At 46.8% G+C, this 71,499-nt stretch overlaps 3 protein-coding genes and 3 pseudogenes across 5 annotated transcripts; 3 read left to right on the forward strand and 3 right to left on the reverse strand.

Moving 5' to 3' along the window:
• Window positions 1-24,051: 24,051 nt before the first annotated feature.
• LOC147983602 (uncharacterized) lies at window positions 24,052-24,514 on the forward strand (annotated as a pseudogene).
• Window positions 24,515-30,194: 5,680 nt separating this feature from the next.
• Window positions 30,195-31,693, reverse strand: LOC125540898 (peroxidase 21). Its single transcript, XM_048704428.2, has 2 exons — window positions 31,539-31,693; window positions 30,195-31,418 (listed from the first exon to the last, which is right to left on the reverse strand). Exons 1-2 carry the CDS (start codon window positions 31,603-31,605, stop codon window positions 30,460-30,462), a joined length of 1,026 nt encoding a protein of 341 aa, XP_048560385.1. The 5' UTR covers window positions 31,606-31,693; the 3' UTR covers window positions 30,195-30,459.
• Window positions 31,694-36,081: 4,388 nt separating this feature from the next.
• Window positions 36,082-37,161, forward strand: LOC147983603 (uncharacterized). The gene is made up of 2 exons (XM_087539561.1): window positions 36,082-36,857; window positions 36,932-37,161. Exons 1-2 carry the CDS (start codon window positions 36,164-36,166, stop codon window positions 37,159-37,161), a joined length of 924 nt encoding a protein of 307 aa, XP_087395687.1. The 5' UTR covers window positions 36,082-36,163.
• Window positions 37,162-42,249: 5,088 nt separating this feature from the next.
• LOC147983604 (uncharacterized) lies at window positions 42,250-43,679 on the reverse strand (annotated as a pseudogene).
• A 6,143-nt stretch (window positions 43,680-49,822) lies between these two features.
• On the forward strand, window positions 49,823-49,983 carry LOC125541988 (U4 spliceosomal RNA; annotated as a pseudogene).
• Window positions 49,984-50,014: 31 nt separating this feature from the next.
• Window positions 50,015-53,686, reverse strand: LOC125535476 (phosphoinositide phospholipase C 2). 3 transcript variants are annotated; one of them, XM_048698530.2, is made up of 8 exons: window positions 52,998-53,685; window positions 52,449-52,584; window positions 52,107-52,358; window positions 51,774-52,015; window positions 51,540-51,657; window positions 51,032-51,178; window positions 50,863-50,949; window positions 50,015-50,595 (listed from the first exon to the last, which is right to left on the reverse strand). In XM_048698530.2, the coding sequence occupies exons 1-8, from the start codon at window positions 53,546-53,548 to the stop codon at window positions 50,302-50,304; spliced, it is 1,827 nt and encodes a 608-aa protein (XP_048554487.1). In that variant the 5' UTR covers window positions 53,549-53,685; the 3' UTR covers window positions 50,015-50,301. The 3 variants fall into 3 exon arrangements, with proteins under 3 accessions (XP_048554487.1, XP_048554488.1, XP_087399163.1); XM_048698531.2 differs by having other exon boundaries at window positions 51,774-52,018; XM_087543037.1 differs by lacking the exon at window positions 50,015-50,595 and having other exon boundaries at window positions 50,857-50,949; window positions 51,774-52,018; window positions 52,998-53,686.
• Between the last annotated feature and the right edge of the window lie 17,813 nt (window positions 53,687-71,499).

Raw genomic sequence — 71,499 nt, forward strand, 5'->3', positions numbered from 1 at the left:
CTGAATTATGTGAGTGTGTTCATATGTAGATCTATTTTGTGAATGTACAGGGATTACTTAAGGAAATAAATGAAGTGTTCCCTGATTCACCTCAAAGATTCTGTCTTAGGCACATATATGCCAACTTCCAATCAGCTGGTTATAGAAGCAAAGAACTAAAGAAGTGTGTTGACAAGGCTAGCTACTCTTATACTAGACATGGGCATGAATTAGGGATGGCAGAGCTAAAAGCACAGTGTGAGGATGCTTGGAAATGGCTTAAAAATATAGAAGTCTCTGCTTGGGCTAGGTATGCTATGGACCATACTTGCAAAACAGATCTAGTTGTGAACAACCTTAGTGAAGTCTTCAACAAGATGATACTTGATGTTAGATCCAAACCAATAAGGACAATGTTTGAAGGGATCAGGACAAAGCAGATGATCAAGAGGCAACAGACTAGGGAGAAGTTACAGGCTTGCAGGTGGACAATCACACCAAATTACTCAGAGATTCTAGAGGAGAATAAAAAATATGCCAAGTACTGCCAGGCTGACAGAGCTGGTGAAACAATTTGGCAAGTAACAAGCAAAGAAAAGCAATATTGTGTGGACATGGCAACCTGCACATGTGAATGCAAGAGATGGAACATGACAGGTGTACCTTGCAGTCATGGCATATCTGCAATTGCCAAGCAAAAGCTGCATCCTGAGGACTATGTCTCTGAATTCTTCAAGAAGCTGTAAGGGTCCCGATCTAGATCCGAGAAGAGGTTAGGTGGGGAAGGAGGACGAAGGAGGCCGGAGGAGAAGATCAGCTTCTCTTAATCAACTTGACATAATAATTCTCGATGCCAACTCTCTCTCAGCCGCACCTAGAAATACCCACGGCACGCAGGCCACACACACGCAACGCGTCCTGACTACGCGGGTCCACCGATCGCTCCTTTTCCACTTGTCTGGACTCCTTGGCTCCGTCCGGTCGTGGCTCGGTCGCCCCACTGGCCAGTGGGGCCGTCGCGGCTGGTGGGGTAGCCGTGACAGCCGTGACATTCCCCCCCCCCCCCCGCTTGTGTGCCGACTTGTCCCCAAGGCGGCGTAGCGGGGAACCGCTGCTGCAGCACCACTGGATCTTCCCACGTTGACAGCGACGAGGGAAGGTTGCTCCATTGCACCCGGATGCGAGGGCGTGTGTCGCCGGCCACGCGCACCATCTTGCGGTCGAGCACCAGCTCTGGAACATGTTCTGCCTGCAAAATCAAGTTATCTGGAGGAAGATCAGGACTTACTGGTACCATAGCTCCAAAGGCCTTCTTCAGTTGTGAGACATGCACCACCGGGTGGATACGGCTGGAAGCAGGCAATTGGAGTTTGTATGCTACTGCCCCGACTCGAGACAACACTCTGTATGGGCCATAGTAGCGGAAGGCGAGCTTCTGGTGCGGCCGCTGTGCCACTGACGTTTGGATGAAAGGCTGCAACTTGAGCAACACTGCATCCCCCACCGCAAATTCTCTGTCTGTACGGTGTCGGTCAGCCTGAACTTTCATGTGATCCTGCGCGCGCTTGAGCTGTTGCTGCAAGTGCTCAAGCATCACTTCTCTTTCCTGGAGCCATGCTGCAAGATCAGGGACTGCACATTCGTCGATCTGTGCGACGCCAAACTCCCGGGGAAGGTGGCCGTAGATGACTTCGAATGGAGTCTTGCCCAGAGCCGAATGAAAAGATGTATTATACCAGTATTCTGCGAGAGACAGCCATTTGGACCAGTTGCCAGGGTAGGAGTGGACTACGCACCTGAGGTATCCCTCTAGACACTGGTTGACACATTCAGTTTGCCCGTCTGTCTGGGGGTGGTATGATGAGCTGAGACGTAGGTCTGTCCGGCAGAGCTTGAACAGTTCTTGCCACACCTGCCCTGTAAAAATCCGGTCCCGATCTGATATGATGGCTAGTGGTAAGCCGTGGAGCCAGAAAATTTCCTTCATAAATACTTTGGCAATTCGGAGAGCTGTGAACGGGTGAGTCAAAGGCACAAAATGCGCGTATTTGGAGAACTTATCAACTACCACCAAGACAGTGTTGTACCCTCCTGAGCGAGGCAACCCCTCAATGAAGTCGAGTGAGATGACTGACCATGGTTTTTGAGGTATTGGCAGTGGTTGAAGGAGCCCCGCTGGCGATATACGCTCTGTTTTTGCTTGCTGGCACACCATACAGTTGCGTACCAGGGTCTTGACCTGCAGTTTCATGCCCTTCCACGCGAACATCCGTTTGACTCTGTTGTAGGTGGCATGGAAACCTGAATGTCCCCCCGCAGCACTGTCATGTAGGGCTCGGATCAAGTGTTGTTGGATTTCAGTATCTTCCCCAATCCACACTCTCCCATGAAAGCGCAGGATGCCATCCTGCAAAGTGTATTCGGGCTCGCTGTCCGGCGCTAGGGCTAGCTTTGTCATACGCTGCTGCGCCGCTGGATCTGCTTGATAGCTGCGTTTGATAGCTTCCAACCACGTAGGTTTACATACAGATATCGCTGCCATCTCTGATTCTGATTTGTGCTCGCGTCACGACAGCGCGTCTGCCTCTCGATTTGTGACTCCTGTCTTGTACTGGATGGTGTATTGCAGGCCGATCAGTTTTGTAAACGCCCATTATTGAATCGGTGTATTGAGTCGTTGATCTATCAAGTTCAACAGGCTTTTTTGATCTGTACGAACCATGAACTCTGAATGTTGCAAGTAGGGCCGCCAGTGGTCGATGGCCAGAAGCAAGGCCAGGCACTCTTTTTCGTACGTCGAGAGGCCTAGATTGCGCGGAGCCAAAGCTTTGCTGAGATACGCAACTGGATGTCCTCCTTGCATCAGGACGGCGCCAATTCTCGTGGCACTCGCGTCCGTTTCAACGACGAACTGCTTGCGAAAATCGGGTAGTGCGAGCACTGGAGCTTGCACCAGGGCTTGTTTCAGCGCGGAGAACGCGGCTTCGACCGTTGGCGTCTAGACGAAAATTGCTCCTTTCTTCAGCATTTCAGTGAGGGGTTTGCTGAGTACTCCAAAGAAGCGAACAAATTTGCGATAATAACCCGCCAATCCCAAGAATCCACGTAACTCTTTGACATTCTGCGGATGCGGCCATTCTTGAACAGCTTGGATCTTGCTCTTGTCTGTGGCCACCCCTTTGTCGCTGATGACATGTCCCAGGTAACTGATTTCCTGTTGGGCAAACATGCATTTGGACATCTTGGCCTTGAGATCCTTCTCGGCCAGCAACTGCAAGACGCGTTTCAGCAGCTGTCGATGCTCTTCCAGCTCTTCAGAGTGGATTAAGATGTCATCCATCAATGCCAAAACCCCGTGGCGAAGTACTGGCTTGAGCACTGTGTTGACCACTCCCTGGAATGTTGCGGGAGCGTACGCGAGGCCGTACGGCATCACCTTGAACTGAAAGTGCCCCAGGTGCGTTCGGAATGCTGTCTTGTGTTCATCCTCCGGGACCAAGCGGATTTGGTGGTATCCAGCTCGCAAGTCCAACTTCGAGAACCATTTAGAGCCAGCTAACTCATCGAGCAGCTCGTCGATCACCGGCATTGGGTACGTCTTTTTGAGAGTTATGGCATTGAGATGATGGTAATCGACGTAGAAACGCCATGTTTGGTCCTTCTTCTTGACCAGCAGCACGGGCGACGAAAAGGCACTTGTGGTGGGTGTGATGAGCCCTTTTTCTAACATCTCCTTAACCTGAGCTTCTATTTCATCTTTCTGTTCAGGAGTGTAGCGGTACGGTCTGATATTGATTGGTTTAACCCCTTCGAGCAGAGGGATAGTATGATCCCAGGGTTGACGATCAGGCAACTTGGACGGCTCTGCAAACACCGCGTGGAAGCTGTCGACTACGTGTTGAATGGCTGGGGGCACTTCCATGGCTTTATCAGAGCGATCTATTGCACACAGCGATATCACATGAGCAATAGAATCACTCTGCTCCATCCTGAGTAACTGATCCATTGTCACTTGCTCGACTTGCTGAAGCTTGGGCTGCAAACCCACCAGAGTGATAGAAGCCCCCTGGTGCTGGAACTGCAGCGTTTTCGCTGTCCAATCGACCAGCATTGGTCCTCATGCTTCCAGCCAGTCCATCCCTACCACCATGTCATACGAACCAAGTGGAGAACTCGGACATCTGTCTCAAACCGCTGCTCTTGTGTTGTCCATTTGCAAGCAGGTATGTACCCAGAACAAGTCAAAGTACCCCCGTCCGCAATCTTTACTGACACTGGCTGCATTGGTTGTACTTGCGCTTTCAGTTTCTGGGCTATTTCCTCACTGATGAAACTGTGCGAGCTACCTGAGTCCACCAGAATCAGCACCTCATGGCTGTCAATCAAACCCAGCAGTCGAACGGTTCGCGGAGTCGTTGCCCCTGTGGTCACAACCTTGGAGATGGACATGAGTTGCTCCTCATCAGAATCTGATTCCGCCCCTTGCCTGTCTTGTGCTTTGGCCTGCAACAGTTCCAACAATTCCTCGACCACATGGAGTTGGACGGTGGCCGCGCACTGGTGGCCTTGGCCCCATCTTTCTCCGCACTTGAAGCAGAGACCGCGCGCTCGATGATAATTGTGCAGTGCGGCAACGCGGTCCTCGCCCCGTGCTGGTTCGGTGCGTCGATCGGCTGCTCGAGCCGCGTCCAAGGCCCGGCGATCTTCTGCTGCTGCCGGAGGCGCGGGCGGCACCGAGCGGGGATGTAATCCACCCGCCGCTGGCAGAGGCCGAGCAGGGTGTCTCGCCTGGCCTGGGTCCTTCCGTGTCATCAGCCCCATCAGCTCCTCCTGTAACAGAGAAAGAGAAAAGGCGGAGTCCAAGTCTTGCGGGCGATGTAAGGCAACACCAATTTTAATATCGCGTTTGAGACCATCAAGGAATTGCGTAGTGAAGAACAACGGATCAAAGGCAAGGTTATGAGCTAACAACTGATGCATGAGTTCCTCAAATTGTTCCATGTATTCTGTAACTGATCATGTTTGACGGAGAGTATTAAACTGTCGAAGCTGCACTTGGTACTGCTCGCGGCCAAATTTGGCACACACAGCAGAACAGAGCGTCTCCCATGTGAAGGAGGTGCCGTGCGCTTCCTGCACCTGCAGCCAACGCGCGGCATTGCCCTCGAAATGAAGGGTTGATACCCGCACCCACATTTCTCTCTGAACCCCATAGACACTAAAGTATTTCTCACATTTGTTTTTCCAGAATTGGGGATTTTCGCCATCGAAGGGCGGAAAATCGAGCCGCGGAAGGGCCCAATTGTTGTGCCCCCCGAACGAACCGTGAGGCGACGGAGGTGGAAGATCAACAGGATATGCCAGATCCCCACCCGATTCGCCTGATTTCGAAGGAAAAGAGGGTCGGAGAGGCTCACCCATGACCGGAGGCGGCGCCAGGGTAGTGACTACCCCGTGTGCCAAGCCCCCGGAGTCGATGTTCCCGCCGTGGCCACTTGGCCCGTGGTGCCCAGGTTCGCCGATCTGAGAAGACGACGTCGGCTGCACCACCGCGTCCTCGGGAGATATCGAAGACGCCATCAGCACGGGGTGGAGGGCGATCCGGCCGACCTGGGTACGCAGCTCGTCGAGTTGCTGCTGCAGGTTGGTCACCGCCGGCCGCCAGAGCTCAAGCGATTGCTGGATCGCGTCGAGGCGGGCGTCGTTGGCGGCACGCCCGTCGTGGACCGCCTTCGCGAGGGCTGCGATCTCCTCTTCCATGGCTGCCGCCTGCTGCGCTGCTTTGGTGTGGTGGCGAGGCTTCTAGTAGAGCGGATCCAGGATGATTGACCTCTGATACCAAGTTGTAAGGGTCCCGATCTAGATCCGAGAAGAGGTTAGGTGGGGAAGGAGGACGAAGGAGGCCGGAGGAGAAGATCAGCTTCTCTTAATCAACTTGACATAATAATTCTCGATGCCAACTCTCTCTCAGCCGCACCTAGAAATACCCACGGCACGCAGGCCACACACACGCAACGCGTCCTGACTACGCGGGTCCACCGATCGCTCCTTTTCCACTTGTCTGGACTCCGTCAGCTCTGTCCGGTCATGGCTCGGTCGCCCCACTGGCCAGTGGGGCCGTCGCGGCTGGTGGGGTAGCCGTGACACCATTGTACATGGAGACATACAAAGCAATTATTTACCCTATCCCTGGTCTAGATTGCTGGCCTGATACAAACACTCAAGACATTCATCCTCCTGTGTTTAAAGAAAAGGCAGGCAAAAAGCAGACAACAAGGAGGAAGGGAGAGTTTGAGGTTCCAGCTCCAAGAGACACAAGTAGGATGGGCACTGTCACATGTGGAAACTGTGGTTTGGAAGGACATAGGTATACAACATGCAACAAGACTCTGAAGCCTAGTCTTCAGATGAGGAAAAACAAACACCAGGTAATTATCAAGCCTGAAAAAAATCTCAGACATTTCTAAATGAGTACACTTTTAGAAATAAAAGTTATGTTTGACATGCAGGAAAATAGGGCAGTTTACTCTGATATACCTGCTGCAAGAACCACATCAGTCCCTATTGCAAGAGGTAGAAGAGGAGCACAAGCTTCATGTAGGCATGCTACATCTCAACCAGGTCCTTCTACTTCTGCACCAGGCCCTACAACAAGAGCTAAAAGAGGTAGGACTGCAGGTGGAGGGAGGACTCATGGATTCACTGCACCAAGAGCTGCAACCACTTCAAATATTCAAGTTGGGACCAAGAGGAAGAGGACCCCAAGCTCAAAATTGGCAGGCTACTTCTACTCCAGTGGTAACTACTGAAACCTGTCAGCTCAAAATTGGGAGGTTTTATGTGCACTTTCTGAATTTGTTTAGCACTTTCTGAATTTTTTGTGCACTTTCTGAAACTGTTGTGCACTTGTGCATTTGTTTGAAAGCGTTTTGTTCACATAACTGTGGAAATGGGCCTCAGACTGGGCTCTCATATTGGACCACAGTCCACAAACCTGCGTAAGTGTCTATAAAAAGACCCTAACTTGTCCTTTCCCGTACCACTAAAACCCTAGCCACCAGCATCACTACAACCCTACCCTAGCCACAAAGATGGATCCAAGCACAGGAGAGGTTGTCGACGACTAGGAAGAGAGTTCTAGAGCAGCAAGAAGGGCCGCAAGAGCAGAAAGGAGGGGTCGTAGGGCTCAGGCACACGAGCAACACCAGAGGCTGGCTGCAATGATTATGGCAGCCCGAAACTCCCTCGACGTGATGCAGTTCAAGGAGGTGTTCTCAGATGGAACAATCATCACCGATGAATTGATCATTTGGTGGGCTAGAGATAGGGCAACCTTCCATCGCTACCAAGTCACAAGGGCTAGGTGGAGCAGAATCCTTGATTCTGCGTCTTGAAACAGTTCAAGGTTAAGTTCTTCAATGTTATCAGAATTCTCCAAGTCTCTAGTTCTACTATGTATGTGATGATGTGTCTGAAATTTCTCTAAATGTATGCGCACTTGTATGTGTGGATTTCTCTGAAATTTCTATGAATTTTCCAAATTTGTGCTCTGAATGTATGCGCTCCTGTAGATTTTTTGAATTTTCTAAATTGTGCTCTGAATGTATGTCAATTTCTCTGATTTTTCTTGAGAATCAGTGCCTCAGTCACCACGAAATAACTACTGCACAACTTTCACCTAACATCACTTAACCAACACAAGTTTCAGCACACAATAACTACTGCACAACTACCACCCTGTCAAATAATGTTGCACAAGTTTTACTTCTCCGCTGCCTCACTCCACCTCTCTTTAACTACCCCCCTCTTTCTTCAGCTACTCTACTCACATCACCACAACTTCACCTCGCTCAACACCACTGCACTCACCACTTCTTGCTCCAACCATGGCTGCTTCTTCCTCTTCTTCGGACCCATGGCTCAACCCATTCCCAACTGGCAAGCGATGTGTTGCCATGCTTTATGGTTCAGCACGCGGCGAAGATGACCTCTTCGTGGACTACATGAAGGTCGCCACAAGGTACACCAGCGTTCAAGAGCTAGTGGATGGAGCAGACGAAGTGAGAAAGAAGGCGATGAGTGAGCAGAAGCAACGCATGGACCAGCAATATGGAAACCGAGGTAAGGGGATCCTGCCCATAGATATACTGCTATGGGCAATGAAAGAGGCGGGCTCCGCCGATGCTGGGCAGAGGCAGCGGTGGGCAGACCACCACTACGTCGCTTCTGTTGGGGAACGTAGCAAAATTTTAAAATTTTCTACGCATCACTAAGATCAATCTATGGAGTCATCTAGCAACGAGGGAGAGAGGAGTGCATCTACATACCCTTGTAGATCGTGCGCGGAAGCGTTCAAGAGAACGGGGTTGATGGAGTCGTACTCGACGTGATCCAAATCACCGATGGCCAAGTGCCGAACGGACAGCACCTCCGCGTTCAACACACGTACGGTTGGGAAGACGTCTCCTCCAACTTGATCCAGCAAGGGGGGAGGAGAGGTTAATGAAGATCCAGCAGCACGACGGCGTGGTGGTGGAAGCAACGGTGATCTCAGCAGGGCTTCGCCAAGCGCAGGGAGACGGAGGAGTGTCACGGGAGGGAGAGGGAGAGGCCAGAGGCTTGGGTGCGGCTGCCCTCCCTCCCCCCACTATATATAGGGGTCCTAGGGGGGCTCCGGCCCTAGGAGATCTAATCTCCTAGGGGGGGGCGGCCAAGGGGTGCCTTGCCCCCCAAGGCAAGGGTGGCGCCCCCCACCCCTAGGGTTTCCAACCCTAGGCGCAGGGGGAGGCCCAAGGGGGGGGCGGACCAGCCCACTAGGGGCTGGTTCCCCTCCCACTTCAGCCCATGGGGCCCTCCGGGATAGGTGGCCCCACCCAGTGGACCCCCCAGGACCCTTCCGGTGGTCCCGGTACAATACCGATTACCCCCGAAACTTTCCCGGTTGCCGAAACTTGACTTCCTATATATAAATCCTCACCTCCGAACCATTCCAGAACTCCTCGTGACGTCCGGGATCTCATCCGGGACTCCAAACAACTTTCGGGTTACCGTATGCTAATATCACTACAACCCTAGCATCACCGAACCTTAAGTGTGTAGACCCTACGGGTTCGGGAGACATGCAGACATGACCGAGACGCCTCTCCGGTCAATAACCAACAGCGGGATCTGGATACCCATGTTGGCTCCCACATGCTCCACGATGATCTCATCGGATGAACCACCATGTCGAGGATTCAATCAATCCGTATACAATTCCCTTTGTCAATCGGTACGTTACTTGCCCGAGACTCGATCGTCGGTATCCCAATACCTAGTTCAATCTCATTACCGGCAAGTCACTTTACTCGTGCCGTAATGCATGATCCCGTGATCAACCACTTGGTCACATTGAGCTCATTATGATGATGCATTACCGAGTGGGCCCAGAGATACCTCTCCGTCATACGGAGTGACAAATCCCAGTCTCGATTCGTGCCAACCCAACAGACACTTTCGGAGATACCTGTAATGTACCTTTATAGTCACCCAGTTACGTTGTGACGTTTGGCACACCCAAGGCACTCCTACGGTATCCGGGAGTTGCACAATCTCATGGTCTAAGGAAATGATACTTGACATTCGGAAAAGCTACAGCAAACGAACTACACGATCTTTGAGCTATGCTTAGGATTGGGTCTTGTCCATCACATCATTCTCCTAATGATGTGATCCCGTTATCAATGACATCCAATGTCCATAGTCAGGAAACCATGACTATCTTTTGATCAATGAGCTAGTCAACTAGAGGCTCACTAGGGACGTGTTGTGGTCTATGTATCCACACATGTATTACAATTTCCGGATAACATAATTATAGCATGAACAATAGACTATTATCATGAACAAAGAAATATAATAATAACCATTTTATTATTGCCTCTAGGGCATATTTCCAACAGTCTCCCACTTGTACTAGAGTCAATATTCTAGTTACATTGTGATGAATCAAACACCCATGCAGTTCTGGTGTTGATCATGTTTTACTCTAGGGAGAGGTTTAGTCAATGGATCTGCCACATTCAGGTCCGTATGTACTTTACAAATCTCTATGTCTCCATTTTGAACACTTTCACGAATGGAGTTGAAGCGACGCTTGATATGCCTGGTCTTCCTGTGAAACCTGGGCTCCTTGGCAAGGGCAATAGCTCCAGTGTTGTCACAGAAGAGAGTCATCGGGCCCGACGCATTGGGTATGACTCCTAGGTCGGTAATGAACTCCTTCACCCAGACTGCTTCTTGTGCTGCCTCCGAGGCTGCCATGTACTCCGCTTCACATGTAGATCCCGCTACAACGCTTTGCTTGCAACTGCACCAGCTTACTGCCCCACCATTCAAAATATACACGTATCCGGTTTGTGACTTAGAGTCATCCAGATCTGTGTCGAAGCTAGCATGGACGTAACCCTTTACGACGAGCTCTTCGTCACCTCCATACACGAGAAACATGTCCTTAGTACTTTTCAGGTACTTCAGGATATTCTTGACCGCTGTCCAGTGTTCCATGTCGGTATTACTTTGGTACCTTCCTACCAAACTTACGGCAAGGTTTACATCAGGTCTGGTAATACACAGCATAGCATACATAATAGACCCTATGGCCGAGGCATAGGGGACGACACTCATCTTTTCTCTATCTTCTGCCGTGGTCGGGCATTGAGCCGTGCTCAATCTCGTACCTTGCAATACAGGCAAGAACCCCTTCTTTGACTGATCCATTTTGAACTTCTTCAATATCTTGTCAAGGTACGTACTCTGTGAAAGACCAATGAGGCGTCTCGATCTATCTCTATAGATCTTGATGCCTAATATATAAGCAGCTTCTCCAAGGTCCTTCATTGGAAAACACTTGTTCAAGTAGGCCTTTATGCTTTCCAAGAATTCTATATCATTTCCCATCAACAGTATGTCATCCACATACAATATGAGAAATGCTACAGAGCTCCCACTCACTTTCTTGTAAATGCAGGCTTCTCCATAAGTCTGCGTAAACCCAAATGCTTTGATCATCTCATCAAAACGAATGTTCCAACTCCGAGATGCTTGCACCAGCCCATAAATCGAGCGTTGGAGCTTGCACACCTTGTCAGCATTCTTAGGATCGACAAAACCTTCCAGCTGCATCATATACAATTCTTCCTTAAGGAAACCATTAAGGAATGTCGTTTTGACGTTCATTTGCCATATCTCATAATCATAGAATGCGGCAATTGCTAACATGATTCGGACGGACTTCAGCTTCGCTACGGGTGAGAAAGTCTCATCGTAGTCAACCCCTTGAACTTGTCGATAACCCTTAGCGACAAGCCGAGCTTTATAGATGGTCACATTACCATCCGCGTCTATCTTCTTCTTAAAGATCCATTTATTTTCTATGGCTCGCCGATCATCGGGCAAGTCAGTCAAAGTACATACTTCGTTTTCATACATGGATCCTATCTCGGATTTCATGGCTTCCAACCATTTGTCGGAATCCGGGCCCGCCATCGCTTCTTCATAGTTCGAAGGTTCACCGTTGTCTAACAACATGATTTCCAAGACAGGGTTGCCGTACCACTCTGGTGCGGAACGTGTCCTCGTGGACCTATGAAGTTCAGTAGTAACTTGATCTGAAGTTTCATGATCATCATCATTAACTTCCTCTCTAGTCGGTGCAGGCACCTCAGGAACATTTTCTTGAGCTGGGCCACTTACCGGTTCAAGAGGTAATATTTCATCAAGTTCTACTTTCCTCCCACTTATTTCTTTCGAGAGAAACTCTTTCTCTAGAAAGGACCCATTCTTGGCAACAAAGATCTTGCCTTCGGATCTGAGGTAGAAGGTATACCCAACAGTTTCTTTAGGGTATCCTATGAAGACGCATTTTTCTGACTTGGGTTCGAGCTTTTCAGGTTGAAATTTCTTGACATAAGCATCGCATCCCCAAACTTTTAGAAACGACAGCTTAGGTTTCTTCCCAAACCATAATTCATACGGTGTCGTCTCAACGGATTTCGACGGAGCCCTATTTAAAGTGAATGCGGCAGTCTCTAAAGCATAGCCCCAAAATGACAGCGGTAAATCGGTAAGAGACATCATAGATCGCACCATATCCAATAGAGTGCGATTACGACGTTCAGACACACCATTACGCTGAGGTGTTCCAGGCGGCGTGAGTTGTGAAACTATTCCACATTTTCTTAAGTGTGTGCCAATTTCATGACTCAAGTATTCTCCCCCACGATCTGATCGCAAGAACTTGATTTTCTTGTCACGTTGATTCTCAACCTCACTCTGAAATTCCTTGAACTTTTCAAAGGTCTCAGACTTGTGTTTCATTAAGTAGACATACCCATATCTACTCAAGTCATCAGTGAGGGTGAGAACATAACGATAGCCACCGCGAGCCTCAACACTCATTGGACCACACACATCAGTACGTATGATTTCCAATAAGTTGGTTGCTCGCTCCATTGTTCCTGAGAACGGAGTCTTGGTCATTTTACCCATGAGGCATGGTTCGCACGTGTCAAATGATTCGTAATCAAGAGACTCTAAAAGTCCATCTGCATGGAGCTTCTTCATGCGTTTGACACCTATGTGACCAAGGCGGCAGTGCCACAAGTATGTGGGACTATCATTATCAACCTTCCATCTTTTGGTATTCACACTATGAATATGTGTAACATTACGCTCGAGATTCATTAAGAATAAACCATTCACCATCGGAGCATGACCATAAAACATGTCTCTCATATAAATAGAACAACCATTATTCTCGGATTTAAATGAGTAGCCATCTCGAATTAAATGAGATCCTGATACAATGTTCATGCTCAAAGCTGGCACTAAATAACAATTATTGAGGTTTAAAACTAATCTCGTAGGTAAATGTAGAGGCAGCGTGCCGACGGCGATCACATCGACCTTGGAACCATTCCCGACGCGCATCATCACCTCGTCCTTCGCCAGTCTCCGCTTATTCCGCAGCTCCTGCTTTGAGTTACAAATGTGAGCAACCGCACCGGTATCAAATACCCAGGAGCTACTATGAGTACTGGTAAGGTACACATCAATTACATGTATATCACATATACCTTTAATGTTGCCGGCCTTCTTGTCCGCTAAGTATTTGGGGCAGTTACGCTTCCACTGACCACTTCCCTTCCAATAAAAACACTCAGTCTCGGGCTTGGGTCCATTCTTTGGCTTCTTCCCGACAGCTTTCTTACCGGGCGCGGCAACTCCCTTGCCGTCCTTCTTGAAGTTCTTCTTACCCTTGCCTTTCTTGAACTTAGTGGTTTTATTCACCATCAACACTTGATGTTCCTTTTTTATTTCCACCTCTGCTGATTTCAGCATTGAATACACCTCAGGAATGGTCTTTTCCATCCCCTGCATATTGAAGTTCATCACAAAGCTCTTGTAGCTTGGTGGAAGTGACTGAAGGATTCTGTCAATGACCGCGTCATCTGGGAGATTAACTCCCAGCTGAGTCAAGCGGTTATGCAACCCAGACATTTTGAGTATGTGCTCACTGACAGAACTATTTTCCTCCATCTTACAGCTGAAGAACTTGTCGGAGACTTCATATCTCTCGACCCGGGCATGAGCTTGAAAAACCATTTTCAGCTCTTTGAACATCTCATATGCTCTATGTCTCTCAAAACGCTTTTGGAGCCCCAGTTCTAAGCTGTAAAGCATGCCGCACTGAACGAGGGAGTAATCATCAGCACGTGACTGCCAAGCGTTCATAACGTCTTGGTTCTCTGGGACAGGTGCGTCACCTAGCGGTGCTTCTAGGACATAATCTTTCTTGGCAGCTATGAGGATGATCCTCAGGTTCCGGACCCAGTCCGTATAGTTGCTGCCATTGTCTTTCAGCTTGGTTTTCTCTAGGAACGCGTTGAAGTTGAGGACAACGTGGGCCATTTGATCTAAAAGACATATTGTAAAGATTTTAGACTAAGTTCATGATAATTAAGTTCATCTAATCAAATTATTCAATGAACTCCCACTCAGATAGACATCCCTCTAGTCATCTAAGTGAAACATGATCCGAGTTAACTAGGCCGTGTCCGATCATCACGTGAGACGGACTAGCCAACATCGGTGAACATCTTCATGTTGATCGTATCTTCTATACGACTCATGCTCGACCTTTCGGTCTTCTGTGTTCCGAGGCCATGTCTGTACATGCTAGGCTCGTCAAGTCAACCTAAGTGTATTGCGTGTATAAATCTGGCTTACACCCGTTGTATTCAAATGTTAGAATCTATCACACTTGATCATCACGTGGTGCTTCGAAACAACGAACCTTCGCAACGGTGCACAGTTAGGGGGAACACTATCTTGAAATTATTACGAGGGATCATCTTATTTAAGCTACCGTGGTTCTAAGCAAATAAGATGTAAAACATGATAAACATCAGATGCAATCAAATAGTGACATGATATGGCCAATATCATTTGCTCCTTTTGATCTCCATCTTCGGGGCTCCATGATCATCGTTGTCACCAGCATGACACCATGATCTCCATCATCATGATCTCCATCATCGTGTCTTCTTGAAGTTGTCTTGTCATCTATTACTTCTACTACTATGGCTAACGCTTTAGCAATAAAGTAAAGTAATTACATGACGTTTATGTTGACACGCAGGTCATAAATAAATAAAGACAACTCCTATGGCTCCTGCCGGTTGTCATACTCATCGACATGCAAGTCGTGATTCCTATTACAAGAACATGATCATCTCATACATCACATATATCATTCATCACATCCTTTGGCCATATCACATCACAAAACACTTGTTGCAAAAACAAGTTAGACGTCCTCTAATTGTTGTTGCAAGTTTTTATGTGGCTGCTATAGGTTTCTAGCAAGAACGTTTCTTACCTACGCCAAAACCACAACGTGAATTGCCAATTTCTATTTACCCTTCATAAGGACCTTGTTCATCGAATCCGATCCGACTAAAGTGGGAGAGACAGACACCCGCCAGCCACCTTATGCAACTAGTGCATGTCAGTCAGTGGAACCGGTCTCACGTAAGCGTACGTGTAAGGTTGGTCCGGGCCGCTTCATCCCACAATGCCGCCGAATCAAGATAAGACTAGTAACGGCAAGATAATTGACAATATCGACGCCCACAACTGCTTTGTGTTCTACTCGTGCATAGTAACTACGCATAGACCTAGCTCATGATGCCACTGTTCGGGAACGTAGCAGAATTTTAAAATTTTCTACGCATCACCAAGATCAATCTATGGAGTCATCTAGCAACGAGGGAGAGAGGAGTGCATCTACATACCCTTGTAGATCGCGCGCGGAAGCGTTCAAGAGAACAGGGTTGATGGAGTCGTACTCGACGTGATCCAAATCACCGATGGCCAAGTGCCGAACGGACAGCACCTCCGCGTTCAACACACGTACGATTGGGAAGACGTCTCCTCCAACTTGATCCAGCAAGGGGGAAGGAGAGGTTGATGAAGATCCAGCAGCACGACGGCGTGGTGGTGGAAGCAACGGTGATCTCGGCAGGGCTTCGCCAAGCGTAGGGAGACGGAGGAGTGTCACAGGAGGGAGAGGGAGAGGCCAGAGGCTTGGCTGCGGCTGCCCTCCCTCCCCCCCCCCCCACTATATATAGGGGCCCTAGGGGGGCGCCGGCCCTAGGAGATCCAATCTCCTAGGGGGGCGGCGGCCAAGGGGTGCCTTGCCCCCCAAGGCAAGGGTGGCGCCCCCACCCCTAGGGTTTCCAACCCTAGGCGCAGGGGGAGGACCAAGGGGGGCGCACCAGCCCACTAGGGGCTGGTTTCCCTCCCACTTCAGCCCATGGGGCCCTTCGGGATAGGTGGCCCCACCCGGTGGACCCCCCGGGACCCTTCCGGTGGTCCCGGTACAATACCGATTACCCCCGAAACTTTCCCGATGGCCGAAACTTGACTTCCTATATATAAATCTTCACCTCCGGACCATTCCTGAACTCCTCGTGATGTCAGGGATCTCATCCGGGACTCCGAACAACTTTCGGGTTACCGTATGCTAATATCTCTACAACCCTAGCGTCACCGAACCTTAAGTGTGTAGACCCTACGGGTTCGGGAGACATGCAGACATGAACGAGACGCCTCTCCAGTCAATAACCAACAGCGGGATCTGGATACCCATGTTGGATCCCACATGCTCCATGATGATCTCATCGGATGAACCACCATGTCGAGGATTCAATCAATCCGTATACAATTCCCTTTGTCAATCGGTACGTTACTTGCCCGGGACTCGATCGTCGGTATCCCAATACCTAGCTCAATCTCGTTATCGGCAAGTCACTTTACTCGTGCCGTAATGCATGATCCCGTGATCAACCACTTGGTCACATTGAGCTCATTATGATGATGCATTACCGAGTGGGCCCAGAGATACCTCTCCGTCATACGGAGTGACAAATCCCAGTCTTGATTCGTGCCAACCCAGCAGACACTTTCGGAGATACCTGTAATGTACCTTTATAGTCACCCAGTTACGTTGTGACGTTTGGCACACCCAAGTCACTCCTACGGTATCCGGGAGTTGCACAATCTCATGGTCTAAGGAAATGATACTTGACATTCAGAAAAGCTGCAGCAAACGAACTACACGATCTTTGAGCTAAGCTTAGGATTGGGTCTTGTCCATCACATCATTCTCCTAATGATGTGATCCCGTTATCAATGACATCCAATGTCCATAGTCAGGAAACCATGACTATCTTTTGATCAACGAGCTAGTCAACTAGAGGCTCACTAGGGACGTGTTGTGGTCTATGTATTCACACATGTATTACGATTTCCGGATAACACAATTATAGCATGAATAATAGACAATTATCATGAACAAAGAAATATAATAATAACCATTTTATTATTGCCTCTAGGGCATATTTCCAACAGTCTCCCACTTGCACTAGAGTCAATATTCTAGTTACAGTGTGATGAATCGAACACCCATGCAGTTCTGGTGTTGATCATGTTTTGCTCTAGGGAGAGGTTTAGTCAACGGATCTGCTACATTCAGGTCCGTATGTACTTTACAAATCTCTATGTCTCCATTTTGAACACTTTCACGAATGGAGTTGAAGCGACGCTTGATATGCTTGGTCTTCCTGTGAAACCTGGGCTCCTTGGCAAGGGAAATAGCTCCAGTGTTGTCATAGAAGAGAGCCGTCGGGCCCGACGCATTGGGTATGACTCCTAGGTCGGTAATGAACTCCTTCACCCAGATTGCTTCTTGTGCTGCCTCCGAGGCTGCCATGTACTCCGCTTCACATGTGATCCCGCCACAACGCTTTGCTTGCAACTGCACCAGCTTACTGCCCCACCATTCAAAATATACACGTATCCGGTTTGTGACTTAGAGACATCCAGATCTGTGTCGAAGCTAGCATTGACGTAACCCTTTACGACGAGCTCTTCGTCACCTCCATAAACGAGAAACATTTCCTTGGTCCTTTTCAGGTACTTCAGGATATTCTTGACCGCTATCCAGTGTTCCATGCCAGGATTACTTTGGTACCTTCCTACCAAACTTACGGCAAGGTTTACATCAGGTCTGGTACACAGCATAGCATACATGATAGACCCTATGGCCGAGGCATAGGGGACGACACTCATCTTTTCTCTATCTTCTGTCGTGGTCGGGCATTGAGCCGTGCTCAATCTCGTACCTTGCAATACAGGCAAGAACCCCTTCTTTGACAGATCCATTTTGAACTTTTTCAATATCTTGTCAAGGTATGTACTCTGTGAAAGACCAATGAGGCGTCTCGATCTATCTCTATAGATCTTGATGCCTAATACATTCGGGTTACTGCATATACATATCCCTACAACCCTAGCGTCACCGAACCTTAAGTGTGTAGACCCTACAGGTTCGGGAGACATGTAGACATGACCGAGATTGCTCTCCGGTCAATAACCAACAGCGGGATCTGGATACCCATGTTGGCTCCCACATGCTCCACGATGATCTCATCGGATGAACCACAATGTCGAGGATTCAATCAATCCGTATACAATTCCCTTTGTCAATCGGTACGTTACTTGCCCGAGACTCGATCGTCGGTATCCCAATACCTTGTTCAGTCTCGTTACCGGCAAATCACTTTACTCGTACCATAATGCATGATCCCATGATCAACCACTTGATCACATTGAACTCATTATGATGATGCATTACCGAGTGGGCCCAGAGATACCTCTCTGTCATACGGAGTGACAAATCCTAGTCTCGATTCGTGCCAACCCAACAGACACTTTCGGAGATACCTGTAATGTACCTTTATAGTCACCCAGTTACGTTGTGACGTTTAGCACACCCAAGGCACTCCTGCGGTATCCAGGAGTTGCACAATCTCATGGTCTAAGGAAATGATACTTGACATTCAGAAAAGCTACAGTAAACGAACTACACGATCTTTGAGCTAAGCTTAGGATTGGGTCTTGTCCATCACATCATTCTCCTAATGATGTGATCTCGTTATCAATGACATCCAATGTCCATAGTCAGGAAACCATGACTATCTTTTGATCAACGAGCTAGTCAACTAGAGGCTCACTAGGGACGTGTTGTGGTCTATGTATTCACACATGTATTACGATTTCCGGATAACACAATTATAGCATGAACAATAGACAATTATCATGAACAAAGAAATATAATAATAACCATTTTATTATTGCCTCTAGGGCATATTTCCAACAGCTCCAGCACAATCTACGGCTGAAGCAAACGCAAACAAGCACCAAGACGAGGATGACGACATCCAGATCATCGCACCACCAGCACTGCAGGCTCGCCGCCGCCCTCCTCCCATCATCTTCATCGATGAAGAAGAACAGGAGGTGCAGATGCTGCCAAATCATCCCACCGAAGTGAAGCAAGAGGTACGACGCTCAGGCCGTTTAGCAGGGCAAGCGCCTAATTAAAACTGAATGTGAAACTATTTAGTTTCACATTCAGTTTCGTCAGTCTTATTCAGTGTTGGCTAGTTTCAGTTATCCTCAGACTATTTGATGCTATCTATCTATGTAATGCTATCTATGTTGCATCCCCAGACAATATGTGTTATCTATGCTACCTCCTATGTAATGCAAGTTTCAGTTTCATTTTCATTTTCAGTGTTGTTTGGTGTTACTAGATTCAAGTGTAAGTATTAGCAACAACTACCTAGCAGCAACAAATTGCAGATGTAGATATAACAACATCTGGATAATATGGTTCATGGGGCATTACAAATAGGATTATCTTAGAGCATTACAGATCAGGGGCATTACAGCACCCAACAACACAACCAAAATGATCTGAAACCATAGGTAGTTAATAGGGAGTTCATATTAATACTAAGATGCATATCTGCATCAAATCCTAGTACTAGGCCAGTTATATATATAGGCCTCATATTCACTTACCAACCATAGGTACCACTTCACTCCTCCATGACAACTTCTTTGATCTTGTCTAGCTTTTCTTTGCACCCATGACCAGCCTTCAAGAGCTCAGCAATGATATGCTCAAGCTTCTTCTTCTCTTCTTTAAGGAGGTCACTCTCCACTTGTATCTCCTTCATGGCTTTCCTGGTGTTTTCAATGATATCAGCTTGACTCTGCAGGATGCACCTCTGTTCTTTCTTGAGCTTAAGCTTCTCCATTTCAACCTCAATCTTTGCCTGTTGCTCAAGCTGATGCTTATTCTCCTTAAGTTCATTGATTGACTGGCTTGTGTAATCCATGTCATGGGATTTCTGCCCATCCTGGTAATCAAAAAGCTTGGATACAACATCCACAAGCTGACTGTACTGATTGCCAAGAGAATCCAGCTCCTTCTTCAGTTTCTCAACCTCTATCTCATGAGCCTCTTTGTCTTGGACTCTACCAAGGTTCTCTTCATGATACATATCTCATAGCTTGGTTAAGCACCTTTGCAAAATTACAGGCCAAGGGGCATCTACCCACTCTAAAAGACCACAGTTCACACCATCCTGAAAATTCAGTTAAATTTACAGTGAGCTTTATTCTTCATTAACAAACATATTCACAATAACAAATCATAAAAAATAGTCATATATGTAGCTACACTACACTAGCTAACTCTATACTACAAATTATAAATCGGTGCTATGTTTTCATTGCTCTTTGCTACAAGTACATAATTTAGACATAGCAATGTTCTTATAATTAAGCAAAGATGAGAAAAGTAGCAGCATTATTCAGAAAAGCACAAAATGAATCAATCACAGCCATGACAACTTGGTTCATTACCTCAGTTGCACATCCTATGAATCTTCTGCCGGTGTCAGTGCCTTCAAATGCCACGAATTTGCCTGCCCTCTGCTTGTGCAGGATGGACCTACGGTCAGATTCAGTAACAAGCCCAGAAAAGCTTGGATCTATCACACTATCTGGAGTTTGCTGCAGCAGGAAATACATATATATCAACTAGAGCTCACATATATGAACTTAAATGGAGAAATCCCAATCGTTCTTCAAACCCTAACCCTAACCCTAGCAGATGAGAGAAGAGACTGAGCTGACTCATAAAATACTCCATCGGCATGCTACTGAACTTGTTCATGTACTCATCATCGTCAGAGCTCTCGTTGTTGTTGGGCCACGACGGCATGGTCGCGGCGTCGCCGGAGTGCGAGAAGAAGAAGAGAAGCAGAGGCGCAGAGTGAGTGAGTGAGCTCGGGGGAGAGTAAGGTGGGGAGGACGACTAGCTAGCTGGTCGGCCAGGTTAGTCCTGGTCCGACCGGGCCCGACCGACCCGCTCGGCTAACGGGCGTCAGGCGAGCGCCGTTAGCCGTTAGCGCAGCCGCCGTCCTGACCGGTGGGCCGGGTCTGTTAGAAATGCGTTTAAAACGCTTCAATCGGTCATCAAGTCGATCTGGTAGTTTTTTGTCACGAAATTAACGCTAAATTGGACTTTTTGGTCAGTTTTCAAAATGTGGTAGTTCTGTGGGACGGATACGTGAAATGTGGTAGTTTTTTGTAAATTACTCCAAAATAAATGTACACACAACATCTGAAAGGCATTTAGTCTAACTTCATAGTAGTTCGGAATAATCCATCATTGGCGTACAAACTGCTACAGAAAACTCGCTAATATTCCCTTACTTCTACAACCTGAAACCATTTGCTTCCTTGTTCACTGTTCAAACTAGTTAAGCAGATAAATTCACGGTACAAATTCAGATGTCTCTTGCGTTTGTTCTACGTGACATGGAAATGTGCAGTGAATAAAAAGGAAAGGAAGAGAAGCTTGCGCAGTTTTGAGCCACAAACTTTATCAGTTTGCTATGTTCACCAGTCTGAAACTGTAGTAATTTGTACCCAACGTGCAGCTTCTTCTCCACACGGCATTGTCCAGCTCAACGATCAGAAGGAGTACATGTTCATCTTTTCTTTTACCCCCAGACGTTAATAAGCCGTTACATGAAAGCACCGGAAAAAAAGGAAATGACAGCAACATGTTGCACAAGGTATAGGTTCGAAATTCAAATAGAGATACTTCACACACAACGTAAAATGAAAACAAAAACACTTGACAGAAGAGAACTTGTAAAGTATAGTGAATACACAAATAGTTAGACATCCTACATAGCTGATCGATACACGAATACTTGGACAAGCAAACAACTAGCAAAACATAAATATATATTACATACAACTGGCTTAAGGCTGTACTAAGGCACACACTGAATAAGGCTTTTTTTTCAGATAACATGTAAACACCGCGGACCACATTGAGTCTATATTGAAATCTCTAAAAAGACATATATTTAGGAACGGACCTGTTCGGATCCCCTCCACTCCACAACTGCGGCTCCTGGAGCGGAGGGAGCGGCATCACAATTAACGAAATAGGGTTTCCCCCCGCTTTATCTTATAAAGCATGAACATCGTTCACAAGGTAACTGCCTGGGCGAACGGCACAACAAGCCCAAAGGAAAAAAGAAAAAGACCAAAATGCCAACAACGGCAGCTCGACAAGCATGAATGGCCTGCCACCGCTGCGCCCTTCATCTACGTCCCACCGCTCGCTATGGCACTGGACCTCCGCGTATCAAACAACACCTCCAAGAAGGATTGCGACGCCAACGACGCTGCTGTCCGGACAAGTCCTAGGGTTTTCGCCGCTGCGGCATCACAATTTCAGGGAGTGGCTCAAACCGAGCTCCTCGTTTCCTCTACAGGCGAGCAGTGTTTTGAAACCAAACTAAAGATTTTCTGAAACTTGGGTATGCGTCCACTTGCTTCTGATCGAATTTGACCATATGAATCCATTTGTCGTTCTTGTTGGTTTTCTTTGTCGGTATGCTAGTAATGCCCCGATAATCTTACAAATGACACAGTGTACCCATGTGGATATGGGTTTGCAGTTGGATTATTGAACTGTTCTACAAGAATAGTATGGGCGTGTTTGGTTGCCCGCATTAGGCCCAGCCTGGCCCGGGCGAGACGAATTTGGCCCATTTGGTTTCCTGCATTCACGGTGCGGCCCGCATCACACGAAACTTAAAGCACGTCCAGGCCAGGACCAGGGGAAACGCACAAATGCATTAGCTCGCGAGCCTGGCTCGGACGAGGCAGGGGAGGGCGGCGCTTCTCCCCTCGTGGGAGCAGGGGAGATGGCGCGAGCTCGCCTGCGTCGCCGAAAAATCAGCGGGAGGATTTCGGCTCACCTCCCGCCGCTCCACCCCTATTTAGCCCCTCCCTCACCGCCCCAACCCCCGCCACCATTCTTCCTCCGTTTGCGCTTTCCCGCCGACGCACATCGGCACCAACGAGCAGGTAAGCGGCGCATCTTCATCGGCCGGCGGTCCACGGCGTCGGAGCTCCTTCACCGGCCGGCTTTCATCTTCCACCACCGTCCCCCCCCCCTCGTCCTTAAGCTGCAGCCATGGCCTCTGTGAGTTCAATCCCCCTTTCTCTCTGTTCCTTCTAGCTAGATCTGAGCTGCAGCTAGGGTTTGATCTAGATGCATGGTTGATTAGTGGTCTGATCTGTGAGCTGATATGGTTGGTTGCTATGTTGCGGTTGCAATTTATGGTAGGGCTAGATGTTCAAGCATGTGGTAGGCTAGATTAGTAGTAGAGTTTGAAGTTGAACCTTGTGCTTATGTTGAATCATGCTTAGATCTGTGATTTGTAGCTATTGGGCCACTTGTAGCATGTTGTTTTTTATAGATGTATGTTTCTGCTCATAGATTGTCTGGTATGCTTAGTATGGTAGTGATGAAGCATGTGCTTGCTATGATAGTGATGAACCATGTACATGTATGCTCCTACTTTCATGGATTGTTCGGTATGTTGTGTGCTATGCTCATTGTCAATGAGTGCTACAGTTGTAGGACATGACCACGCAGACGCAAGATCTTAGTCAGGCCCTTGTCGTGTCTGACAGCCAGTTTGCTCCATCGTTTGTCGAGGAATCGCAGCCTATGTCCGAGATGGCACCTGATTCAGAGGTGTTCAAGTCTGATTCCCTCTATGTGCCAGTAGTGCTCGTTGAGCCAACTGCTGCCGCTGCAATCAAGCTAGCAGCAGCAAAGGCAAAGAAGGATGGTAGGTCGAACAACATGAAGTGGCAGCCGTTCATGTCCACGTTCGTGTTGAACAAGATGTGTGAGCTCATCTCTAGTGGAGTTAGGACTAACAAGGGCTTCAAGGAGGTGCACTTGAACACCGTTGCGTAGCAGGTGTTCGAGTTCAGTGGGCAAGAGGTGTCTGCCACCCAGGTGTACAACCACCTGAGGAAGTGGAGAAGTCGATGGATCCAAGTGTCCAAGCTGAGAGACCTTAGCGGTGCCTCATGGGATGAGAACACTTGCTCCATAGTTCTGGAGGCAGAGCACTATGCCGGCCATGTCGCGGTTAGCTCATAGCCCTCTTTCTTTTCATAATGTCCACCATTGCCTACTCCTGATCGCAACTAACAACACTTGTGTTTCATTCTTAGGACCACCCAAGGGACGTTGAGTTCCTCAACACACCCATCCAGAACTACAACCAGATGCAGCACATTTTCTCCTTCGGGCTGGCAACTGGGAAGCATGCCATGGGCTCAGGTGAGCCTCTTGGTTCTCCCATGCCAGACTTCCCTGGGACACCGGACATCGAGGTCCTTGATGGCCCTGACAAGCCCGATGTGAAGCCCTTCGACAAGCCATTTGACCCCGTCCATGATAGGAAGAGGAAGAGAGGAGGCCTGATGGAGGAGGAGATCAATGTCTTTTGCAGCATGAGTGAGGCGGTGAAGGAGGTGGCAACAGCCATTAGGGAGTGCAAGCCCCTCGACGTCCACCCTGACCTGTATGGCGCTGTCATGACCCAGGGTGGATTCAGCGACGAGCCTCTCATGGCGGCTCTCAGCCACCTGCTTGACAACAAGGCACAAGGTTGTTGGGTTCGTTGGCATGGCCGACGCTCACAGGGTGCTGTGGCTCAGGAGCTGGCTGGGTAAGCACTACTACTAGAGTAGTGCTGCCTGTGAGCATGCATGATCCCCGACGGCGATGGTGGTGGAGACGACGACGACGATGATGATGATGACGACGTACATTTGTGTAGTTAGGGCTCAAAAGCTATTTGATGGTCTGTATATTTTGGTGAGGTGGTATATACTAACCCCTCACGCTGATGGTGAACTTGCGGTGGTAGGACGACACCCTTTTTTGGATGTGGTGGTAGGTTAACACCAAGGTAGTGCTAGGTTGAACTTGCTATGCCGTATGATCATGCATGCTTTACTTCTCTTCTGCTCCATTGTTGTTTGTGTGCTACTTTGCTTGCTACTTGTGCTCCATTGATTTGCTGCTTCAACTCTTGCTCTTGTGCATTGCTAGGGCAAGTGGTATGCCATTTTCATCGGTGAGGTTCCAGGGGTTTATAGTTCATGGGAAGAAGCCAATGCACAAGTGGCATCGTATAGCAACAGCAACTATAGAGGGTTCAAGACTAGGCAGGCAGCAGAACAAGCTTACTCCGCCTGGGTGCGAAAGCACGGAGGCAGTCGTGCCGACAGTGCCAAGGTTAGAGCTGTCAAAGTGGAAGCTGCTAAGGTGGATCGTCAGTTTGGCCTGAAGCTGAAGAACTTCATCATCTTCGCCTAGTTCGTCACCATTGCTGTGTTGTGGCGTTGGTGTGCTAGGTGTGATCATTATGGGTAAGCTCACCAACTAGGGTACAAGGCAAGCACAACATGTACGCCGTATGCAACCAAACGCCGTGTTCATGTGCCGCTAGGGCCAATGCAACCAATCAAACAAAATGCACTTGCGTATTACCTAATGCAGAGACTAGAGATGCAGGCAACCAAACAAATTGCATATAGAGTATTAATTAGGGCCTGTTTTTCCTCAACCAGACTGGGTTGAGAAGGGTATGCAATGCGACTACTGTTTCAAACTGGAACCAAACAAGCCCTATATAGCACGCAACGCTAGAACAGATGATTTCAGTTCATCAATGCCTGCCATACCATCGTGCTACTTGTTCTATATATGTAGGTGGGCAGAATTCCATTTCGAGATTTCAGTGTTTCAGGCGTTGAAAACTACGGGTTTGTTATTTCATATCTAGATGTGAAATACTTATCTCATATCTAAGTCTAGAACCGTTGATACTATTTATCTTTAATTTTTGCGCAAACATGATCGTCTCGCGTGGCGCACCCGTTCGCTTTGCATTGTCTGCCGCAGCCGGCCTGTGTGGCTTGTCCCGGCCATGCAAGTGGTGGTGGGCCGTTGTTGATCCTTTTTAATTCGTGGGCTCAGGCTCGCAGCCGTTGTTTGTCTCGATTGTAGACTCTTTTCTACCATTTTTTGGACTGTGGATTGTTCGCGTATTTGTTGTCTGTATAATTTTTTGAAGCAATGTGATATTAGAGTGGAGAAAGGCAAGACAAGGTACTGGTAGGTCGGTGATTTTTATTTTTGAATGTAGTTCTGTGAGTTATAGAAAGCTAGGTTGCCAACTCGTATTTTTTGTTCGGTCTTTTGGAATCTGACTCTTGTTTTTTCGTTCTTTTGTTTTTTCCCCTATTTTTCTTTTGGTTTTTATATGTCTTTTTATATTTTTATCATTTATAATCCATGATTTTTAAAATTATATAAGCATATTTTTAAATTCCCAACTGTTTCTTAAATAATGTCTCATCTAAATTTGTCATCGTTTGATTTAGTTTTCAAATTTTTCATGCAAGCCCTCTTTTTCATCTCACTTGTTGTTGTTTGTTTGTTGCATATCCTCTTTGTTGGCCTAGGCCTGTTTAGCTTCGCTTTTGTCGGCCCATTATCACTGCACACTAGCAATCTGTTTCTTGTGTTGTTTTTAGTCGGTGACGTTGTCGTCTTTCCGGATTATTTTGACACTGTCCCCCCATTCCTTCTAAACTTCATGAAGATAAGATTTAGCAATGTCTCATCTAAGTTGCCGTCTGTTGGATAATTTTAACGCAAATTCTCGATCTCGCATCGTCGGCTAATGCATTCATGCGTTGCATGTTCTGTTGTCTCCACCCGTTGACCTGTTCACGGTGCATGTGTGTTTTTTTGTTGGACTTTTTTTCTTGCACTCTTGTGGCTTTATTTTATCTCTTATGTGTTGTAGAAGTGGGAAAAACATGCTATGTCGTTTGTCATTGCGTATTTCTATTTTCTTTCAAGTTCGATGCCGACGATACTTGCTTTGTAAAAAAGACATGCTTTGCCCTGTGGTCGATATGCAATTAGGTCCGATCAATTTTTTTGTCCTAGTTTTAAGTCCATCCTGAACACAAAATGGGTGCCACCAATTTGTTCTTCTAGTTGGAACTCCAACCCTAAAATGCATTCTTTTTACCAACTGTAAATCTACCTTCGATAGACCCGACCAATTTGTCTATCATTTGCCAGTCCACCTTCGATACGCAACTAGACTGATCCATTTTTGTCACATTGGGGGCCGTTTTTTCTTGTCCCATTTTTGCAAGTCCACCCATGGTACGAAACAGGCCCCGGCCTCATTTTTTCCCCATTTTAAATGTCCACTATCGACACACAACAGGGAGGCCAACCATTTCATTTTTCGAGTTCTAACTCCACCCCGACATACAATTGAAGGGCCACTTCTTTTTGTCCTAGTTGCAAGTTCATTCTTGACTTGCAACTAGGGTCAAACTATTTTTATCCGATTTTGCAACTCGGCCCTCGATGCGCAGCCGGGCTCCACCTTTTTGTCCCAATTGTGATCTCACCCTTGACTTGTAACTAGGCCTAGACATCTTTTTGCCTCAGCTGCAAGTCTAGCCTCGACTCACAACTCGGTCCCTACCTCTTTTCTCTCAGTTGCTAGTCCACTCTCGACTCGGAACTCGGGTGTGTTGTTTTGTTTTCACCCCAGTTGCAAGTCCACTCCCAACTTGCAACTAGAGGCATGTAAATTTGTAATCGCCCCAGTTGCAAGCCAATCATATACTCGCAACTCGGGGGTGTAGTTTTGTAGTTACCCTAGTTGCAAGTCCACCCTCGACTCGCAACTCAAGGGGTGTTTTTTTTTGTTCTTGTTTCATGGTAGTTGCAATTAGACCCTCGACCTGCAACTAGGATTTTTTATTGGCCGAGTTGCAAGTCCACAATCGAATCACAACTTGAGGGAATGTAGTTTGTAATCGCCCCAGTTGCAAGTCCACCCCCGACTTGCCACTTGAGGCATGCAGTTTTTGTAATCGCCCCAGTTGCAAGTCCACCCTCGACTCGCAACTTGGGGATGTAGTTTTGTAGTTGCCCTAGTTGCAAGTCCACCCCGACTTGCAACTCGGGGGGGTGTAGGTTTTTGGTTCTTGTTTCATCATAGTTGCAATTGAGACCCTTGCCTGCAACTAGGGGTTTCTGTCGGCCCAGTTGCAAGTCCAGAATCGACTCGCAACCCGAGGGAATGTAGTGTGTAATCACCCCAGTTGCAAGTCAACCATGTGCTCGTAGCTCCGGGGTGTAGTTTTTGTAGTTGCCCTAGGTGCAAGTCTACCCACGACTCGCAATTCGGGGGTGTTTTTTTTTCTTGTTTCATGGTAGTTGCAATTTGACCCTCGACCTACAACTAGGGTTTTTTGTCAGCCTAGTTGCAAGTCCACCCCCGACTTGCAACTCGAGGGATATAGTTTTAGTATTCGGCCCAGTTGCATGTTAACCATGTGCTCGCAACTCGGGGATGTAGTTTCGTAGTTGCCCTAGTTGCAAGTCCATCCTCAACTCTTAACTTTGGGGGATGTAGTTTGTATTCACTCAAGTTAAAAGTCCACCCCTAGTTGCAACTCGAGGGATATAGTTTTAGTATTCGGCCCAGTTGCAAGTTAACCATGTGCTCGCAACTCGGGGATGTAGTTTCGTAGTTGCCCTAGTTGCAATTCCATCCTCAACTCTTAACTTTGGGGGATGTAGTTTGTATTCACTCAAGTTAAAAGTCCACCCAGACTTGCAACTCGATGGATGTAGTTTGTAATTGCTCGAGTTGCAAGTCAACCATATATATGCTCACAACTCGGGTATGTAGGTTTGTAGTTGCCCTAGTTGCGAGTCTGCCCTCAACTCGCAACTCAGGGGGAGGGGGGAGGGGTCCTGTTTTTTTGTTCTTACTTCATGGTAGTTACGATTAGACCCTGGACCTACAACTAGGGGTTTCTGTCGGCCCAGTTGCAAGTCCACCATCGACTCGCAACTTAGGGTGTTGTTTTGTTTTCACCCTAGTTGCAAGTCCACCCCCGACTTGCAACTCGAGGCATGTAGTTTTTTTAGGGGCCCAACTGCAAGTCAACCTTCGACTCGCAACTAGGGGGCGTATATTTTGTAGGGGCCCAATTACATGTCAACTATCGACTCACAATTGTCCATGTGCGGAGGGACTGGCCCAGGCACACTCGTCTGCTATTGTGCTTTTTTGGACAAACAAACAAGAGACAATACGTGGGATGATGTCATACTTAGATGTGACATAACTATTCAAAAAAATGTGTCCTTGTTTTTGGGAAGTGTTAGTGTTTCAGAAAATATTCAAAAAAAATTAAAAAAATGCATTTTAAAAACTTTTTGAGTTTTTTAAATTGTTCATGTTTTCAAAAATTGCTTGTGTTTTCAAAAATGTTTGCAACTACAAATATTGTTCACATTTTTATTTAAATATTCTGCATCTATAAATTTGTTCACAAATTTTTAATAAATGTTCAAAAAGGTTTCAAATCTGACGATGTAGTGAGTTCCTAAATATTCACGCTGATTAATTATCGCAAACATCCATTTATTCTAGTGGCTAGAAGACACGCGTTAAGTAGTTGGAGCATGGTAGTTCGATTCCTTCTTAAGTGTGGCTTTTGTCTTGCAACTTTTTCTTGTTTTTTTTCTGAGACGAAACAACATACTTAAGTTTTTTTTTTCCTGTGTGCTACAAACCAAGAAGCTTCGGTGCCTAGCTGTGTATACCCGCCAGTCGAGACGCACTTAGCTTGTTTAGCACCAACGGAGAAACTCGGCTGGACAACCATCAAACAAAAATTAAACGAATCAGCTGTAGAAAGTTGTCAATGAAAGAGCCACAAGCAAAATGTGACATCATATTAGATGTAAGATTTTATTTTTTCCTGTGTGCTACAAACCAAGAAGCTTCGGTGCCTAGCTGTGTATACCCGCCAGTCGAGACGCACTCAGCTTGTTTAGCACCAACGGAGAAACTCGGCTGGACAACCATCAAACAAAAATTAAACGAATCAGCTGTAGAAAGTTGTCAATGAAAGAGCCACAAGCAAAATGTGACATCATATTAGATGTAAGATTTTTTTTTTCATGTGTGCTACAAACCAAGAAGCTTCGGTGCCTAGCTGTGTATACCCGCCAGTCGAGACGCACTCAGCTTGTTTAGCACCAACGGAGAAACTCGGCTGGACAACCATCAAACAAAAATTAAACGAATCAGCTGTAGAAAGTTGTCAATGAAAGAGCCACAAGCAAAATGTGACATCATATTAGATGTAAGATTTTATTTTTTCCTGTGTGCTACAAACCAAGAAGCTTCGGTGCCTAGCTGTGTATACCCGCCAGTCGAGACGCACTCAGCTTGTTTAGCACCAACGGAGAAACTCGACTGGACAACCATCAAACAAAAATTAAACGAATCAGCTGTAGAAAGTTGTCAATGAAAGAGCCACAAGCAAAATGTGACATCATATTAGATGTAAGATAATATCTCACATCTAAATGTGACATAGAATTCGGATAACACATATTTATCGGGTACAGGCAGGCATCATGCATGCTCATACAGCAAGCCAAGCATGCAAACAGCCACACATGATACGTGGCCCCTTCATCACTTCCTCTGAATTATTTTCGTGCCCCACGCCACGAGCACATACACACACACACGATCACGTCTTGCCACTGATCACTAGCCCTTACTTAGCGTTGACGAACCTGCAGTCCTTCCTGACCTCCCCCTGCCCGCCGGTGAGCGGCCCGTTCTCCGACATCCTCACCAGCGCCGCCGCGAACGTCTCACGAAAGTACCCGTTATCGGCCGCCATCTTCTTCACGAACGGTGCGGTGCGCGGGTCGGAGGCGAGCCGCTGGTCCACGAGCAGGAGGCCCCGGCCTTTCAGCAGGTTCTTGTGGTACATGTTGTCGAGCACCATGGGCGTGGCGCGGTCGTTGCGCGCGTACGCCACGTCGCGGGTGTCCTCCCTCGCGTCCGCCGTCGGGCACCGGCCCCGCAGGTACGCGCCGTACGCCGGCTCCATGCCGCCGTCCACCGCCGGGTACAGCCGCGCCACCAGGTTGTTGCAGTGGACGCGGCCCACCGAGTGCGCGCCCAGCAGCGCCACAACGGCCTCCGCGTCCAGCCCCATGGCCGCGAACCGGGACAGCACCGCCGACACCGTGTCGTTGTGGTTCGGGACGTACCGCTCCACCTCGCCGTACCGGCTCTCCGTGGCGTCCCGCCGCCCCGTCCGCATCGGGATCGCCGCCGGCCCGCCCAGCATGGCCGCGCCGTCCCTGGCGGCCAGCGCGAGCACGTCGGCGCACGACACTGTCCCCGGGCATTCGCGCTCCAGGGCGGACTTGATGGCGCCCACGTACTTGAAGTTGCGCATGCCGAAGCTCCTCGGGGAGGCCTGCTCGGAGACGAGGCCCGTGGCGGCGTCGGTCTCCAGGAGCAGCGAGGCGTCGCAGGACTTGACGGTGCAGTCGTGGAAGAGGGCCCGGAGCCACGACACGGCCGTGTTGCCGTGCTCCTCGTACAGCCTCCTCACCTGCTCCTTGACGATCTCCTCCGCCCTCGGGCAGCTCTCGGAGTAGAAGTTGAGCCTCAGACCACCGCCATCGCCACCACTCGCAGCAGCGGCGGCAGCATTCCCTGCCATGGCATGGCAGCAGATTAAGCAAACTGTCTTGAAGTTCTACTACTCGAGTTGAGATTGATGATCGTGCATTTCAGACGGAAATTGAGGAATGAAATGTGCAGTTAGTAACTTACAGGCAGTGAAGCAGCACAAGAGGAGCAGTGCAGATGCCATTGGCACTAGGCTTGAGCTCAGACCCATCTTCTTCAGTTCACTGGCCTTTACAAATATCCAAGGGGGGTAGAAGGTGCTCGACCCACTCTCGTCTCATCTCTCTTATAGCCTAGGCGCCAAGTGGGAGGGAAGTGAGGTTGAGTGAGTGGTTAACTGAAAGTGACACCATTGGAGATCTGATGGTCCAGTGCTCTATATCCATGAAAGTGCGGTTACTTCCTAGCTGACCGACACAAAGGTGTAAGTGCAGACGTAACAGAAACACAGGTCATAAACTTGGTTGAATGCGATTAAATCAACTTTCTGCAAGAGGAGCCTTACTTGGCAGTTGCTGAAACAAGAACAGCGGCTAGTTCTATGCCCTCCCTACCACCGGCCGGAAAGGCGGGCGTGCATTTCCTGAATCTGACATGCACCACCACCTTACTCCATTTTCAGTCAAGAGATCTGCAGTGTATATGCAGTTGAATGAAAACGCTGAAATGAATGCACGCATCGGTTACCTGACTTGGTTTCTTCCACCTCAATTTACACCCTGCAACTTCGACCGAATATGGCACTAAACATAAAGTTCGCAGCAGAGATCCACATTAAAAACCTCTGAGAACTGGCTTCCCGGAACAAGCAAGATGGTAGTATGGGGGGAATTGGATAATTAAAATCTTTAGTTTCAGCGTTGCGTGGCTATCTTAAACGTCTGAAACTCGGACAGCAATGTGTTGGTCTCAATCAGGCTTGATGCTGCAAGTTTCTAGGTGGTGCTCCGCTATTGCAAAGCAGTGCTTGAACCATTATTGCAAACCACCGCTAAGAACAAATTATGTGAATGCTGAAAAATAGCGCAAATAATACGACAAACTCTATAAGTGATGTTCTGGGATATTTATTTTTTCAAATATATATATGGACCATAAAACAAAGTGGAATCATGGCATGTAGCATCGTTGACCCTATATCTCAGTTATTGCGACCGTTCTTATTATGCATGGCCATGGCCTAATAATGCGGATCATTTCTTTTTGTAATGTTTTATTTGCACCACCACTTTACACTATTTCACTCGAAAAATCTGCAAGTGCATACATCAGTTACACGGCTTGGGCCGTGGGCCTCGATTTACACCGTGTCGCTTCAAAATGTTCACTCTGTATAAAAATAATATCCGGGGAGTGTTAAATTGTGTTCTTGCGCTATTAAAAAATGTTATCCATTTTAAAAAATATTTGTAAAATTTTATAAAATGTTCATGATATTATTAAGAAATGTTGGTGCAATGTTTAAAAAAATATGTTCTTAACTTTAGAAAAGAGTTTCTTACAATTCATAAAGAGGTTCATGATAGTAAACACAATACAATATGTTTCAAGAACATGTCCATGATATTCTATGAAAATGTAGAATTTTATGCGTAATTTAAAAAAAGTACAGTAAAAAAATGTTCATAAAAATAAAAGAATGTTTTAACACTTGACAATGTTTTTCTCATTATAAACAGTATTCATGGCATTAATAAAAATGTTCAATGTGTGTTACAAAATGTTCATTGTGTAGTATTAAAAATATATTCAGTGCCTATTTGAAATAAGGTAAAAGGGGAAAATGGAGAAAGAAATAAAATAGATAAAATAATGATAAATAGAAACACGGAAAAAAAAACATAAAAAACACTACGACAGCTTCCAAAAACCGGGCGAAAGGCTACTAAAATCAATTCCCACCATAGAAACCGCCCGCACCACATGTGTAAAAATCAAGAACAAAAAAAAACATCTCGCTGACAGCGAGTATAGTGTCTGTGTCGCCTGAAGGATTCCCTTCATGTGTAGCTACTGGTTCGGCCCATTTTTCGTGTTTTTTTGTTCACTAGGATTCAATAGAGACGCTTGTGGTTTCGTTCGGTCATTGTCGTGGTTTTGTCACGGCAGATGTCCTAGTGTGAGGACTTAGACGTGAGGCCATCGCAACTAGGTGGTTAGCTTGACAGGGTTAAGCGGAATCGAGAGACACAAGTTTACCCAGGTTCGGCCCCTCACGATGGAGGTAAAAGCCTACTCTTGCTTTTCTGCTTATTGATTGAGTATCGATTACAAGGGAGCGGATTCTCTTGACCTAGCTATCGATTGATTGTCATCTGACATATCTATGCCGGGGACTCGCCTTTATATATAGGTCGATGCGTCTGGCTTACAAGAATCTGGGTCGTGTCATGACCCGTGACTGAGTCCAACTCTAAGTTATCTTGCCTTCTGCGGCAAGACACCACATGGCGGCTTATACCTCTGGGCCGCCCGTCGCCTTGTCCCGGGCCCTAAGCCGGCCCATCTTGTGAGTCGTGCTTCTAGTCCTGCGTCTTGACCGCTCTGGCCCATCTGAAGCCTGGCTCCAAGAATCGCCAGTAACATGACCCGGTCTTTATGACGGCGGGTTATATCGCGGGGTTATATCCCCAATAGTCATTGTACAGGTTTTGGCCTGGTTTTTTGTAGGCCTTTACCCTTTTTATTTCTCTTTGGTTTTCTTTGTTTTTTCTCTTTTTTGTTTTCTTTCACCGGGTTTCTTCATTTCTTGCTCTGTTGTCATTTCTTTTTCAACAGTTTTGTTTTTTTCTTTATCAGTTTTCATTGGGTTTTTTTTATTTTTTTTTTGTTTTATTTTTGGTTTTTCTAGGTTTTCTTTTTAAAACACATGCAAAAAGGTCAGTACACAATACAAATTTTGGGCGTACACGTGAAACATTTTTTTGTTAAACCTTCAACATTTCAAATACACAGTGTACACTTTTCCCTTTGAGACCCGCTTCGGTACACCCCCCCCCCCCCCTCACAAAACGTATAAGGGGCAATATGGACATTTAACGTATTGTACTCGCCGGATATATACGGCGTACGTTCATATTAGGCTCAATGGACGGCCTGGCCCATTTACATTATTTCTTTCTTTTATTAAACTTCAAAAAGATGAGCCGCCGCCCTTGCGCAAAATGACTACTTCTTGCCTCTATGAAACCCTCGTATCCGTTTCTCAAAAAAAAACCTCGTATCGTACATAAGAAAAAGATCATCTTGCCCTTTATTATGAAGGGGTATGGAGCAATTTGAGCCATCAATGTGTTTAGGGGAGTATTTAACCAAAAACTACCACATTTGCCGGAAACGTGACGAAAAACTACCACTCTACGTTTTTGTGCGAAAAACTACCAATTTTTTCCTAAACCGTGGCAAAAAACTACCAACTCGAAAAAATGCTCGCTTCGCCCGCGCTAACCCCGTTTCTGACCGGTTGGGCCCGCGAACAGTTGCCACGCGGGCTAACGGGCGGCCGGCGCGCGTTGACGGCCGTTATCGGCGCGTCCGCTGTCGGAACGGCGGCTGTCGGTCGGCCAATGGGTCAAGATCTGATCCTCTCCCCTGTCGCTGCACTCTCTCCGTCCTCTCCCTCTCTCTGAACTAGGTGGCGGCGGCGACGACGATGGCGGCGATGGTTCCGGAGGGGGGCGTCGGTGATATGGGTGGTGGCGGCGACGACGACGACGCTGGCGGCGGTGGCACAAGTTTGGACGCTGCGGGCTCAGTCGACAATTGGTTGGGGAGCACCAGCTTCTCGACGCAGGCCGGCTCACAGCAGCAGGAGGCACAGCTCGCCCAGTCATCGCCAATGGGTTGCAGGTATGGAAATATCATCTGCTAGGTTAGCTGCTTCAATCTGTCAATTTGGTTATCTGCTCATGAATTGGTTAGCTGCTTCAATCTGGCAAATTAGTAAGATGTGTTTGTTATAGATTGTTGTGTAGTAAATTGTATTGCACTTGTAGCTCTGTCATTTTCAATTCAATTCATGAGCACCTATTTCTGCAGTTTTGCTGACAAGAAGTGGGAGATATGGTTTCATTTAGAAGGAAGAAACCCTGTGAAAAGGGGTATATATGAGTCAGATATATCTTTTGTTACTCTACAATCACTCATTGCTAGTGAAGGGTATGGGCAGAGTGATTACATGTACTATGTGAAGGAGGAGGAAATTGGATCTGAAAGAGTAAAGTATTTAGGTAATGAATCTAGTGTTCATGAAATGTTGGAGTTTTTTAATCATGTTAATGTTGTGAACATAAAGGTTGTGAGAGATGTTGAACCTGGAATAAGCACACAGGCTATTCAGAATTACATGAACACTCAAGAGAGTTGCTGTGTGCAAAAGGTTGTGGAGCAATCTGAGCTTCAGAATGAGATAGATGATAGAAAGGCTCAGCTTGAGAGGAGCAGGATTCAAAGAGAGGCAGATTTGAACCACTTTGAAGGAGACACTGAAGTGTCTGAATTTTGTTCTGATGATTCAGTTCATTCAGATGGGAGTGCTGAAGTTGTTCAACAAATGGAAATAGAGTGTGCCTCTCAAGAGGAAACAGCATTGCAAAGTACTGCTATTGTGAAACATGTGAAGAACCCTGGGCCAACTAGCAGATGTCACAATGAGGTAGAGAAAAAAATGTTTTGAAGATTGGTTTCCTGAAGCAGATGAGTTTTGTTTTGCTGGTGATGCAGGCATAAGTGATGAGGAAGAAGAAGATGAAGTTGAACTACCATACATCATGAAGAAGCCAAAGACAAAGAGTAGTAAGAAAAAGATGAAGGAAAGGGTATATTTTGACCCTTCAATTCCCAATTCACATTTACTCTTGTGCAAGAGCTTGTGTTTTGATTCTGTTTACCAGTTCAGAGAAGCATTAAGAGATTTTCATATAAGGACTTTGAGGTCTTTTCACTACCACAGGAACACTTCAACAAGAATTATTGTTTGGTGTTCACAGAGAGAGCATGGATGTGAATTTTACATGTGTGCCTCCAGGATAGCTCATGAAAGAACATTTTGCATTAAGAAGTGTAACATGGAGCACACTTGTCCAGCATCAGCAGAGAACACAAAGGTTACTACTAAGTGGCTTTCCAAAGCAGTTGAGCCTTCTATTAGAGCAGATCCTAGAGCACCTGTGGATTCACTAATTAAAAACAGCAAAGTCAGGTTTTCAGTTGATGTATCAAAGAGTGTGGCCTATAGGGCAAGGAGGAAGGCTATTAAGGTTGTACAAGGTGACCAGAAGGAGCAGTACTATAGACTGAGGGACTACCTACAAGCAGTTCTTGACACAAACCCTAGTAGCAGGTGTGTAGTTACAACATTTGAGGACCCAGAAAACCCTGCCCCAACTCCTAGATTTAAGTACATGTTCTACTGCTTGCATGCATCAAAGCAAGGATTTCTTAATGGTTGCAGGCCCTTTATAGGTAAATATATAACTGCATTTTGTTCAAAATATCTTGTTGTAATTTTTTGGTAGCTAATTTGGGTATGGATGCAGGGCTTGATGGTTGCTTCATCAAGCTAACCACTGGACAGCAAATTCTTGCAGCCACAGGAAGAGATGGCAACAACAACATCTACCCCATAGCCTTTGGTGTGGTTGATAAGGAAGATTCAGAAAGTTGGACATGGTTCTTAACCCAGCTAAGATGTTGCATTGGAAGTGGAAGCAAATTTGGAACCTACACCATTATTTCTGACAGGCAAAAGGTATGCAACCTATCTTAGCCAGTAGTTCAGATAAATATAGTTATTACTGGCTTTATTTGTTTTTGTTCATGACCATGGTTATTAATTTACAATCAGGGTCTTCTTAAGGCTATAAATGAGGTGTTCCCTGATTCCCCTCAGAGATACTGCCACAGGCACATCTATGCAAATTTTCAGTCAGCTGGTTTCAGAGGAGCAGAACTAAAAAGCTAGTAGATAAGGCTAGCTACTCATTCACCAAACATGGCCATGAATTAGCAATGGCAGAGCTTAAAGCAGAGTGTGAGGATGCCTGGAAGTGGCTTACAAAAATTCCAAAGGAGACTTGGTGTAGGTCTTCAATGGATTACAATTGCAAAACTGATCTTGTTGTGAACAACCTTAGTGAGGTTTTCAACAAAATGATCCTTGATGTTAGGGCCAAACCAATTAGAACTATGTTTGAAGGAATAAGGACTAAGCAGATGATCAAAAGGCAGAAGACTAGGGAAAAAACAGAGAACAGCAGGTGGATGATCACACCCAACTATTCAGAGAAACTAGAGGAGAATAAGAAGTATGCCAAATTTTGTGAGGCACATAAGGCTGGTCCTGACATTTGGCAAGTGTCTAGTAAGGAAAATCAGTACTGTGTCAACTTAGCTACTAACTCATGTGACTGCAGGAGGTGGGACATGACAGGTGTGACATGACAGGTGTGACATGCAGTCATGCAATAGCAGCAATGAGCAAGATTCACATGCACCCAGAGGACTATGTGCATGAATTTTTCAAAAAACCACTATATATTGAAGCATACAAAGACATAGTGTACCCTGTCCCTGGTCCTGGATTCTGGCCTGACACCCATACTCAGGATATTGAGCCACCAGTGTTCAAAGAAAAACCTGGGAAGAAACAAACAGCTAGGAGAAAGGGCCAGTTTGAGGTGCCTGCACCAAAAGGCGTGAAGGAAATATGCCCTAGAGGCAATAATAAAGTTATTATTTATTTCCTTATATCATGATAAATGTTTATTATTCATGCTAGAATTGTATTAACCAGAAACATAATACATGTGTGAATACATAGACAAACAGAGTGTCACTAGTATGCCTCTACTTGACTAGCTCGTTAATCAAAGATGGTTATGTTTCCTAACCATGGACAAAGAGTTGTTATTTGATTAACGGGATCACATCATTAGGTGAATGATCTGATTGACATGACCCATTCCATTAGCTTAGCACCCGATCGTTTAGTATGTTGCTATTGCTTTCTTCATGACCTATACATGTTCCTATGACTATGAGATTATGCAACTCCCGTTTGCCGGAGGAACACTTTGTGTGCTACCAAACGTCACAACGTAACTGGGTGATTATAAAGGTGCTCTACAGGTGTCTCCAAAGGTACATGTTGGGTTGGCATATTTCGAGATTAGGATTTGTCACTCCGATTGTCGGAGAGGTATCTCTGGGCCATCTCGGTAATGCACATCACATAAAGCCTTGCAAGCATTGCAACTAATGAGTTAGTTGTGAGATGATTTATTATGGAACGAGTAAAGAGACTTGCCGGTAACGAGATTGAACTAGGTATTGAGATACCGACGATCGAATCTCGGGCAAGTAACATACCGATGACAAAGAGAACAACGTATGTTGTTATGCGGTCTGACCGATAAAGATCTTCGTAGAATATGTAGGAGCCAATATGAGCATCCAGGTTCCGCTATTGGTTATTGACCAGAGACATGTCTCGGTCATGTCTACATTGTTCTCGAACCGTAGGGTCCGCACGCTTAAGGTTTCGATGACAGTTATATTATGAGTTTATGAGTTTTGATGTACCGAAGGAGTTCGGAGTCCTGGATGAGATCGGGGACATGACGAGGAGTCTCGAAATGGTCGAGACGTAAAGATCGATATATTGGACGACTATATTTGGACATCGGAAAGGTTCCGAGTGATTCAGGTATTTTTCGGAGTACCGGAGAGTTACGGGAATTCGCCGGGGAGTATATGGGCCTTATTGGGCCATACGGGAATAGAGGAGAGAGGCCAAAAGGAAGGAGGCCTGCGCCCCCCATCTGGTCCGAATTGGACAAGGGGCGCAGCCCCCTTTTCCTTTTTCCTCTCCCCCTCTTTCTCCTTCTCCTACTCCAACAAGGAAGGAAGGAGTCCTACTCCCAGTGGGAGTAGGACTCCCCTTGGCGCGCCCCCTTCTAGGCCGGCCGCCCCCTCCCCCTTGCTCCTTTATATACGGGGGCAGGGGGCACCTCTAGACACACAAGTTGATCTTCGTGATCGTTCCTTAGCCGTGTGCGGTGCCCCCCTCCACCATATTCCACCTCGGTCATATTGTAGCGGTGCTTAGGCGAAGCCCTGCGACGGTAGAACATCAAAATCGTCACCACGCCGTCGTGCTGACGGAACTCCTCCCCGACGCTTTGCTGGATCGGAGCCCGGGGATCGTCATCGAGCTGAACGTGTGCCAAGAACTCGGAGGTGCCGGAGTAACGGTGCTTGGATCGGTCAGATCGTGAAGACGTACGACTACATCAACCGCGTTGTCACAACGCTTCCGCTGTCAGTCTACAAGGGTACGTAGATCACACTCTCCCCTCTCGTTGCTATGCATCACCATGATCTTGCGTGTGCGTAGGAAATTTTTTGAAATTACTACGTTTCCCAACAAGACACAAGCAGGATGGGAATAATTACATGTAGCAATTGTGGTCTACAGGGCCATAGATTTACTTACTGTGGGAAAGCTCTAAACCCAAGTCTTCAGATGAGAAAGAACTTACACCAGGTCATTCAAAAATGCTGCATTCTTTGTTTAGTTAATAGTTGTTTAATTATTTTAGGTCTGCTCTATGTACTAACTATCTTAATTCTGTCATGCAGGAGAATAGAGAAATTTTTAGGGGTTCCTCTAGTGCTAGTCACCCACCTCCAGAACCACCACATCAACACCAAACTTCACAGATGCCAGCCTCATCTGCTCCACCTCCTAAAGTAGTGAGGAACAGAAAAACAGCAGCAGATAAGAGAGCTTCAGCATCAACTGTTTCTGCAGGAGCAGCCAGGTCTTCACCAGCACCTCCAACAGGATCAGCATCAACAAGAGCTCCAAGAGGATCAGCATCAACAAGAACATTCAATGCACCAAGAGCATCCACTGCAGAACCAGGGATATTAGCAGGCAAGAGGAAGAGGAAACCCCCTAGCAAGTTTGTACTATATTTTAGTGCTAGTGGAAACCATTGAAACTCTGTTACTAAGTTTGTGTTATGCTACTTAGTTTGATTGTATGGTACTAAATTTGTGCTCTGCTACTAGACTGCTTAAATTCAGACATGTGAACTTGTGTGCAATGTTGAATGTATGGTTGCTACTTATTTGTGCCCAATACCAATGGGTTAAGTGCTAGTGTTTTGTTTTATTTGTTTTACTTTGCCATTTGTGCAGTTTAGGTGCATGTTTTAATTGTTTTAATTTGTTTTTTTGTTTTACTTTGCCGTTTCTACATTTTAAAAAAATATGCACAAAAAAATGTCTGGCCTGGGGCTCGAACCCAGGACCAGTTGGTTGTAACCATGCTTTCAATACTAATGGGCTAGTGCTAGTGATTTGTTTGACTAGCATCGGCCAAACTTATTATATGTTTCCCACCACGTCGTCTGTTCAGCGTGCGTTGCAGCCGCCATCGTGGTGAGCGTGCATTGAGTAAACCCAGCCGTTTCGGATTCTACGACTTTATTACGTGTCCACCCACCACGCTCTCTGCTCACTCGCCCACTCGCCGCTCGCACCGCCCACTCCGCTTCCCCCTCTCTCCTGTCGAAATCGCCGCCGACAACCACCACCACCGCCGTCGCCATGGACTGGCAGCTGGCCATCGAAGCTCTCGCCGGCAACAACCAGGAGATGCGCGCGCAGTACAGGGAGATCGCGCGCTGGTTCCCCAGTCTAGCGATGATGAGGAACCACGCCCGCGGCCTCGTGAAGGTGATGACAGCTGCTGAAAAGCAGCGCACCTTCCCTGCCAGCCGTACCATCCCGCCGCCGTCCCTTCTGCTGTGGGCGATGCGCGAGGTGCAGCGCTCCCCCGACCCCAGGCAACGCGCCCGATGGTGGATGTACCGCTCATCCACCACGCCGCCGGCCGCCGCGGACCACGTCACCGACGCCGTCCTCGCGCTCCCAGCCCCAATCAACAACGCCTACTGGGAGAGGTGCAATCCATGGGTCCTTGGGCCCTCTGACTACTCTGACGGTGAGTCTTCAGACGATGAGTTCTCTAACGACGAGTCCAGTGAATATGATGAGGAGGAGGAGTCTGACGAATCTGACGACGAGGTGGATGAGGTCGTCGTCCTCTCCGACGACGAGCCTGAAGTGCAGCTGCTGGCTCCCGTCCTCGACGCCGTGGAGGGGGACAGGAACCTCCCAATCCACGTGGATGCGCTGCCGGAGGTCGATCTCCCAGACGGCGTCGTGGTGAAGCAAGAACAAGATGGCGGCGAGGAAGATGTGGTGGAGCCGGCACCGGGCAAGAATAAGAGGGCGGCCGTGACTGCAGTGCGCCGCTCCCAGCGCCTGAAGATGCTGAAGGAGGAGGAGTGAAGTGTTGCCTTCAGTTACTTCAGTGCAAAAAAATCCAGTTTCGTCAGTCCTGAACTTTCGTAAGTTCAGTAAGTACCTAGGTTCAGTTTTGTCAGGCAATATCTACTAATAGTTGCTTTCTATGTCAGACACTATCTACTACTAGTTGATTTCTATGTCAGACTATGAATGGCAGTACTATCTATCTATGTCAGACTATCTATATATGTTACTTGCTACTTGCTACTTGCTACACATGTTAAGTTATTTGTCACACTATCTAAGCTACTTGCTATATATGATATATGCAGAGTAAAGCAACCTCATCATAGATAAAACATTCTTACTTACTTAACTTAGCATGAGTACTCACTTAGCATAGTAGGTCTTAACATAATAGTCATTACATCATAGATAAAACCAACTAGTTTTTAAACCATAACAGTACCTTCCTCCCTCATACCATTCTGAAAGCACATGAAACTTTCGCAAAATATACACCTAACATGCATGACATTCCAAGGCCAGCTATATATATAGGCCTACTAATTACTTAACCCACACACCAAGCACTTCACTCATTCATAATTGCCTTGATCCTCTCCAGCTTATCTTTGCTGGCATGCCCAGCATTGACCAGATCAGCAATCAGATACTCCAGCTTCTTCTTCTCTTTCTTAAGTAGGTCCCTGTCCCCCTCCACTTCCTTCATGGCCTTCCTCATGTTCTGAATGATATCTGCTTGGCTTTGAAGAATGCACCTTTGCTCCTTGGCAAGCTTCATCTTTTCCATACTTATCTCAATCTTTGCTTGATCCTCAAGTTGTTTCTTCTTTGCATTTAGATCATTGATTGCCTGACTGGTATAGTCCATGTCATGAGACATCTTGCCATCTTGATAGTCAAAAAGCTTGGATACATCTTCCACCAACTGGCTGTAGTTGTTTGACAGGAAATCAATTTCCTTCTATAGCTTGGCCACCTCTTTCTCATGGGCTTGTTTGTCCTTCACCCTCCCCAAGTTCTGCTCATGGTACATGTCCCAAATCCTTGTTAGGCACCTTTGTAGAATCTCTAGCCAAGGACCATCCACCCACTCCACAACCCCACAGTTCACACCTACATCCTACAGAAGCAATTATTTACAATTAAGCACAAATCACTTAGTAACAAACTAAGTATAGATAACCAAAGTTCACACCTACATCAATATGCTATCTGAATTATGCAAACATAATTCTTTCATAGTAAGCACACAACACCTGACTTGGCATCAGAGATAAATTCAGTTAACAGCTATATTAAGTAGTAAATATAAATTCATTTAACTCTGTTCTTTTTCAGTTAACAGCTATATTCAGTAAACACCTAACTAATACATTCAGTTCACAGTACACTAAAGATCTCTGCATGTAGGTGTTCTCAGGTTCAGTCATGTATTGAATTCAGTTAACTAAAGATCTACTTTCACATATAGCTTCCATATGTATGGCACTTTCAAGTTTCAGTTCTAAACTACAGCACACATCTCTGCACCACATGTTGCACCACACATCTCCAGCAGCAAAACACATCACACATCTCCACCAGCAAAACAAGTTAGCGTTCAAGATTTAATACCTGCTGCACAGGACAACCCAGGCATCGCCTCCCAGTCAAAGCACCTTCAAAAGCCACCATCTTCTTCGGCCTCTGATGATGCATCATGCACGTCGGCTCAGATTCAGTGTAAGAACCACAGAAAAATGGTTCCACCACAGTGTCAGGGGTTTCCTGCAAAAAAAACTTCGAATCAAACCAAAAGCAACTTGGAATCTCCAACTTGGATGAACTAACCCTAACCCTAACTCTGTTCCACCATTATGCACTTACAAAGAGCTGAGAATCCATTGAAACCATGTTGATGTCCTCGTCCGAGCTCTCCTCGTCATTCCAGGATGGCATCCTCAACTTCTACCGGCAGCAATGGCCGCGGCGGCGACAGCAATAGGCTAACCTAGCTCACAGCACCAGGGAGAGGGGAGAGGATGAGGATGAGTGAGAGCGAGCGAGGAGGAAGAGAATGAGCGAGTGGCTGAGCTCGCTCGCTCTCACTTATCAGCCGACCGACAGTCGCCGTTCCGACAGCAGACGCGCCGTTAACGGCCGTCAACGCGCGCCGGCCGCCCGTTAGCCCGCGTGGCAACTGTTCGCGGGCCCAACCGGTCAGAAATGGGGTTAGCGCGGGCGAAGCGAGCGTTTTCGCGAGTTGGTAGTTTTTTGCCACGGTTTAGGAAAAATTTGGTAGTTTTTCGCACAAAAACGTAGAGTGGTAGTTTTTCGTCACGTTTCCGACAAATGTGGTAGTTTTTGGTTAAATACTCTGTTTACGGGGGTGTACCGAAGTAGAAATGTTTCTCTTAATGTATGGTTTGAAGAATTTTTTAATACATGGTCAAACTTTTTAAAATACAGATTGAACATTTTATTAATGGCAATAAACAGTATTATTAAACTACACGAAGATTTTTTAACATAGTATAAACATTTTGGAATTTTCATCGACATTTTTTGGAAAAACGTGAATATTTTCTTTAAAATACCACGTAAATTGTTTTATGGCAATAAACATTTTTGGTGTAGACCTTGAATATTTTTTTTCAAACCAATGGGAACTTCGGCCGAATATAGCATTATATATCACAGCAGAGATCCACATTAAAAACCTATGAGAACTGGCTACCCGGAACAAGCAAGGTAGTATTGGTGCAATTGGATAATTAAACCTGCTGTTTCAGGCTTGCGTGACTATATTAAACGTCTGAAACTCGGACAGCAATGCAGTATTCTCAGTCAGGCTAGATGCTGCAAGTTTCCAAATAGTACTCTGTTATTGCAAAGCAGTGCTCGAACCATTATTGCAATCCACCGCTAAGAACAAATTATGTGAATGCCAAAAAATATCGCAAATAATACGGGTAAACCCTGTAACTGTTGTTAGGAGATATTTACTTTTCAAATATATGCGGACTAGAAAACAGAGTGGAATGATGGCCCGTTGCATCGACGACCCTATATATCAGTTATTGCGAAGGGTATTGGGACCGTTCTTATGCATGGCCGTGGCCTAATAATGCGGGTCGTTTCTTTTTGTAGTGTTCTATTTGCACTCCCACCTTACACTATTTCAGTCAAAAGATCTGCAGGTGCATCCACCAGTTAACTGGCTTGGTTCTTGGGCCTCGATTTACACCGTGTCATTTTGAAATGTTCACTGTGTATAAAAAATAATATATGGGGAGTGTTAAAATTTTGTAGAATACCCTGTCCAGTGTTGGAAGCAGAGTAGCAACTCCCATATTCAGACTAACTCGTAGAAAATATGGAAAACAACTTGAATGCTAGGAACAGCTTTCAACTTCAGAGCTATCAACAAACATAAAAAAGATTCAAACTGAATATCCCCAGGAAAAGCAGGGTTATATCTAAAACTGCATCTTTGTTGATCAGGATTTAAGTATCTCTAGAGACCGACGGACAGGCCTCGATTACCCAATGTACGCACTAAACACTACAGTACAGTGGAATCTATCATTTGTTTTTCAAGAAAGAGATAGTGGAATGCCGTTTACAGAAATACTTCAGTTCATCAAACTGAACTGCAACTATACGCTGGGCCTTGAGAGCTTAACTGATATCGCTGCCCGGCACCTGAGGCGCAGAGCAGCCAGAACCAAACCGCAGAGACCAGCAGCTCCGCCGCAGATCCCACGACGGAAGCGACCCAGGAGTGGAATCCTCCGCTGCCAGTTAACATTTCCTCCCGTGCAGCTTCAGTGATACATCAGGATAGCTTCAGTGGCGTGTCTGCGTGGAGAACTTTAGAACTCCTATCCGGTCACAGAAATGCTCTGTTCGTTTTGCCCTGACGTAAGTGGAGATTCAAATAAAATTTTCAAAAACTGAAGCCACCATCCAAAGCATCGTATACCTTCGTCCCTTTTCAAATTTTGGATGGCAAAAGAAAACAAAATGGTTCCAAATTTTGAATCGCGCCTTCTTCTTCAGATAGTTTTTTTTTTAGACAATCTTCTTCAGATTTTTTTTTTGAGCGAAATATGTATTCTTTATTAAACATGTAAAGTCATGGGAATACAGATAATATCGGGCAAAGTTACAAGCCACACATGGCACCCGGGAGGGAGAGATGCAGCAGCTTTAGCTAAAGCGTGAGCCTCTCCGTTATACTTCCGACTCTCATGGATAAACTCCACCGCACTAAAAGCTAATCTGCGGTGCTTGATATCTTGAAGAATTGGGTAAAACTTGCGTGGGGAGTCGTCCTTGATCCTTGATACAACTTCTTGGCAGTCTGTGGCCACACATATGGATTGAACTTGTAGATCCGTAGCGAGTGCTAGTGCCTCGCTACAAGCCTGTGCTTCGAGAATCACCGGGTCCAAGAGGCCCTCAAAAATGATGGCTGAGGCCCCTAGATAGTTCCCGTTTTTATCGCGACACACCGCAGCAGAGGCACCCTTGTCGCCGATCTTGGAAAACCTATCGTCTGCGTTGATCTTGGCTGAGTGGGACACCGGCGGCAGCCATGCACAGCGTGCTGGCCTTACCGCATCTGAAGTCGCTACATGCGGGTCCCTGGGCATTGCATGCATGCCCCTGGCCTTACATGCAGGTCCTTGGATTGTGCATGCAGGTCCCTGGTACGTGCCCCCCTTTCTAGAATCTGATCAAGCTCCGCCAAAAATTTGGTAATGAAGATATGGGTACTGAGGGGGCTCTGGAACTGCTCGTCATGGATAGCTCGACGTCTCGCCCACCATATCGCCCACATTGTTACAAGCACACGTGCCAAATCCGTCGTGGGGAGAGTGTCAACTAACCAGAACATCCACAGTTTAGCGTCGTCCGTACGGTTGGAGATGATGGTTCCAGTGATATCCTCATCAGAAAGAGCCCAAACACAGCGAGCCACATGGCAGTCAAAAAGGGCGTGCCTCCAAGTATCCACCGCCGCGTGACAGATGCTACATTCAGCGGAATCACTCATTTTTCTGTGTTGTCGGACAGCCCCTGTAGGTATGGATGATTTGGCTAACCTCCAGGCAAAAACACAGACTTTTGAGGGCACCGCCGCGCCCCAGAGTTTGGACCATGAACGACTTTCGGCTACGACATTTGAGTGACCATTGTTGTGCTCCAACCAGTCCGTGCGTTGCTTCTTTGTCGCTGCAAGTAGTTTGTAAGCTGAACTCACTGTGAAGATCCCTCTTTTCTCGTAATGCCACGACCAGAAATCCTCCTGGACCTTGCTGCTAAGTGGAATATTGAGGACTGCCTCAACGTCCATCGGGTACAGATGTTCATGTAGCATCACACCATTCCATGTGCAGGTGACCGGGTTGATAAGTCCGGAAACAAGTTGGGGGGGTGGGGGGGTTCTGGGTTTTCGGCCAAACCGGCTGAAGCTTATAGTCACGGGGGATCCAATTATCATGCCAAATGTTAGTCCGCTCTCCCGAACCGATGCGCTTCAGAAGGCCCAACTTAAGTGCATCCCGCCCCTCGATGATGGATCGCCATACTTGTGATGGGTTCTTCCCTAACTCTGCTTCGAGAACTGAAGAAGATGGGTAGTATACCGCTTGAAGGATCCTGGCGCTGAGGGAATCCGGCTGAGTCAGCAGCCGCCATGCTTGCCGGGCAAGCAGCGCCAAGTTGAAGAGCTCAATATCGCGGAAGCCCATACCACCCATACTCTTAGGCTGTGACATGACTTCCCATGAAATCCAAGCAGTCTTCCTCTCGCCTTTTTTAGATCCCCACCAGAATTTTCGCAACAAACCATTGATGTGCTGACAAAGGCCTCGAGGTAGCTTGAAACAAGCCATGGAATAAGTAGGGATGGCCTGCGCAACTGATTTGATTAACACTTCCTTACCACCGACCGATAGCGCCTTCTCCATCCAGCCTTGCACATGCTTCCATATGCGATCTTTTAGATACTTAAAAGACCCTTCCTTTGCTCTACCAACATCTGCTGGAAGGCCAAGGTATTTGTCTGACAATTTTTCGTTCTGCACGTCTAAGATTTGTTTCACCTGTTGCTTCAAAGAATCTGAACAGCCCTTGCTGAAGAAGATTGATGACTTTTCCTTGTTGATTCGCTGGCTAGAGGCCTCACAGTAACGTTGCAGCAAAGAATTCACCCTCATTGCCATCTCAAGAGTGGCATTGAAAAATAAGAGGCTATCATCTGCAAATAATAAGTGATTTACCTCCGGAGCGCCATCCGCCACCTTAATGCCTCGAACATTCTCATTTGGATCCGTCGACTTCAATAGACATGACAGACCCTCGGCAGCCAACAAAAAGAGATATGGAGAGATTGGGTCGCCTTGCCTGAGACCACGGGAAGGACTGAACTCCTCTTGCCTTTCACCATTGAAGATAACAGAGAAAGACACTGATGTGACGCACCTCATGACAATCTCTGTGAACCATGCACTTATGCCTAGCTTTAGCATAATTTGTTCAAGATATTTCCACTCAATTCTATCATAAGCTTTCATCATATCTAGTTTCAAAGCACAGAATCTGTTGCCCTTTACCTTCCTTCGTTTCATGTAGTGGAGACACTCATAAGTAGAAATGAAGTTATCCGTGATAAGACGTTCCGGTACGAATGCTGATTGTTTCTCAGATATGATATTGGGGAGAATGAGCTTTAGCCGATTAGCTAGCACCTTCGACGCGATCTTAAAGATCACATTGCATAGGCTTATCGGTCTAAACTGTCCTAAATTTTTTGGACTTGCAATCTTGGGGATTAACACAATGAACGTTTTGTTTATCTCCTCCGGGGAATCCTCTCCCTTTAGAACACGTAGCACCATATCCGTCACCTCATCGTCGCACAACTCCCAGTGCCACTGAAAGAAGTGTGCATGAAAGCCATCGGGCCCGGGGGCCTTGGTTGGAAACATTTGGAACAAAGCCGCTTTCACCTTGGCGTTTGTATAACGGGCGTTAAGCATATCATTCATGGCAGCATCCACTCTGGGTGGTATGTGAGATAGTACCTCATCAATACCGATCGTGTTTTCGGAGGCATACAGGTTGCTATAAAAATTTGTTGCCAGGCTTGCCATCTCTTGATCATCCACGCAAACCGTGCCATCTGCACGTTCCAGCTCGCAGATGCGATTTCTAGCTTTGCGAGCACTGGCCTTCCGATGAAAAAAAATTTGGTATTGTTATCTCCCTCCGCCAGCCACTGAATGCAAGCCCGTTGACGCCACATGATCTCCTCACGTAGGCCAAGTTCGGACATGCGGGCTTCTACATGTTCCTCTTCAGGCGATGGACCCCCACGGTCGGGAAGGGCTCGGAGTTCTGCAAGTTTCGATCGAAGCGACCGCAGCTCGGTTCTAACAGCACCAAAGGTGGTTCGGCCCCACTTGCGCAGCGTGCCGGCCACATAAGCAAGTTTCTCAGACAGAGCTGCAACAGTATTGGCCTTTCCAAAAGTGTTCCAAGCTTCAGTTACCACATCCCCAAAACTTGGATCACACTCCCACATGCATTCATACCGAAACTGCTTCTGCTTTGCTCTCACACTCGAATCCACAAGATCCGTTTGTAATAGGATAGGGCAGTGGTCAGATTTGGCCGCTGTCAGGTGTTCCACCGAGGCAAACGGAAAGAGGGCCGACCATTCAGCCGTACCCAAAGCTCTGTCCAGCCTGACCCTGAAAAAATAGCCTCCTGACACTTTCTTCTCCCAAGTCCAATCCAATCCACGATAACCCAAATCAGCCAATCCACAATCTTCTTCAGATAGATAGAGAATCGTGTGAGTCTTGGGCTGAGATAGAGAATCTGCTGTATACGCTGGGCCAGATAGATGGGCCTTCAACGACGAGCCGGCAGCGTGGGAAAGAAAAGGCCTGGTCGATGCTGAACCGACGTGAGAGAAACGGGAAACCGGGCGACAGAGAACGTTATTATTAGTCCCACCTCGGCTAGCTACGAGGGGCTGGGTGCAGAGCTCGGCTATAAGAGGGAGGGGGGCGCCCACGTTGGGAGGCATCTTTGCGCTTGGGGCAATGACGCAGCTAGTGAGGTAATACCGAGGCGCGTCAATTGCTGGTTGAAAACTATTTCCAAACCCCCTCTTTGGCACTCCCTCTGTGGTGGGCCACTGAGAATTTCTGAAAGGGCTCCCTCTCCTTCGGGACTGGGTAAAGCCCTACAATACCCAAATTTTGAACTCTTACAAGTTCTCCTCAAATCACAGCAGTTCCTCTGCTGTTTTTCAGAAAGTTGTCAGCACAAAACTATTCACAGTTTGCAGAATATTTTTATGGCAAATACTTACCTTATTACCATTCTCACAACAAATACAGCAGGGTTGATGAATTTTCGTGTCTACACACTCCATATTCACACAGACACAGACCGGCACCGCGACGCATCACGTATGTACAGGATGAACAAAGAATGCACAGAGTACCAACCATGGCCGGCCGCCGACACACCATCATCACCCAAACCAAACCATACCAAATCAGACGAACTCAAAGCGCATGAGGAGCTTGACGTTGGGGAACTTGTTCCCCTTGCGGTCGAACAGCGCCACCGCGCGGATCCCAGGCTGCAGCTCCGACACCGGCAGCACCGTCTGCCCCGCAAAGTCGTCCTTCTCCGACATGTCGTACTCGTGCGCCTCCACCCGCAGCAGGGCCAGCTCCGGCACCGTCAGGCCAAAGGAGAACTCCTCACCCCACACCGGCACCCAGTTGTCCTCCACCGCCTTGGTCTTCTTCATCACCGAGTCTGCTGGAACGCCGGCGATCCCGACCTGTCACGCAATGGATACATACATACAGGGTTCAGTTTCGATGATGTTTCAGAGAAATGGATACTGTTTTAGGTTCTTGTTACTAAACTCATTCAGCTTTGTAGTTGCAGTTCATAGCTGAAAGCTATCTGTCAGCATTCAGTTTGATGTTTCAGAGATATGCTTACTGGCTACTGCCTTTGGGTTCTTGTTAATGATTTCATCGAGCTTTTGCCTTGCGGTTAATAGTGTACGCCATTGATGTGCCAAATTAGTTTTCATTCATACCCGTGCGTAAAAATCTGGAGGAGAATACTGGTCAAAGTGTGTCTGCTTGAAGTCCATCCGCCAACCATCACCCATGTACACTTTTACCTGAATGAAAAGCAGCAGTTGATTTGACTCCAATTTCGAGCGGCACAAACAAAACTGAACACATGTCTAAATAAAGCCATACCTTCAAGGTCTTCTTAACAGGTTGAGGCTTTTTTGGATCAAAAACTTCCGGCTCAGACTGCATCAAGAAATCCGGTTTCTTCACGTAGCCACAGCCACCATTGGCTTTATAAAATCCATGCATTAACCAAAGGGCTCTTCCATAGCCCTGCAAGGAATATCATGAATTAGAACACGCCAGTACGAAAGGGACAGCATATGACCAATAAACATTAACTTCTTGCTCGAATTTAGGCAAGTGTATGCCCGAATTGATGACAGATTGTGATCTGCCAAATCTAAAGCATCCCCGTGTTAAATATTGCACACACACACACACACACACACATATGGCACAGATTGCATCCCACTTGAGTTCATATAAGAAGCTAAGGGTTATTCCGCATTGACCTCGTATAACTATAATCATCTATATATTTCTGCCATTTGATATTCAGAGCATAATTGGATATTCAGACCATCAAGCAAGACCATTGCCCTGGATAGATTACTCGGAAACAGAAATGCACCTGCATATTGAAGGCTACCATCTGAGCACCATGCACCCAACCAATAAATGGATTGTAGTTGGAAGAAGTAACCCGAGTGCCCTTTGGGTATATCCTCAGTAGATTCCTCTGTGTAAACCTTGTTAGCAATATTATTGAACACTTCAGTATGATTAAATAAAAGAGGATCTCTGCCTATTAAAAATGAATATAAATTACTGTTAATAATATGAGCAACTTCATTTAGATATATACCTCACTATTTCAGTGCCATGATTAACTACAGCTTTGGCAAGCTGTTGCTCGCTCAAACTGAGCCGCCTAACTTTGTTTGGGTCACACTTCAAGGCATCAGACGTAGTACCCCCCTTTGGCTTTCCTGCTCTAATAGTAATAAGGTGTTTATACTGTGGTGCTAGATGCTGTTGCATTTTCTGTTCGTCCTCATCGTCGTCGTCGTCGTCGTCATCTCTACGATTCTCTGAGGCATCATCTTCCTGCTGACAGAGCAAAGACAATTGTGTAGGTAAAACCTTGCTGAATGCCAGGACAAAAGGGAGCAGAAAATTGAGCACTCCAAACACGTACTTTAGCAGATTGGATTTCAGTCTTGAAATCTGGGACTTCTGTTCCCCAAGCCGCATCATCGTCAGTTCCTTTGCCAGGATTCTGCTCCGCATCGCCGTCTTTCGCGGCACCACCATCCTTGGCTTCAAGGTACTCCTTTGGGGGCTTTGTTGATAGGAGCACACGGCCCATGAGGGACTTAGGCGAAGGGAGTTCTTTGGGATGTTCTTCTTCAGGGTAGTACAGTATGGTGCCAAACACTTCAAGGACCATCTATGGAGATTTTCAGAAGCACCTGTTAGCTAGAGAAGTGCAAATCTCCTGGATGGAGATAACAACAATTTCAGAAGCAAGTACAGCTACCTTTGCAACTTTTTCCTGCAGCTCGGGTGTAAGGTGGTCTTCCAGTGTGATGATAACCGGGTAGGGAGACGCGACGAAGGCGTACTCTTTGATGGATTTCAAGCATTTCAGCAGCGAAACCGGGGTGGTCAAAGTCCTGTTCAGAATTGGCAAGACAGCAGCACACAGTGTAAGATTCAGCCCCCCTAATTCTATCGGCAGCGTGAGCGAGTCACCTAAGAATATACACCTATGAAATGTTCGTTTTCTGCAAACTGAACTTGTTTTATTTTCGTGTAAAACTAAAAACTGACGCTGCACTCTGTACCCATGTTTCATTCGAGCAATGGAGCAGGGGAGCTTTCTGTTTGTCCAAAAATATACACCTACAAAATCGAGGATTCGAGGTGCATAGACAAGGTGGATATGCTTGGAACTGTCCTCATCGATTGCATCGAAGAGGAAAGACTCCAAGCTAGTGGGGGCTGGGTCGATGTGGGGAATACAGCATCCTAATAGCATGTCTTACGTTATGTACTAGGTAGAGGCAAAGTATTGGTAGCAAGCAACCTGCCATGGAGGATGCTGATGTCGTCCTTGGCGGAGTTGGGCCACATGTCGAGCTCGATGACCCGGACGCCGCGCTGCAGGGCCTTGATGATGGGGACGTCGCTGCAGTCGCTGCTGAGCTGGTTGCCGGTGAGGTACGAGTTGTGGCCCGTGTAGACGTAGTAGTGGGAGAGGGGCTGGGACATGTCGTGGTGGACCCGCGGGCGGCGGACGGGCGGGTTGAGGTCGGCGGAGAAGAGGAAGCGGTGGAAGTCGTCGAGGCCGAGCAGCTGGCCGCGGCCGAGGCGCGGGAGGCGCGGGCCGGCGCGCTGCTGGTGGCCCTGCAGGCGGATCTGGTCCAGCAGGCGGTCCGCCTCGCCCTCGGCGTCGGCGTCGGCGGCGTCGGGGTCGCCGCCCGCGGAGGACTCGAGGTACCGGCGCAGGCCGTCGGCGCCCATGGTGGCGGCCCCGCCGGAGTGCTCGGCGAAGAGCGCCCGCACGTCGTCGGGCGGCGGCGCGTCCGTCCAGCGGAACCGGCGCTTGAAGATGAGGCAGCACTTGTAGGTGCCCATGGCGTCTCGCCGGCGAGGGTTGGATTGGGTTGGGTCTGACGGTTTGTTGATGGCGGCTTGCTTGCTGCCTGGGTCGGCGATGTATCCGTAGGGGAGAGTGGTAGGGAGGGAGAGGGAGAGGGAGGGGAAGGCGAAAGGGACGGAGGGAGGGAGACGAATGGGGGGGTGTGGGGGTTCTAATCATAACTGTCGGCACACAAATGGCGCTCATTAACACATATGGCCCATCAATTAACTCAACTGCACTCCATCTAGTATTAGTAGATCAATTTTGCTCAAAAAAATAGTAATAATCTGTATGAGACTAATTTCCCAGTTTTGTCTAAACAAAACCTTCAATTTTTCTTCTTTTTTGCGGGAAAATAAACATTCATTTTTTTCAAAATAAAGTGTTAACCATATGCTCCCTTTGGTTCATATTAATTGTGGAGTATCTTTCTTTTTTATTTTTTTAGAAAAATGTATACTAACAATACAAATACACACACTAAAAAACACATGCGTACATCCGCAAAGTGAGCGTGTTCGGATGGTTAGGTTCTTTGTGATGAAACCGACCCATACTTAGTGTTGACGGTCCCATTTTTCTTTATTTATTTCACTTCTTTAGGCGATGTGCGTTTCGTGTGAGCAGAAGTTGCTATTGACTACGACTACGTCTGTGATGACTTTGACGATCTCAACGTGCTGTGTTGGCTTAGTATTTCGTAGGTGGTCATAGAAATAGGGCGTGTGTGCGTGTATACATAGGTAGAGTTTTTTTTTTGAATTTTCGGGGGAGGAAACTACCCCCACCTGAATGTTGAGTGTGATATGTGTGTATACGATCATCTGTATTTGTAAAAAAAAAACACGCGCGTACATTCAGGGGAATAAAAAAAAATCGGTGGAGACCGTTTCCATGACTTGCCTCATGCATGATAAACACCGTCGAAAAACAACAATAATCTTGGATTGCTTTTGTACCAGGCGTTTGTTTGAATCTGGGATTCTTTTTTTTTAGCATCAGTACAGACACAAGCGCTTATATACACACGCATACACTCACCCTTATGAACGCATACACGCACACCCTACCTCTATAAGCATCTTCGAGAGACTGAGCCGGCATATCATCTTGAGATTTACGAAGTCATCGTAGGCGCCTCGTCGTCGACGGGAACGTCTCCTCCCAATGAATGCGTATCGCCGGAAATCCTGAAATAAATTCAAAAGTAATGCGAGCACCAGGATTTGAACCTTGATGGGTTAAAAATACCACTGTCCATCTGAACAACTCAATCACAGATTGATAGGCTTGAATCCGGGATTCGGTTGGGAGACAAGGACGCGCGCGCATAAATATGACAGGACATGCTGTGCTCGAATGGAGCGTTGCTGAGTCAAATCCTATATTGTACCGTCCACGTGTGGCATATTTTACCAGAAGCGCGGGTGTTCGGCGTAGTACGTGTGCAATGCGTGTGTGGCCCACCCTCGCCCCGACATGCAGCATGGACAATCTTCCATGGATAACGCTCGCCGGACCGAAATTGTCGTTATTTGTGTATAAAAATATATATATTCTTCTTTTTCTGATGGTTTGGCAACGGTACACGTGTCCTGGCCTAGTGGCTAGTGTGAGCTCATGATCACGTTGGAATTCGGAGGTGGTAGGATAGAGGCAGAAGGAGGGATAGTTCTGCCACCGCATTTCTGCAACTTGCAAAAGGGGCACACACGCGCTCTGCCAGCTTTTCGTCCGTTTAAATCGACTAAGGGCGTCTTGACCGTCCAACGAAAGACGGACGCAAATCTGTCGGCGTAGGAAAAAACAGCTCACAGAAATAAACATAATTAAATATTAAGTGGCCGGTCAACCGCTCATCAAAGTTCACTTAAACCTAATTAAACATCAATTAAAACATAAAAAAAAGTCTGCGTCCGCACGATGTCCTAGACGTCGTCGGCCTTGCCCTTGTTCTTGATGTCGGCGTCGCTATCACCATCGTCGCCGATGAGGTCGATGAAGACGGGAGCAAGGCCAGCCCACCCGAATGCCGCTTGGTACGCTGTCAGGGCAGCCTCCTCCGGTGTCTGCGGGGGCGGCGACATTGCGGCCCGCCGGGTGCGCTCCTCCTCCTCGTCCTCATCTGCCGTTCGTCGTCGGCCTGCTCCTGGGCGAGCCAGTGCGCTTTTCCAGCGCTCAAGGTGGGCCGCTTCCTTCTCCGGTGTCACGACGTAGTGGATCGGAGGCGCGCTCACCCACTCGCGATACTCGCCGGTCCACGTGTAGGCCTCCTCCGACCAACTGGGTGGAGGCGGGGAGCGCTTCCGCGTCGGCTCCGGATCCGGCTTGGGCTCGAGGACGGGCGACGGCGGCGATGGAGGCGGGATCAAGAGCGGGGTGTGGACGGAGTCCCCCGCCGTCGACAAGACAAGGGCTTGCTCCAGCCCATCCCAATGCGCGTCCTCCTCGAGCCAGCTAGCCTCCAGTGCGTGCTCCAGGGCCTCCTCGAGGGCGGTCTGGTACTCCGCCTCCGCTTCCATTTCCTCCGGCTCTACCTGCGAGGGCGGCAGTGGAAACGACGGCGGGTTGGCGTCGATGCCTAGCCGCCGTTGCTCCTCGTGTTCGAGGACAAACCAAGCCTCCCAATTGGGAGAGTCGGCGGCATACTCGGGCATCCGCCGCCGCACCAGCGCGAGCCGCGCCTGGCTCCTGTGCACCTCCTCGTCGTGCGCCCGTTGTGTCCGCTGTACCGCCGGCACCGGGATCCGCTGCGGATCCAGGTGCCAGTGGTGCGGCAGCGTAATGTCGAGGTAGAACAACGACTGCCTGTACTCCCAGTGCCATTGCGCTTGGTGCACTGGGATGTGCAGACGCCAGCGACCTGGGCGGACACGCGCCGGGGGCGGAGGGGAGGAGGAGGAGGAGGATGAGGCGTCGAGGGTGCACTTGCCCTTGCCGTTGCTACTGCCGAAGAGGCCCATTGCTTGCTAGGGTTTGATGGTGTCGCCGGCGAGGAAGCACAAGGGGGTGGTGGTTGGAGGGGGAGGGGGCAGATGTGGACGGAAGTGGACGAAAGTGGATGAGGCCGGCCCCTGCGCATGCGTGGGTTAAAAAAAGACGCTTTCACTGGCTGACTAGTGGGCCCGCTGTCGGTGGTCGTCATTAATTAGACGATGAGCGGTAGTTAGTAGCCGCCAAGTGGGACAGCGGCGAACACCGAGGAGACGCGCGGCGTGTCCGCTTCGCGTCCGCGCCGACGCATTTCAGGCACAATTTTGGGCTGGAAATGGATCAGCCCGGACGTCAGGCGGACACGATTTGAATTTGTGTCGGCGTATTGGGCCTTCAATTTTGTCCATGCCGATCTAAACGTACGCATGCGGATAAAATGAGTCGTCTCATTGAAGTTGCTCTCAACAATGCTAAGTGCAGCAGGAAACACTTTAAAAAAAAGTGCAGCAGGAAACGACGATCTTTTTTAGGCAAAGAAAAAGAAATGGAAATGAAGCCGGACATAGGGTTGGCAAGCAAGAGCAAGGCATCCAGTGCTTTCCTTTGCGATTTTCTGCTCTGGATAGGAATTTATTTGGAGGCCTTGGACGGACCGGGCCCATTTCTGTCTGTCGGCACCTCTGCTTTTTCTTTGATTCAAGTGGAAAATATGCCGGTACGTGCGTTGCGTCCTATTTTTAGCGAGTGAGCGGAATACGAAAAGAATTGGCATATCCTTCTTCTCATCACGCGCTTCAGCCAGCTGCCAAGGGCCTGCCATTTCCAAGCTGTAAAGACTTTTCTTGTTCAAGACTTCTTTTTTGGGGCAAAGCAAATGCTTTGTAACTTAACGGTGTTCGGGTACCTCACCCGAACACAAAGCCACAGGGGCTGATACATCAAACTCCCACTCATCGTATTTGGTTCACAAGACCTACCCAAATTTGGCTAGCTCGTGAGCGGCAGAATTGGCACTACGCCAACAAACCGAAATTACATATTTGAAAAACCACATCTTAAGCTCATACTTAGTGTCTTCTATGACTGCCGCTCACGAGCACCTGCTTGCTTTAAGACGGTATAAGCTATTGGGCTGGCCTCTGATTTCACTACTAGGTCAGACCGATGTTAAGAGTCTGTTTGGATCGTGATCGGGAGCAACCTTACCAATTTTCTGGACGTTGAGTGATTGATTGGCTCAAATTTGGTTAGAAGCCAATATTTTGGATCAACGCCAAATGCCTGGCCGAGCGTTCAATCTTTTAGCCAAATCGCGTGTGAGTCCACGACAGCAAAATTGTGCGCCAAAAAATCGTCAGCCCGATTTGGCAGCGTAGGTAGGGGCGGTATCCAAACAACCCTTAAGACTTAATTAGGGAATCCAAGACTGAAAGTGGGCGCGACTATGTCTCGCTTGATACAAGACACTAGCACGTCTCGCTCAAAGCACCCGTCAGAATGGTCGGACCAGCGCGGACAACAGGTCTTCAGTGCTATTTTTCCTCTCTATTTTTCATACTTTTCCTTTCGTCTTTTTTTACTTTTGCCTATATTTCTAAATATTTTCAATATATCTATTATTAAACTCACTTTGCATACAAACTTAAAAATGTTAATCATGCATTTAAAAATGTTAAACGTCTATAGAAAAATATTTCTAATGTATATGAAAATTGTATAATGTGTGTACAAAAAAGTACAATTCAAAACATGTATATAAAAAATGTTAATCATGTATTTGAAAAATGTTAACTCCTATACATCAAATATTCCCGATGTATACAAATAATTTAAAATCTGTATGTAAAAAGGAAGACACAGAAAAACATAAGCTTTCAAAAAATGTTAATCATGTATTTCAAAATGTATATAAAAAATATTCGCGGTGTTTATGTAAAATGTAGACTGTGTATTAAAATGAGTTAACATCAAAAAATATGTTTGAAAAAATATATTAATCAGTGTTCAAAAAAAATATTAATCATGTATTTGAAAAAAATGTCAAGGTCTGTACAAAATATGTTTGCCGCGGTTAAAAAATATTTATTCCATAAAAAAGTTTGGCATGACATTTAATCAAAATATTCACGTGTTCCAAAAAATGTCCAGGAGATTTTAAAAACGTTTATACTATGTTGAAAAATGTTTTCATTGTTTCAAAAAATGTTTATTGCCATTAATAAAATTTTCAATCTGTATTTAAAAAATGTTGAGCATGTATTTAAAAAGTTCAGAAAAAACATATATTAAAAGAAAAGTGTATATCATGTATTTGAAATTTCAAGGTGTATCAAAAAAAGTTTCACATGTACACTTAAAATTTAGATTTTGTACTGACATTATTTTACATGTTTTAAAAAAGAAATAAAATAAAAACCGACAAAAAACAAAAATAAAACTAAAGAGAAGAAAAATACTAATGAAAAGGAAAGAAAAAACCCAATGAGAACTGATAAAGAAACAACAAAACTGTTGAAAAAATTGACAACAGAGCAAGAAATTAAGAAAACCGGTGAAAAAACAAAAAAAAACAAGGAAAAACAAGTGCAAAACAAAGAAAACAAAAAACCAAAATAAGGAAACGGCCTACATAAAATCGAGCTAAAACCATTAGAATGACCGACTAAAACCAGAAACGTCTCTATCGAAACCCAGTGAACTAAAAAAAACATGAAAAATGGGCCGAACTTGTAGCTACACATGGGGGCAATGTTTCAGGCGACACTGATGCTATAGTCGCTATAAGCGAGATATAATCTTCGTGCTTGAAATTGGGGGGAGTAAGGGAGATTTTATTTTTGAGGCAAGGGTGGAGTAAGGGAGATGGTACAACATCGCCTGATGCGACTGTCCTGATGGGCCGACGCAACAACACATGTGGTGTGGGCAGTTTCTACGGTTGGAATTGATTTTATTAGCCTTTCGCCCGGTTTTTGGAAGGTGTCGTAGTGTTTTTTATGTTTTTGTTTTCTGTGCTACACTTTATCATAATTTGATTATTTATTTATTTCTCCATTTCCCCCTTTCCTTTTTTCAAATATGCATTTAATATTTTTTAATACGCAATGAACATTTTGTAACACACGTTGAACATTTTTATAAATGCCATGAATATATTTTTATAATGACGAGAACATGTGTTAAGTGTTAGAACATTTTTTTTTGACTGTACCTTTTCAAGTTATGCATAAAATTATATAATTTCAGAAAATGTCACAGACATATTCTTGAAACATGTGGTATTTTGCTAACTGTCTTGAACCTCTTTATGAATTGTATGAAACATTATTCTAAAATTAGGAACATATTTTCAAAACACGTGAACATTTGTTTTTGTGCGGTATGAATATTTTTTAACATTGCATGAACATTTCTTAATAATATCATGAACATTTTCTAAAATGTCACAACATTTTTTCAAAATGGACAGCATTTTTCTAATACCGCAAGAACACAATTTTAACACTCCCTGGATATTATTTTTTTACACATAGTGAACATTTCAAAACGACACGGTGTAAATCGAGGCCCAAGAACCAAGCCATGTAGCTGATAACTGATGGATGCACCAGCAGATCTTTTGACCAAAATAGTGTAAGGTGGTGGCACAAATAAAACAGTGCAAAAAGAAATGATCCGCATTATTAGGCCACAGCCATGTATAAGAACGGTCCCAATACCCCTTGCAATAACTGAGATCTAGGGTAGTCGACGCGACATGCCATCATTCCACTCTGTTTTCTGGTCCATATGTGTAGTATCTGAAAAAACACTTCTGCTTCGGTACATCCTTTTTAAACACATCAAGGACTGAGATTCCTTCATACCCCTTCGCTGTCAGGGGCACGATCGTCTTATTTAAAAAAATGACCCCTCGCACGTCCACGCCGATACTCCACGCGCCTATGTGTACGCGGCTGCAGGACGAGCCGAGCCGCTTGGCAGTCGTGAACACGCGAGCCGAGCCGAGCAGTTAGCATCCACGGGCCCAGTATGTCAGATGCAGGGCGTGTTTTATTAAAAAAATCGGCGTTGACCGGTGGGGCGTACGTGTGGATGTGGCGTGGACGGCCGTATCGCCGTGCAATTAACTGCTTTGCAGTAATGGCGGGGTGCATGCAGGCGCCGACTGCTCGTGGCTGATCTTCTGCCGCCCGCCTGCTACCCTCGTAGTCCGCGCCCTCCACTGCCGCGCGTGCGGCGACCGGGCGCTTCCCGCCAGCCTTCCGCCTCGGGCCGGCAGTTGACGCGACCAGTCGGCTGCCGCCGCTGCGGCGACCGCCCGCCCGCCTTCACACGCCACCGACGCATCGCCTGCCGTCCTCGCGCCTTCCCACGCCACCGCTGCCGCGCCCAGACGCCAGGGATGCCTCGGCTGCCGCGCCGCGCCTTCACACGCCGCCGTTGCCTCGCTTTCACACGCCACCGCCCGTGCCGCCAGCCGCCCGCCTCTCCCTCGGGGCGCGCGTCGCCGATGGCTCGCCCTCCCACCTCCCTCCCCCGCCGTCTATAAAAGGCCGCGCCAGCCCCTCACCACGCCGTGCCATCTCCCTCGCCCCGCCCATCTCTCTTCCTCTCCTCGCCCGCCCATCTCCCCCTCCTCGCCGGCAATGTCTTCCAGCGACTCCGACGAGGGCGCGTGGCCGAGCGGCGTCTGGCCGCTGAGCCTGACCATCGGCGACACGGAGGATCTGGCCCGGTACGACCTGATGGTGCCGCCGACAGCCAAGTTGCCGAGGCCATGGCGGATCGGGGCGGACGGCATCCCAACCATGGGACCGCCGCCGACGAGGGAGCAGCTCCGCGCGTTCCCTGGCGGCCGGTACAACCGGAGGGCCCGACGTAGGTTCTGGCGCGGGAAGAACTTCAACATCGTCCTCGGCGCGTTCAGGGACGCGGCGTCCGGCCGCACCGTCGGGGACATTACCGGAGAGGACGGCACTTCCCGTGGTCGCCGCCGCCATGGCCCACCTCCAGCCGCCCCCACTGCCCCGGCACAACAGGCGCCCCCTGCCGGCGCTGGTCGAGATCCCGCCGGCGCAGGCCGCCCTCGCGCAAGACAGAGACCCCGACGACACGCCGGGGCTACTTGCGGTGCTGGCCCGGTCGGCAGAGGAGGAGGCGGCGGCCACTCGTGAGGAACGAGAGCGGCTGGCGGCCATAGCGGCGGTGCAGGAGCAGCAGGCGCGGGAAGACAACTGGTGGGATTTCAGCAGCGACGACGACGACGACGGTGGCGACGATGGCGGCGACAGCGGCGAAGGAGAGGCCGGCGGTATGGCCCCGGTCGTCGACCTCACTGGCGCCAGCGACGACGAGTAGTCTAGTGTTAGGGTTTTTATTTAAATTTCGGTCTAAGTTATGTAAGAGCAGTGCTCGGTTATGTTTAGGGTTATGTAAAATATTTTGAATTATGAATGAACTCGGAATCGCTTATCTGAAAAAAAATCCGTATGTTTAATTTGATGTTAGTCGTGCAACTTCAAAAAATAAATGTAAAGATACATTTCAACATTACGAGATGATAATCGACACAGAAATTGTAGAAAAATCAGTCGCAAAACGCATGCATGGGGCCTTCCCTCATACCCGAACGGTCTCCGGAGAACTTGTCATGCATGCACACCAAAAACATATTACGTCACGTCCGGGGTGTGGTATGTGGTGTTTTCACGAAAAAATTATGAAAAAATCTTAAAGCGAAAAAAAATCCAGAAAACTTTTCATGCATCCTAATGATGATGGTGGAACACTATAAAAAATTGTGGGTACATTTCAAGGCTGTCGGAAAAAAACTCCTTTCGTGCGGGGCCTTCGGTCTTGCCCGAACGGTCTCCGGAGAAGGAGGCCAATTTGTCGACATATTTAGAATGACCTCAATTTTTGCAAGTCAGTTGGTATGCCCACCCCTACAGTCAATACAAGAATTGAATGTATTTGGACATCAAAAACATGTTGCGTCACGTCCGGGGGTGTGGTATGTGGTGTTTTCACCGAAAAATTATAGAAAATTCATAAAGTAAAAAAAGCCACAAAACTTGGCATGCATCCTAGTGATGATGGTGGAATACTATGGAAAAAAATTGAGTTCATCTCAAGGATGTCGAAAAAAACTCCTTTCGGACCGGTCCTTCAGTCTTGCCCGAACGGTCTCCGGAGAAGGAGGTCAATTTTTCGACATATTCGGAATGACCTCAACTTTTGCAAGTGAGTTGGTATGGTCACCCTGACATTCAATGCAAGAATTGAACATATTTGAACACCAAAAACATGTCGTGTCACGTCCGGGGTGTGCTATGTGCTGTTTTCACAGAAAAAATTCTAGAAAATTCATAAAGCGATAAAAAAGATACAAAACTTGGCACGCATCCTAGTGATGATGGAGGAACACTATAAAAAAATTTGAGTTCATTTCAAGGATGTCGGAAAAAAACTCCTTTCGGACAGGTCCTTCAGTCCTGCCCGAACGGTCTCCGAAGAAGGAGGTCAATTTTTCGACATATTTTGAATGACCTCAACTTTTGCAAGTGAGTTGGTATGGTCACCCTGACATTCAATCCAAGAATTGAACGTATTTGAACACCAAAAACATGTTGTGTCACGTCCGGGGTGTGCTATGTGTTGTTTTCACAGAAAAATTATAGAAAATTCATAAAGCGATAAAAAATATAGAAAACTTGGCATGCATCCTAGTGATGATTGTGGAACACTATAAAAAAATTTGAGTTCATTTTAAGGATGTCGAAAATAAATTAATAAGTTTATTGCTATAACTAATAATTTGGAAACAACCGTTAATAAAAAACAGTACTTCACATAGAATTAAAAACACTAATTAATACAGAATTTATTAAGTAATTATATTACAAAGAGTACTTAATATAGAATTTATTTCGTATTGACATTATACATATGATGGTAGATATTACTAATGTAATTTGGGTTCATTTGAAGGATGTCAAAAAAATATTGTAGATAGTACTCATGAAATTTGCATAGTGTGGCAAATAATAAAAAATAAGACAGATAATAATGATATGATTTGAGTTTACACTGCTAGCAGTACACGGCCGCACTGCCCGGACAGTGTAATGAGCTTACACAGACCGGGCAGTGCGGCAGTGCCGCTGCTAGCAGTGCAAGGTCAAACCAATTTATTACGAACTGTCTCATATAGCAATGTGCACGAACGTGGGTATATAAGCCGGTCGTGGCGTCCCTCGGCGCGCGAGGTGGGACTAAAAAAGTGCCCCTTCCACCTCCCCCCGCGCCGTGACTCATAGAAGGCAATAAAATTGTGATGCAAAAAAAGCCCACCTGTGCTTGCATGCCGCAACTGCGCTTAATCGGTCCGGCCCGATCAAGCCGGGTGGTGAAAGGGCCGGCCTTTCGGCCCAGCTATGGCCTACAGCACAGGCCAACGGGGTAGTGGCGGGACGGGGCGACAATGAGAGGAGTTCGAAACGGTGGTGGGAGGTTGGTATATAAGTCGGTCGCGGCGTTGTTCGACGGGCGAGGTGGGACTAAACTTTAGTCGTCACCCCGCCGACCCTGCCCCCGCACCGCGCGCACACTCAATGGGCCGGCCCACGCGCGCCGTCGCGCACAGTCATTGGGCCGTCCAACGCGCGGTGTCATTGTTTTTTTGTTATGTGTTTATTGTTTAAAAAATAATAGTAAATTTTTTAATAAATGTTGTATTGTATAAATAATAATGAAAAGTCCTATGTATTGTATAAATGTTCAATAATTTATGTAATGTTCATTATTTTTTTATGTGTTTTGCATTAATGGCTAAAGTAGTTTTCATAATAGTAAAGAGGTTTTTGTTATAATTTAGAAATAATAATAATTTGGAAAATACCCTTTTTAAAAAATAGTACTTGATATAGAATTTATTTAGTAGTTATGTTAAAAACAATACTTAATATATAATTTATTATGTAATTATATTAAAAACACTACTTAATATAGAATTGAATTCACGGAAAAAATCATAAAAAATTCATATCCGATCAATGCCGGTTGCATGGGTAGTACGAGGTGGCATGCACGAAACGTCACCCAATTTTGGGAGGCAGTGGGCATGCCCATCTTAGGCCCCACGCAAGATTTGAACGATGTCGGACACCAAACACACGTTGCGTCACGCCCGGTCAGTGTTTTCAGTGCGTTTCACGGAGAAAACCATAGGAAATTCATACGGTGCCAGAAAATTATGAAAACTTGCATGCATGATGGACCTGTCGATGAGTGCGTGTGCAAAAAGTTTGGGGTCCATCGGCTGAGTCCGAAAAGAGAACGCAGTACGGGGCTGACATCGTTCATATCCGATCAGTGCCGGTTGCATTGGTGGTACGAGGTGGCATGCACGAAACGTCACCAAATTTTGGGAGGCAGTGCGCATGCCCATCTTAGGGCCCCACGCAAGATTTGAACGACGTCGGACACCAAACGCACGTTGCGTCACCCCTGGTCAGTGTTTTCGGTGCGTTTCATGGAGAAAACCATAGGAAATTCATACGGTGCCGGAAAATTATAAAAACTTGCACGCATGATGGACCTGTCGATGAGTGCGTGTGCAAAAAGTTTGGAGTCCACCGGCTGAGTCCGAAAAGAGAACGCAGTACGGGGCTGACATCGTTCATATCCGATCAGTGCCGGTTGCATTGGTGGTATGAGGTGGCATGCACGAAACGTCACCAAATTTTGTGAGGCAGTGGGCATGCCCATCTTAGGGCCCCACGCAAGATTTGAACAACGTCGGACACCAAACGCACGTTGCGTCACGCCCGGTCAGTGTTTTCGGTACGTTTCACGGAGAAAACCATAGGAAATTCATACGGTGCCGGAAAATTATGAAAACTTGCACGCATGATGGACCTGTCGATGAGTGCGTGTGCAAAAAGTTTGGGGTCCACCGGCTGAGTCCGAAAAGAGAACGCAGTACGGGGCTGACATCGTTCATATCCGATCAGTGCCGGTTGCATTGGTGGTACGAGGTGGCATGCACGAAACGTCACCAAACTTTGGGAGGCAGTGGGCATGCTCATCTTAGGGCTCCACGCAATATTTGAACGAAGTCGGACACCAAATGCACGTTGCGTCACGCCCGGTCAATGTTTTCGGTGCGTTTCACGGAGAAAACCATAGGAAATTCATACGGTGCCGGAAAATTATGAAAACTCGCACGCATGATGGACCTGTCGATGAGTGCGTGTGCAAAAAGTTTGGGGGTCCACCGGCTGAGTCCGAAAAGAGAACGCAGTACGGGGCTGACATCGTTCATATCCGATCACTGCCGGTTGCATTGGTGGTACGAGGTGGCATGCACGAAACGTCACCAAATTTTGGGAGGCAGTGGGCATGCCCATCTTAGGGCTCCACGCAAAATTTGAACGACGCCGGACACCAAACGCACGTTGCGTCACGCCCGGTCAGTGTTTTCGGTGCATTTCACGGAGAAAACCATAGGAAATTCATACGGTGCCAGAAAATTATGAAAACTTGCACGCATGATGGACCTGTCGATGAGTGCGTGTGCAAAAAGTTTGGGGTCCACCGGCTGAGTCCGAAAAGAGAACGCAGTACGAGACTGACATCGTTCATATCCGATCAGTGCCGGTTGCATTGGTGGTACAAGGTGGCATGCACGAAACGTCACCCAATTTTGGGAGGCAGTGGGCATGCCCATCTTAGGGCCCCCCACAAGATTTGAACGACGTCGGACACCAAACACACGTTGTGTCACGCCCGGTCAGTGTTTTCGGTGCGTTTCACGGAGAAAACCATAGGAAATTCATACGGTGCTGGAAAATTATGAAAACTTGCACGCATGATGGACCTGTTGATGAGTGCGTGTGCAAAAAGTTTGGGGTCCACCGACTGAGTCCGAAAAGAGAACGCATTAAAAAATGCATTAATATTTTCCGACGTTAAAAAAACATCGGAGATAATGGCTCTCTTTTTGAAGAATATGCATGATCCATGTGAACCTTCACAAGCTCAGAGCAGGTGAAGACTCACATCGATCCTGCATATCCTCCAAATAGAGTCCCACAAACTGAGATGTTTGTGCATTGACCAAAAGAAAATTATATAAAGGAGTCAACGGCGCACCGGCTTAGCGATGTGGTATTAAACTGAAATGTTGAAGTACAATGCATGTTTTTAATAAATGCATCGTGGGCCAGCCGGCGGTAGTTTTACGGGACGGGCCAAGTGGCCCACTATGGCGTGACCACGTCTATGACGCCGTACGTGCGTGCATGACATGGAAACCACGCCGCCATTACCTCGCCCCAGGACCGCCAAACCCCGCCGCCTCCACGCACGTCCTCACCCCTCCCCGGTCCGACGGTCGCACCGCCGTGGCCGTCCCAACTCCCTTCCCTGCCGGCCTGACGGCGGCCATACAATCCGGCATCTGCGCGCGACTTGGATCTCAGGCCCGGCCGTGCCATCTCGGCAAAGTCGCCGGCACCCTAAACCCTAGGACGGCCCGTCGGCCAGCGCGCTGGTGTGGGCACAGGGCGCGTGGCTGCCACGACTAACCCACACCGGGTGGGGTTAGGCAACGGGGGCTGCCGGTGCACGTCGAGACGCCGGAAGGTATGGTATTAAACCATATGTAATGTTTTTTGAATCTCGTAACTAGTTAGATAACTGTCATCTTATTTAGAATGCAAGAATTGGGAGATGTGTTGAGAAGTGGTGTGAATTGATGGGAAAATTCACACCCAGACAGCGCATGATGCTACGTGGCACAAATTTGGACAGTATGTTGAGAATTCCTTCGGTGAAAATGAGGAAAAATTTATTGGAATTTATGATTACAACGTATGATAGTAGTAGAAAGCGATTTATTATTCGGTCAAATACTGACGGCATCAGTGTGCTTAATGAAGATGTTTATGACATATTCGGGATGTGTAACGAGGGTGATGATGTCAGTAGCATGATAGCAACAGTACAACTAGATGCCAAAAAAATTGTTCCGAATCGGTTTCTAGACAAAAGAACAGGCCTAATCCTCATCGATGAGTTGATAAAAAATATTGTTGATACTCAGTCATATGATGATGATTTTTTGAGAAGGGCCGTACTGGTTCTTATGGGTACAGTCTTAGCACCACAATCCACCAAGTTTGTTCCTTATCGTTATTACAAAATGGTGGAGGACGTGAACGCTATCAAGTCATACAATTGGAACGATTTCACGTTGGGGGTGTGCATGAATGCTATTAAAAAATGGTCGAAGATCTTGAAAAATTCAAGTGGCCTATCGGGAACTTGGCTCTTCTTCAGGTACAAGTCATTTCGTAATAGTTGTATGTACATATGATTTTTATGTGTCTGACTAGTTGTGTTTACTATCATGCAGTATATATACTGAGAAAAAGTTGAGCCAATTGGTGTGGATACATTTGATCCTTTGTCTCGTGAATACCCACTAATGCTTAACTGGCCAGAAACGGAAGGGAAAAAGCGAGACGACTATGACAACATGCACGGGCATGGCACCGGCAATGTAAGTCAATAAGTAAAGTCCTTATTGGTTGCACATAGTAATTAATTATATTTATTATTTAATTTATTTTTTTGTTTGTTGTACAGATTGAAAACTGCGTTAGCGAAGAGTACAGACGTGCTAAGGTAGCACGTGAAGGGACTGTCCCAGAGGAAGAAACGAAGAAACCTAAACGGAAAGGTGGTGGCAGGAGTAGAAAGCCAAGCACGTCCGCGGTTTCATCGAACACGACTTGTAGTATGGACCGTGTGATGACATACATAAAGCTGCTTCACAAGGAGGTTCTCAATATACCCGAAAGATGTGCACAGGTAATTTAGAAGTTGTATTGAACATGGTTTAATTGCTCAACTACTTATCGTGTTTCATTTGTGTTTGTAGATGGTAATGGAAAGGTTGAACACGGAAGGTGTGTTGTACAAACCCAATAAGAGGGACAACAATGACGAATTTGATAATGTAGGTGAAGGAGTTGGGATGGAGAATGGCCAGTACAAGTCATCAAAATATTGGCCAGATGTTGATTCACCTACCGACGTAAAGGTATGAACATCTTTCACGGGTATCAATGATACCTCCGTGCCCGTTGATGACACGGGTGCTCCGGCGACGACACCGGGTAAAGGTGAAGCTACTGATCCTTTAATTATAGACGATAATGGAAACTCTCCATCTTCGGCATCAACTATACGTACAAAAGACTTTCCGTCTATGTCCCGAACCCCGCAGAATGCTGATATTTCTGGTGAGTCTATGGATGCTTTGTCACCAACAAAGTCCGAAGACACGTTTGAGAGTTTCCCGGCAGAGAGCAACATAGGTAATGGTGAAGGCAGTCAAGAAAATGATGGTAAGCGCAAAAGAAAAAAGTCGAAATATTGCCAATCCCCCTACGACATTCTTATTACCCTCAAGAAACGTGTTAAAAAAGTAAGTCAAGTACTACTTTATAATTCATTCACGCGTTATGTAATTTTATTATTATTTTTAATGACTGTAGCTGCATTGTTTTAGATCTGTTTGCATCGTCACCACATTCAATTCTAGCAAGTTCTCTTAATATGACTCCAGATCACATAGAGGCAGCGAGAGTTTTTGTTGAGACTCTAGCATCGACAAAGAAGCATGCACACTGAACCGTGGTCGATATGCCGCCACCAGATGGGGACATATGCACGCCAGCTATGTTTAATGATGTCCTGACGTTTAAATGGTTGCATGGCGCTGTAAGTATGAGTTTGGTTTTAACATATCTCTCATTTGTACTTCACAAGTTGATAGAAATTTTTTGTTTATGTATGCAGATTATCAATGCATATTGTAAACACCTACAACACCGTGATTTTTCTGATCGTTACATATCAACAACGTGGTTCCCCAAATTTATGTTGAGTAGGGCAAGGGGAAAGACCAAGTCAGTAAATGACTCAGAACATGTTACAAAGAAAACAAAAGTCATTGCAAGAGTAATGGATGAGTATTTCAAACGGGACAATGTATTGCTTTCATATTTATTTGTTTTTATTAGACATTACTATTTAATTGCACTAACATAATTTGGTTACTATGTAGGCGTATTTTCCTATGCACGTTAATGATAATCATTGGATAACCATAGTGATGCACACCGTCAAGGAGGAGTTTCAAGTTCTTGACTCAAATTCTAAAGGCGCAATTAGCCAAAGAATTCGCAATATGATTGCCACCCTGGTACGCTATAATTTTCACACTCGCATTCACAAAAATATTGAGTCATATATGGAGGCCAACTCAACTCAACTCTTGAATAACCATAGTATATACATTAAATTCTGGTTTGTTAATTTGTTTCAGAGAGCTGAAATTTCGAAGGATATTATGGAGGCCAACTCAACTCTTGAATTAAAAAAATTTCCAGAAGTCTCATCGTGGCCAATTAATGAGTATAAAATGCCGAGACAAAACAATGGGTAAGTTAAATGAGTACAAGGAAGTGCATGCTATATCCTAACCTGATCACACATGTTTATTGCAGAGTGTCTTGTGGACTTTTTGTGATGTGGTGCATAAAATACTGGGACGAAAATCGCTGGACACATGAATTTGACCAGGAAGAGATTAATGAGTCAAGGCCACGTATTGTCGCGGAAATTATTTTTTCAGAGATGAACAAATTAGAGAAGGTCAAGATGAAAATTGTTAAAATCATGAAGAAGGAATGGGTATTAGCATCGGTAGGGTTTTAGTTCCGTAGAAGGTTTCCCTACTGTTGTTGGATACTTTGAACGATTGTAATGCGACATGGCATTGGGATAGATTTCGACAATTTTTCACGTTTTATTTATCGCTTTCGTGTGAGACTAAACATTTAAATGCGTGTGGGCAAGTAATATTTTTGCTGTCTAAAATGTATCGGTTTACGGCTGCGATGTTATATGTACCGTTGTTTTTCTACTCGCGGCGGTCATTTATTTATTAGAAAATATCCCTGCCGTCCTGAGTTGGCGCGATGTGGACAAAACCTGCACAATTTCCCACGTCGATTGTGCTGGCAGCAGCGGCGCTGGATCCGACGAATATTCCAGCCCAGCCCATGCGGTGGCCGACAGCCGAGGCAGTGGCGGGCCCGCGCAGTCCCGCTAGTGCGGGCTGACGCGATTCGCCGTGCGCCACGCGCGGGTCTGCTGGCCCAGCAGCCGACCGACCGACAGCCGCGCGCCCGGTGGCAGAGGTCTCGTCTCGCCCCACCCAGCGGGCACATGCAACGATCCCGAGGGGGAATATGGCGATCTGTCGGCCCATAAACGACGCGCGTCGGGCGCGTGGGCCGATCCTCTTCTTGTGCGGATGGGGACGCTAGCGCGTTGTGCCGACTAAGTTTAGTCCCACCTCACCCGCGGAGAAATGCGCCGACCGGTTTATATACTCCCGTCTTCGCCTTCTCACAAGCTCGCTACAGAACACTAATGAATGCCCTGTTGTACGCCGTGGCCTCCCCGCTCGCCGGCCGAAAAGCCTCCCAGAAGGCGTTGTAGTATACTGTCCGTGCGCGCGCCCGGCCACGGCTGGGCTTTTTTTTCAAATATTTTTTTCACATACATTAAATTTAAAAAATGTTAATCAGTTGACAAAGTCATGACAGCAGTAACACACTCATATAAATATATCATGTTTCACACAAAATAATAAAAATCGCGTGTCTCATAACATCGAACAAGGTGGCATAAAGATTAACTCAAAGTGCCATGTCTCCAATTCTTAAACAAATAAACTGAAAGTGCCAGTGCCTTCCATCGAACAAGGTGGCTTAAAGAATAAACTCAAAGTGCCATGTCTCTTATCTTTAAACAAATAAACAGAAATTACGAGTGCCTTCAATTAATTATGAATACTTCATCTTTATGCCCGGTTCCTACATAACAAATTGTAAACAACTCGTCAGGCAATTGTAAGGAGAGAAAC

Source organism: Triticum urartu, chromosome 2A (assembly GCF_056163025.1).
Source record: "Triticum urartu cultivar PI428250 chromosome 2A, HENAU_Tu73, whole genome shotgun sequence".
NCBI classification, from domain to species: Eukaryota; Viridiplantae; Streptophyta; class Magnoliopsida; order Poales; family Poaceae; genus Triticum; species Triticum urartu.

Excerpts from the sequence above, each read along its gene's own strand:
- LOC147983603 (XM_087539561.1), top strand. The coding sequence starts at position 36,164 with ATGAAGAAGCCAAAGACAAAGAGTAGTAAGAAAAAGATGAAGGAAAGG. Across the intron at positions 36,858-36,931 it reads TGGTTGCAGGCCCTTTATAG|GGCTTGATGGTTGCTTCATC; the intron begins GTAAATATATAA and ends GTATGGATGCAG.
- LOC125540898 (XM_048704428.2), bottom strand. The coding sequence starts at position 31,605 with ATGGGTCTGAGCTCAAGCCTAGTGCCAATGGCATCTGCACTGCTCCTC. Across the intron at positions 31,419-31,538 it reads CTTGTGCTGCTTCACTGCCT|GGAATGCTGCCGCCGCTGCT; the intron begins GTAAGTTACTAA and ends ATGCCATGGCAG.
- LOC125535476 (XM_048698531.2), bottom strand. The coding sequence starts at position 53,548 with ATGGGCACCTACAAGTGCTGCCTCATCTTCAAGCGCCGGTTCCGCTGG. Across the intron at positions 50,950-51,031 it reads CTGTTAAGAAGACCTTGAAG|GTAAAAGTGTACATGGGTGA; the intron begins GTATGGCTTTAT and ends CTTTTCATTCAG. Across the intron at positions 50,596-50,862 it reads CTCCAGATTTTTACGCACGG|GTCGGGATCGCCGGCGTTCC; the intron begins GTATGAATGAAA and ends ATTGCGTGACAG.